This window comes from Pinus tabuliformis, chromosome 1_1 (genome assembly GCF_031772625.1).
Source record: "Pinus tabuliformis cultivar Carrire ecotype Pingquan chromosome 1_1, CPIR1, whole genome shotgun sequence".
Taxonomy (NCBI): domain Eukaryota; kingdom Viridiplantae; phylum Streptophyta; class Pinopsida; order Pinales; family Pinaceae; genus Pinus; species Pinus tabuliformis.
In genome coordinates, this window is record NC_142297.1 from 290,762,434 (window position 1) to 290,834,522 (window position 72,089).

Below are 72,089 nucleotides of genomic sequence, written 5' to 3' on the forward strand. Positions count from 1 at the left end.
GTTTTGTGATTGATATCAGAGTATTGGGTGATTTATGCTTTGTTGGAGGTGAAGAAGGGATTCTATGCTGGGAGGCTGATGCTGGATCACGACTCATCGGTTGTAACTCCTCCTGGATCTTCTTGTTTTATCAATAAAACTACTTGAGTTTCTCCTACATGCTTGTATATTTGATGTGTGTTATATTTGCATGTTTAGCTTAAATCTGATCCTAAGTTTTTTATGAACATAAATCTATGTCTTTGTGTAGTTTCTCTCTTCTGTGAACTTGCAGGAACTTGGTGACGCTGGGCAAGTGAGGGAGCAGATCAGTGGAAGCTGGCAACGAGAGGATAGATTGGATCGAACAACTAGCGCAAGACACAGGTCGGTTCACCTTAATCATCTTCGTTTATAGTTCATAAAGAAGAATACAAGAGTAGTTTTCCTTGTTTGTTTCTGAGGTCTTTGTCACAACCCTGTGGGATAGGGTCGTTCTGAATAGACACTTTTCCCAAAAACAAAATGGCGACTCCGCTGGGGACCGTGTCTAGTTAGTTTATTTGTGTTTCTATTGTTGTTCATCTCATAAACTTAGGAGTGGCGAATCGACCTGCATTTGATATTTACAAATGCAAAGTAGAAATCTGCTACTCTAATCCATTCACTGGGCCTGTTTATGATCTGAACAGTTGACTCACAAATGATTTGATTACCCTTTGTGATAGCTCTCAAACCTCTTGTAAATCAACCCTCTGATTGTGCACATTTGATTGCTTTTATCCGGCCAAAAACCATAGATTAAACTGCAAACTGCGACCCAGAACCCAGAGAAAATTCTCGTTTCTGCTTCAGCGCAGGCTCTGTGAAGAGACTCTGCATTTCAGCGCAGTTCCTGAGAGGGCTACCTGCGTTGCAGTTCAGTTTCTCTGTGTAGCAGGTGAGTTGATCAGCCTAGCCCTGCCTAGATGAGGTTCTTTGATCATTTTTTCAGTTTTGCCTCTGATTTTTGCAGCCTGTGATCAGTGTGTTTGTCTGTCTAAAAGCCCCTTTTCTTTGCCTTAATTCCGCCTCAGTTGTATAAAAGAAACTGTATTTGTTTTTGTGTATTTGTTACGTCATATACAGTTTCCCATTGCAAAAGTAAACTGGTCATACTGTCACCCTTAGATCTAGATCTGTCGTAAGTGTCGTTTCGATCTTAGGAGAAAGTTTGTTTGCTGTTGATAGTTGATTGCACCTTTACTTTTTCCTTTGGTTTGAATTTGTGAATTTCTAGTGTCGAAACAAGTGTTTACTTCAAAATCATAAAGTGTCGTAATCGTCTCTACTTTTTTGATTTCGAAAAAAAGCTTGTTTGTGTTTTTCACTTGAAATCGAATTCAAATTTGTACAACAACTTTCTTTTTAGGCATCAATATTAAGAAATTGAAAAACAAATACATGCACAAGTGCATTTGCATATTGACAGTTTGTATGGCTTGATTTAGGAAAAGTGCATTTACAGTGTGCTCTTTGCTCTTTGAGAAAAGATTGTGTCTTTCTTTTCCCCTTGTAGCTAGGATTTTCATTGCTGAAAAGAGATAAAATCTTGCTTATCATCTTTAGACTGCATTTTAGGAATTACATCTACATCTCATGGTGAACCCAAAAGGCAAAATTCATAAGAAAGATCAACCTAAAATAAATTCAATGAACTTAACAATGCTTTGTAACTTAACGCACAACATCTAGAGGTCTAGGCTAGAGACGTATTCCGGCGTCGTAAAGCCTGGTAACTGTTGTCCTCACTGTTGGTTGGGTGATTCCTCCACTTTGAGACGATAAGTGCCAGTACGGACTTGTGCTCCCACGTACCGTCGAGTATATATTGGGAGACCCCTATAGGCATAAAACCTTTATCCATAGGAAGCCGTGTTGGCCGCCCTACTGATCGCAATGCACTGAACACAGCATTCGGGAAGATTGACCGCCCGTACCCTAAAACGTATTCTGCGGTTTTGCGATTGGTTTGGCACTCCCTCTACCTAGACCTCCAGAGAAGTCCCTTTCGTTCCTTTTCAGACTCCTTAACGGAAAAGGTCCATCTGAGCACTTGTCACTTCAGGCTCATTAAAAATCAAAGGAGACTAGAGTCATCTTTTGTTTTTTCTCGACTCTTTAAAACTGAAAAAGCAAGTTGTGTCAAAAGCGTCTAAAATTCATTTAACATGGAAACATACTTTCCCTTTTATTTTAGTTGATTGGGTAATCCGCAATCGTGGAAGAAAGTCAATTGAAACCCCGTCGTTTGCGGAGGCTTACGAGTCAACCGTCTCTGTCTCCGGAAGCGAAACCAGTACGGACAAAGCGGACTCGTTTAACCGGATCCAAGTCTCTGATCAAAGTTAGAACAAGTGTTCCAACGACATTAGAGACTCCGGTTACTCCAAGCATTTCTAGAATCCCTGCCTCAACAGAAGAAGTTCGACAGCCACAGAAGGACAGTGATACTGATCCTAGTTTGAGATCAAGCACTTGTGTTACTGAACCAGTTCCATCCGTAACCGGTTCAGAGAGTCTTACCTTTCAAACATCTGTCGCTGCCTCTTCGGCACCAGAAATATTTTACGGACCTGACGGTCTTCCCCTTCCACCTGGTTTGATTGCGATAGAGGAAATTGTAGAAGATCCGCAAGCAAGTACTCCAACACATTTTGGAGTCGGGGTCACTCTATTTCCTTCGACATCAGAAGTTAGTCTACCACAAGCGGAAGTTCCTGTAGAATCGCTAGGTAATCTTTTGGATAGACTACAAATGTCTGAACAACCGTCAACATCTAGGACTATGTCTTCTGACACAGCGACGGCGGAGCTCCCTGCTGTCACTCCGACAATGTTTGCCGGCGTACCATCTGTCCCGACTAGCTCACAACCGCTAGAAGGAGTCCATCCAGGGGCTATTTCGACAGTCTAGTCCGTTCCTATTTGTTCATCCGGAATTATACCCGGGAACTCTTATGTTGAGTCTCAACAAATTGACCCATTTGGAGGTCAATTTGGGCAGTCCGGTCCCCAAGGGCAAACAATTCCCTTTAGTTCTAGATTACCACCGTATGGGCGGTAGTACGCCCTTTCATTACCACCTCCGGGAGGATATCCATACGGGAGTTCAAAACAATATTCAGGTTATACTGGAGTTACATCAAGTGGTTGGGTACCTATACTACCCCAACAACCAAGGGTTGTATATTCGATGCAACAATGCGTACCTGTGTCGAACATACCCACTACGCCAGCTATTGTGACTGTGTCGCAAGTTCAAGCACTGCCTGTTGTGTGTCAACCTCAAGTTTCTCAGGTTGTAATGCAACAGCCTATTGACCCTGCGACTCAACCACAATCGCCTACTAGTGGGTCGACACAGGCCCAGACGGGTACAATTACCCCTCACCTTGGTCAAACGGTTAGTATCGGGCAACAACACATGGCTTCACAACCGTGGCTGGTGCAATACCAACAACCACAATTCCAACAAGTATACCAAGGTGCTGAGCAATAGATCTTTGCAAACAGTGGACATCCGTACATTCAAAACGGTCAAAATCAACCATTTTATAATGGTCAAGTCCACCAACCTTACCAAACATATCAGCATCAAATGCATTATGCCGGTATGCAAAGACCAATTTCTCAGGCGATTCCATCGTATCCTGGGTATGCTTCACCTAACCTGAATCAACAGTTACCATTCGTGGAAACTTTAGAGTTACCTGATTTAAACCGGCTAACAAACGATCCAATTGCTTACGCCCCTTGGTGGCCAGCGATTCCACACAAACTTCCTTCAGATATTCCTAAATTTAATGGAAATCCGGGTGAAGATCCATCGAATCATGTGATGACATTTCATCTATGGTGTTCATCAAACACTTTAAATGATGATTCGATAAGGCTTCGCCTTTTTCAGAGGACATTAACAGGTCCGGCGGCAAAATGGTACATTGAATTGCCTAGAGCTTCGTTCGACAACTTCAGCACCTTAGCCACAACCTTTTTAACCCATTTTCAATTACCAATAAGGTATGAAACGGGAACAGAACTGCTTACCAACTTTAAACAGAAAACAACCACTCACATATCTGATCATATACATGAGTGGCGACGTCATCGTAGGATGGTAAAAACATACGTTCCCGATCAGCTATTAGCTGAATGGTTTATCAAGTCATTACTGCCTTCCATCACGGAAGATGTGGTAAAGGGGGGGGTCGTAACAGAAGAGCAAGTGATCGCTCGTGCACAATATCTGGATTTGATTTACACTCAGTGAGGCACGCTCTACGACAAAATACCTGACGCCCCTAGATCAGAATCCTCGATTCCTCCTTCTCCTAAATCAAACAATGACTCTCATGCCGACGATGGCATGATTGGCACGACAGACACGAAATCGACAAGGGCCACATCCAAAAAGGCCCGTAAGGTTTCAGGTCAAAATGCAAAAGACGAACTTCTTGCTTCGGAAGTAAATGTCGTATCAACAGATAAAGGCAAAGAAACCAAACAACCAGGAAGCAATAAGAAAGGAAAAGGGAAGACGAAGAAACAGGATGAGCAATCTCCTGAAAAATCTTCTTCAAACCCTCCTGGAAATAGGAAACCACCTTCAGGGTGCATGATATGCGATGAGGATCATTGGATGAAAGAATGTCCATATAAAGCTGAGCTTAAGAGATTCTTTAAAAGTTCTAAAACCTCAACAGTGTTAACCGATCCGTTTCCGAATCCAGGAACAAATATGGTTGAAAGTGGAAATGCTTCCCCGTCTCAAGTGCTAATGTTGTCAATTTCGAAGCAACAAAATGATGCTTTGATTTCGACAAGGAACAAAGATTATGGGAATCCTTAGCTGTCGAACAACAATGATAAAGATCAACCAAGTAGTTCGACAACAACTTTGACAGAAGTTGTACCACCCACCATCCCTCAATTGACAATATAACCGCCAAAGGGAGTAGTACACAAGTCGACATTTAATCCTCGCGCTAGAGCGGCGCAGCATTATAACATAGTGGAAGATTTGGCCCAATCGCCATCCGCTATGTCGACTCTTGAAGTACTACAAAACTGTCCATCCCAAAGGCAGGCTTTGTTATCAGCCATTGGTGGGGTTGATCCAAAGGATTCCAATCTTGTATCCTTTGACCACAAAGGGTACGATCCTCAGTTACCAGCTCAATTAGCTTTCCTTGTTCAAGTGAAAGCCCTCAACAAAACTGTTCACCGAACGATTATTGATGAGGGGGCATCTACATGTATCATGTCGATGAGCTGTTGGAAAACTTTAGGATCTCCAACCTTGTCGCGATCTGCGACAACATTAAAAGCATTCAACGGAAGGACATATACCCCGTACGGTATCCTAAATAACTTGAAAGTGGAACTAGGAGGGAAAACAGTAGAAATAGATGTTGAAGTCATCGATGGGAATCTTGATTACAAAATCGTACTGGGAAGACCGTGGATATATGCCATGGCGGCTGTTGTGTCGACCTATTTTAAAAAGATTGCATTTCCCTTTCAGGGGGGAATTACAATCGTCGACCAACAAAACTTCCTCCCCAATGGTTCACAAGTTACAGGAAGCATTCCCATGATCCATGGAAGCCCCCATTCGCTTCAGAATATCGGAGTAGGCCTACTAAAAGATCCTATACTAATGGGAACTTTCACTCTTCCACCTCCAATTGATTTGGCGGAAGTAGCGTCGATAGGAACCTGCAATATGATATCTTCCGCAAAGATCTCAGAAAACGATATCAACATGGATCATGCAATGGTTTTGCCCCCGAGCCCAATAGAAATATTATAGCAATCAATGTTTCTGGCATGGGAGGCAAACCCAAATCAACGCTCGTCAAGCGTTTGGATGGATAGGTCTAGAGAATATGGTACTCCTTCAGATCCTTGGTCGCAAGTGCATGACACCGACGAAGGAATTCTCCAAGCTATGGTAGTTGAAGGAGTGCCATGGAAGGATTCCCACCATCATTCTCTTCTTCCGAATTACGAAGAAGATACTCAAAATGACCTCTACCATCCTTCAGTAATTGATTTTCTATCAAATACTGTAAACACGGTGGATTCTGAGTGAAACTTGTCCAATATTGAAGAGACTATAGCCATAAATATCTCGACCAAAACAGATATTGTAGAGAATATTTATGTCGGCAAATGTTGTTCTCCTCCAGAACTGGAAATATATAACGCTCTTTTTCGCGAATTCAGAGATGTCTTTGCCTGGTCATACAGTGAAATGCCAGGCATTGACTTGAGTATCGTTGAACACGAAATCAAGATGTATCCAGATGTTAAACCAGTACGGAAACGGCTGAGGCAGGTGCACCCCAAGAAAGCCGCTGCCATCAAGGCAGAAGTTGAAAAACTCCTGCATGCTGGTTTCATCTACCCGGTTCCGCTAACCGATTGGGTATCGAACATTGTCCCAGTTATGAAAAAACAGGGGACAATTAGAGTGTGCATCGATTATAGGGATGTAAATCAAGCTTGTCCAAAAGACAACTACCCTACACCCTTCATTGACCAGATAATTGATGAATGCCCTGGATGCGAAATCTTTTCATTCATGGATGGATTTTCCGGGTATAATCAAATAAATATCCGCCCACAGGACCAGTCAAAGACTGCATTCATTTGTCCGTGGGGCACATTCGCATATCGAAAATTACCCTTTGGTTTAAAGAATGCAGGGGCGGCATTTCAGATGGCAATGAATTATGCCTTCCGTGACATCAAAAACATCGTTCAACCTTATCTCGACGACCTTCCGGCTCATTCACGAAAGCGGACTGATCATCCACAGCATTTAAGAGAGATATTTCTACGTTGCCGACACTGCAAGATACGACTCAATCCACACAAATGTGTATTTTGCATCAGTGTTGGTCGTTTACTTGGCTTTGTAGTCTCCAAGGATGGGATTTGTCTCGACCCTTGTAAGGTACAGGCAATCATAAATTTTCCTCCACCTTCGAATTTGCTTCAGATTCAGAAACTCCAAGGGAAAGCAAACATTCTGAGGAGGTTCATTCCAAATTACGCCGAACTTGCTAAAGGTTATACACGTCTTTTGAAAAAGGGGGTACCCTTCAACTGGGATCAGGTCGCGCAAGCTTCCTTTGATGCTTTAAAAGATTCCCTAATGAAAGCATCATTAATGTATGCCCCTGATTATCAAAGAGACTTTAACCTGTATCTGGCTGCAGCAGATACGACCATCGCAATGGTTTTAGTTCAAGAAGTCGATGGAATAGAACATCCAATTTATTATTTAAGTAAGAACTTAAATGATACGGAAAGCAAGTATTCTTATGTTGAAAAACTAGCGCTTGCGGCGGTTCAGGAAATACAAAGATTTCGACACTATGTCCTCTTTCGGAAAACTACCATACTGTCAGATTGCAACCCCATGACTTATATATTGTCGTGACAGTTGCTGGGGGGAAAATATTCAAAATGGATAGCAATCCTTCAAGAGTTTGATCTGGAATTTGTAAAATCCAAGTCAAAGAAAGCTCTAGTTTTCGCAGAATTATTATGTGATCTCCCATCGTCATCCAACGATGAAACGTCCGAAGAATCAATCGTGGATGAAAGTTTGTTTCTGATATCCACAAGCGATGAGTGGTATGGATATATAATCATTTATCTCTAGACCCAAAAATTCAGGCCAAATACCTCTCACTCTGAACAAAAACGTATTCGATACCAAGCAAAAGACTACATGATCGTCGGTGATACACTTTACCGTCGTGGTATTGATACAGTTCTGAGGAGGTGCCTCACCCATGAGGAAGCCGAAAAATCCCTGAATGAGTGTCATTCAGGCACCTGTGAGGGGCACCAATCTGGATATGCTACAGCACAAAAAATACTTACGAGCATGATACTTTTGGCCAACCATGTTCAAGGATTACATAACCGTAGTCAAAAGTTGCCATGCTTGTCAAATTTTTGATAGCAAAAGCAGAAGACCACCCGCACCTTTACAGCCAATAGTTGTTGTTGGGCCGTTCGCCAAATGGGGCATCGATTTCATGACATGTAACCCCACCTCGACCGGGGGGCATGGGTATATTATAGTCGCCGTGGACTATTTTACCAAATGGGCCGAGGCGATGCCTACATTAGATAATACTGGTGAAACAGCTGCCCTTTTCTTTTTCAATCATGTAGTCGCCAGATTCGGCGTACCACAGGCTATAGTCACAGATCATGGATCACATTTTCGCAATCACATGATGGTTGAATTAGCTGCCAAACTAGGGCTATCTCACGACAGCTCTACTCCATATTATCCGCAGGCCAACGGACAAGTTGAAGCGATCAACAAGGTCCTGAAATGCATGCTGCAAAGGATGATCGGAGTTCACAAAAGAAGATGGCATCTAATCCTGTACTCAGCTTTGTGGGCTTACCGAACGTCGGTAAGGAATGCGATCGGGTTCACACCCTTCCAACTGGTATATGGCCTGGAAGCAGTCTTACCAGTCCAGTGTGAAAACTCGTCTCTCAAACTCGCAATCGATCTCCTCCCTGGAACTTCAGAAGAAGAAGCTCGTTTCTTGGAATTAATCTAATTGGATGAAACCCGTCGTGACGCCACGTTGGCTAACGAAGCCCATAAGAAACGATTCAAGGCGCAGTTCGACAAAAATGTCAAACCCAGTGTCTTATCGGAAGGTGACTTGGTCCTGCTCTACGACCAAGAATCCGATAAATTGGGAGCAGGTAAATTTAACTCTTTATGGATGGGCCCCTACATTGTTAAGCGGGTGTTAGCAAAAGGCGCCTACGAGTTGATGGATTACGATGGGATTCCACTGGCGCAACTTCGTAATGGGTTGTACCTCAAGCGTTACTACGCCTAGTAGTGACCAATATGCTTTTGTTATATTTTTGTTTTCGCTAGGAGTGTTTGTTTTGGTCGAGTAATCCACCTTTTTTACATTTATTACAGATGTCAAACCCATTGGAACCATGTGTTGGATATGCCGACGGAGCGAGTCGTAGTTCGCGGAACCTGTCCTCCGCAGCTTGGGCCATTTTTGATCCAAGCGGCGAGTTAGTAAGTTTCAGAGGTGTATGTATTGGTCAATCAACAAACAATATCGCTGAATATAGTGCATTGATAGAACTTCTCTCTGATGCCATCACTCATGGTATACGCCGGCTAATTGTCAGGCTAGACTCACAGCTCGTAATACTACAGCTCAATGGTATATATTCCGTCCGAAACCCAGCTATTTATCGCATGTTCCTAAGGGTTAAGATTTTGGAAAGACAATTTGATCTCATTCAATACCAGCATATTTCCAGAAACTTAAACACATTAACCGACTCATTAGCAAACTATGTGTTAGATAGACATTTGCAACATTTATAAAAAATAACACACGTGGATCACACAACTCAATCAGAATAAAACTCCGAAAATCAAAAATACATATATAGCTGTTTATGGTTTATAATGTTCTGTAACCAAGACAAAATCGGTCACATGACCCAAAAACTCAAAATGCTAGGGGGCACCCTAGTCTAGTGATGCTCGTGATAGCAAGTCACAGCCTGTGCGATCATGCGTAAGAGACGAGTCCATCGTCTAGGCACACCAGTAGTATGCCGTTGTAACTGCAAAGGTAGCTCATCGATCCTCACATCTGGAATACCGAGAGTAAGGCTCTCAACCTGCTCCTGCACAGCTGTGAGAGTCTCGGTCACATCAAGGTCACAAAGGATAACCCTCCCGGCGGCCTCTCCTGCTGGGGCAGCGGCTGGCACTCTCAGGCGAACTACTGGACGAACAGGACCAACATCTGCATGCACACATGAGTCTGATTAAAGTCTTGATAGAATAAAGCATAAGGACATTATAAATAAAAACAGTAAACAGTGATATGGTCAAAGATTTTACCAATAACGCCCCACTGCTCGCCATCCGACAGTACTAAATCTGGATCACCCCGGAAGTCCATGCCAGCATATGGATACTCGGCATAAGTCATCTCCTGACAATCAAACCACCTAAAGAAGGTATCATAAAATGAAATCTGAGACTGGCCAGCATGCCTAGACATATGGTCAACCCATCTCTGCATATGTGGTTCAATAGGAGAAGGTAAGTCGAGTGCGATGTACTACGGCTGCATCAGTGCTATCTTCTCCAAGGCAAAGGCGGTCAAAATAGAACCAAACCCAAAGTTCTTCAACCTCCCGTCCTTTATCTTGGTCAACTGATTTTTCATCACAAGAAGTACTGCATCACACCAGTGGAATATTTTCGGTTGGAGGCATTCCAAGGCATGTTGCATATAGGATCTGTTGGCTACATGAAGAGACGCACTGCCGGCCATCCTACCAAAAGTAAACAGGATAGACCTAAGCGACCTGTCAGTGACATCACGGATGATGATCTTGCCGTCTTTGCTCGGCTGAGATCCTTCCCTGCAATACTGGCGGACATAATCTCTCACAGAGTCACTCCCTCGGGCCGAACTTGACAAAGAGATGGGGGCACCGCGCCTCGACAAGCCAATCAAGAAGTAAATGTCTACTGCAGTCAAGGGGATAGACTTGCCCCTAATCTGGAAAACTTGATTGATAGGATCCCAAGCATCGAGCAAATACTGCAGTAGGTTGATCTGCTGTCTCATGCTAGAGATGCGGAAGAACTTCAGCAAGCCACAGTTCCACAGCACGTTCACTGTAACCGGATCATGTAGGGAAATCATGTCCTCTTCTTCATGTTCTCGTTCTCGCCATGTAAGGGTCATTTTGCTCCGAGATCTCTGAAAAACAAACAAGAGAAGAGTTAGATCCTGATTTTGATGAGAAACAGGCAAAAATTTTCATCAAAAACTGTGCAACAAATTCCTTTTCTGTGCCCAACGCACCTGCAGCAGTGTTCCACCTGCGTTGAATGTCAAACTGCCTTCATACTGGTCAACATTCAGCGCAGGTTTCGATATGCCCAGGGTGCGTTGATGGCAGAACGAACCCATCAAACCCTAGGGGCTCATAAAAGTAGAGAATGAAGCACAGAATGCAGAAAGGAAACCATGAAATGAAAGAGCTCAGGTTTAGCTCCTACCTAGTCCAGATGGCGCCGAGAATCGTCCACAGAATCTCCCGAAATCAGCTGATGAAAATCAAGGGGGAAGAGGCACCTCCAAAGCTCCAACAGACCAAGTTCAAATGAAATGGTAAAATGAGAGGTAAAAACACTTTTTAATTGCTTTTTACGTAGTCCAAAGTAAACTATTAGCGTTTTAATCTCATTTCCAAGCAAATGTTGTTCATTTCTAACTAGTTTGATGAAGCAATTGAAAGTACAGTACTATCTTTGAAAGGACGAAGCTATTTATGGTAAAAAATCAAAACTAGACCATATTATCGAGCAGTGTTTACCGCAAGATTCAAGCTCGTTAAAAAATAAACACGGACCGAGCAAATGTTTCCACCCGCATTTAAGCTCGTTAAAAAATGAACTATCCTCCGGTAAATAACCACCGTGAATGAAGCATTTTCAGCGATTAAAGCCTTGGTTGTGTTTGCACTGTCACCTCCACTTTTCATTTGGCCGATCATTCACCTCCATTTGATTGTTTACCCATTTTGAGGAACAGCTGCGAAGAGTGATTTGACTAGCCATCCTTGTGACACTGCTATGATTGGAAAATTCCAAACCTTACCTGGAATCAGCTGCTACCGATTTTATCACTCGTTCCTCAAAATACGAGTCTTCTTTAAGCTCTTTTCATCTGACCCGTAAAATATGAAAAGATTGCCGAGTTTTGGCCTTCCAGCTCGTTAAAGCGACAGGAAGTGTTATCCCTCCTCTAGATTTTAATCTTTTTGGACCTGAGGGATTATTGCACAAAACGATCGAGCGCTTGTTTTGTTCGGCTCGTTAAAACTATCGAAAATTCATCCCTTCTGTGTTGTTTTATACTTTTTCGGACTTAAGGGATTAGATGACGAAAAAGGGATTCCAGAGTTATCTTTACGTACCTTTTCAGACTCCCTAAAAAGGAAAAGGACCGAGTTATCTTTGTCGTTAGGCTCGTTAAAAAGATTAATAGCGACAAACTTGTCTTTAGACGAGAACGAGTTTCACTATCGCTAGGCTCGTTAAAACATAGCGATGGGTTTGCCCGAAGGGAAAATTATAGAACAAGCATATGTTATCCTCCTCAAGCTTGACAAAAATAAAGAGGTACTGGTCAGAAATGACTGGGGAAAAATTGGGAAGAAAACTCAAAGAAACTTTATTGGTAGCAAGTCACTCTTGAACATGACACTTCCACTCCGTGCCAGAGTCGGGTTGGGTTGTTTCATTCACCGGTCACATCACCATGGTCACGCCATACCATCCACATTTGGGGTAAATGCTACCGATCCATCACATAAGTGTCGCCGACATGTTCAAGAGAAGTCATCCAGAGAAGTCACCCGTGTCCCATCCACTACCATACATTATACTTCACTCTTTCATGACCGCCACCCTGAACCGTATGTCACCAGATCGTTTTCACTTCCATCAAAATCATTTGCTCCATTCCATGTCATTGATGTGGGATTCATTAAGGTCCTCCTTTGACAGATCGCTTCTTGTCGACATCAGCTCATTATCCAAGAAGTTGATCTAGGAACACCCCTTCAGTACTTTGAAGCTTGCATGCCTCAATGGCAAGTTTCTCACTTCCGGCGACAGGTATACATCAATGACCTTTGACCGAAAGATTTTGCGTGGTTTTCGACGCCAAGTCCTTTATTCACACCACGTGAATTGTACTGTAGTACCTTGAGGGTCATTATCATTATCGGTGATTCCTCTCGCGCTTGTTAACAGTTTACGTCATTGACTGGTAATCAAGCGATGTCTTTCCATGTTCGACTTTAAAACATTTCTCACATGGATCGACTTGTACTTAGAGTGAAGATCGGACGAGATTGAAGACCCAGGATCTAGTTTCATCCATCCGGGCTGCGATATATATTCAGGAAAAATAAAGACATTGAAATGTACAGCATTGCGGCACAGATAATCATCCTACCAAAAGGATGATGACTTCACCAAAATCATTAGTCTACCATCAGACGATTGTCTGTCCTATGTACATGAAAATGAATTTATAAAGTTGAGAATGGGAATGCCCGCCTCAGCTAGATCATGAAAACAGTATGAAAATAATGTATTGTATTGTATCTCATTACAGGTCTCCTCTCCAGATTTTGAAGAACTTTGGATCATCCTAATAAAGCATTTCACCCGATAAACCGCCTCATACTTTAGGGGGCAACTGTTATAGACATTTTTGTGCCTTACAGCTATAAGCATGAAATGTCCATAAACCAAGGGATCCTAAGTCCCTAAAGATGTTGTTCCAACTCCTAAAGAAACAAGGTCAACAAATGACAGCTTCTCCCAGAAGTTCTCCACCAGAAACAACTCAAAACTAGTCAAAACAAGATCATTTCAAGTGCTCCACTAGCTGGCTGCGTTGCAAAGCACCCAAATACACTGGCTAGGTGTGTTGCAACGCACTTGAATGCACTACCAGGGTGCGTTGAGTGGGAAATGACAAATGGCAGAGTCATTCAACGAGGTGGAAAGACAATGGAAGCTTCCAGAATCTTCTCCAATGACACTTGCCTCACTGAATTCGACCAGTGATGAGTAAGAGGCTCTCAGTCTCCAAGTGGAAGCAAGAACTGACAGAGAGAAGCCACTAATCAACTCATGGGATGACTCATCCTCTTTGCATACATCTATATATGGATCCCTCACCAAGAGATCCAGAGGCTGGAATTTTGTACATTGCAGAGAATTGTTGTTGGTTTTGTGATTGATATCAGAGTATTGGGTGATTTATGCTTTGTTGGAGGTGAAGAAGGGATTCTATGCTGGGAGGCTAATGCTGGATCAGGACTCATCGGTTGTAACTCCTCCTGGATCTTCTTTTTTTGTCAATAAAACTACTTGAGTTTCTCCTACATGCTTGTATATCTGATGTGTGTTATATTTGCATGTTTAGCTTAAATCTGATCCTAAGTTTTTTATGAACATAAATCTATGTCTTTGTGTAGTTTCTCTCTTCTGTGAACATGCAGGAACTTGGTGACGCTGGGCAAGTGAGGGAGCAGATCGGTGGAAGCTGGCAACGAGAGGATAGATTGGATCGAACAACTAGCGCAAGACACAGGTCGGTTCATCTTAATCATCTTCGTTTATAGTTCATAGAGAAGAATACAAGAGTAGTTTTCCTTGTTTGTTTCTGAGGTCTCTGTCACAACCCTGTGGGGTAGGGTCGTTCTGAAAAGACACTTTTCCCGAAAACAATGGGCTAGATTATTATTAATACCATGCAAAAAAACATTATTAAACCTAATATTAGTATTAATAAAAATAAAAAAGGCACATAGTATTAACCCATGGTATTCATGTGTAATGTAGCCTATTTAAAGGGGTAATGAAACCAACATAGATCCATCTTTACTCTGGATCTACTAAGCCCCGAGAGGGATCAAATATCGTGATATGCAAATAGCAAAGAGTGAAAAAATATTTGATCCCTCTTAGGGATTGGTGGATCAAGAGTAAAAATGGATGTTGTAATTTAATATATGTTAAACATTTTAACTTGGTTAAAATAAAAATCAATTATTAATTTTATTAATTTTTATAAATTAATAATAGTAATTTTTAAGCTGTAGGTTTATGCTAACCCATGGATTTGACCCATGGTAATACCATGGTATTCATGTGAGCATAGACTATTTAAAGGGGAAATTCTATCCTTTTAGATCCATCTTAATTCTAGGTCTACCAAGTGCTCAGAGGGGTAAATAGATTTCATCCCTCTAAGAGTGGTAGATGTGGAGTTAAGATGGATATAGGTCGGCTTTTACGATAATGAAGATATTAAATAGACTTAGGAAATTATATTGTGAAAACATCTTAAGGTGAATGGTTAAAGCCATATTTAGTCACTTCACAAAATTTAGTAAAAAATACCAATATCTCCATTAATATTGGTTTTTTGATTTAACAAAAAAAATATTTCAAAACAGTGAAACCTTATCACTCTTTTCGCATCACCCTCGCAGAAGATTTCCCACCATTTTTCAAACATTCTCAATATGATATCTTCATGAAAAAGTTTAGGTACTCATGTTGCATTAGTTTTTTGAAAAATTAACTGGTTTGTAAAACCTTTCATCTTTTGTGATATTCTTATTTTGTCCTAATGATCTATAGGGGTTGGAGCCACCGCACCATATTTTCCTAAAAGGTGGATATTGTTCACCAAAAAGGAAGTTAATCTATATGTTACAGTGGTGTTAAAAAATGCGAGACGTATGAGGGTAGTGAATTACGCTAATAAGCAATTTAGATTGGGAGAGACGTAATTAAATTTTATTATTTAATTGAATATTTCTAATTAAAATAATAATAAATCTACATTTATATATTCATATATTGATTGGAAGGCTTCTCACAATGGTCAATTCTTTCAATTAGATCCCCTTCAAGCCTTTGGGATACCTAATGCTTTCTTATATAATATAGTTGGGGCTTGCTACTTGTTGGCATGTTGGGGTAAACAAACTTGATGTGTTTTTTTTTTTTTTTTTTTTATCTCACAGTTGGAGTCTATGGAATAAGAAAGAAATTCGATAACTTGCAAAAAGTGGTAGCTTGACAAAAGTTGTAGAGAAAAGATTAATCTCTCATACCTTGACAGAACTTGTGGTCAATATCAACACCTACAAGAACTTTTTTATGGAATATTATCAAAACTAACAGAAGGATATGAAAGAGTGTATTGTAAGAACCTTGACAAACATGACCACTGAAACTTGGAACATTGTTTGTAGGAAGAGAAAATTATGTTTCTTTTTTCCAAACATGTATGTTAGTATATTACAGTTTAATGAATATGTTTTCTTATTATCATATATGGTTTCATACTTTAACAAAACATTTGCCAAGACTTCACAATGTTTTATTACTCAGTAAAATATTTTCCGAGATCTTACAAGATTTTATAATTCAGTGAAAGATTCTCCATCAAAGTACAAGATAATATAATTTGGTGAAAGTTTCACCAAATTTTTTTATATATACATATTATATTATTGATAAAATCGCCTCCCATTTTTCCTATGTATCATGGGGATTAGCCCATTTATTATACATATAAATTTAGGGTGGTTCTTAAAATATTCCTTGATGGGGGGCTACGTGCCCAGGGCTAAGGCTAACAGCCCACCCCCACTGGTTGGGCCTCCGCTCCCCTTCGGTTAGTGGTCGTATGTGGTTCTGCAACCAAGGGCCGACATCCATGGGCTTGCCCCTCCCTAGAAATGGCACAACGTTCAAATTTTAATATGCTCGAAGAGCTTGTATGGTTAAGTATTTTGGCTACGATTTGTTGGTGTATGGCTATTCTTGTTTTTTGGTGGTCGTGGGTTCGACCCCTGCTCCTGCTGCCCAAAAATCGACCCATAATTTTGGTGGCCCCTGCGCTACTTTGTGGTGGCATCCAGCTGGGCCACGTGTTGGCCCATGGTTCGCCACCAACCACCCAATCACAAATGCTGAATTACAACCAATAACAAAACGCCACTTGCCACAACAAGAGTCACTGAGACTATTGACCAGTCAAAACTGACACATAAACTTGCATAGTCAGTGCCATGTCAACAGTATGAACTACTCACTGGGTTGTCAAATTTTTGCAAAAATTCATGTGTTTGTGTAAGTGAATAGAACATGATCCTTGGAGCTTATAGTGTTTGTTTCACATGAAACAAGTTGTGCCATTCAAATGACGAGCAATATGCGGTCGTGTATGTTCCACATTGATCTAATAACTTTGAATTCTGAGTTATTTTTTTGAGCACCTAATCATTCCTCCCAACTATAAGCCTTTTGGACCCCAAAATATCACTTTTAGTTGTCCAACAAGTGAGGGCACAGTTTCGTTACCTTTCTAATCTTGATCCATTCATCACCGACTAGGAACATGTGATATACATGATGCTTGTTGTGTCTTGTTTTGTACTTGACTTTTCTATTTTCAATTTGATCTTGCATTGTTTGATGTATCATTTGGAGTCATTCAATTAACTTCTTGGCTTTGTTTACGTTACCATCAATAGCAATATCCTTCTTACGAAGATGATACAACACATTATGATGCAAATGGTAAACAAATTCCTCTACTTGATTCCTTTGATTCAAGCTTGAATGTACATCTTTAAAGTATGTATTTTTCTCATCATAACTTTCATGCAAAACAAAATGATGCTTGAGGAAAGTAGTTGCACAAACAATAGGCCGAGAAATAATATCAACAAACTTGTCACTTATACCCTTATTATTCCTTTTGACCAAGTGGAATAGTAGAATGAAACCCATCTAATGAAAGTTCCTTTGTCACTGCAACTTAATCAGTACACTATTAAAAACTTCTAAATGAAGTGAAATGGGTTTACCATGTTTCATAAAGACCACACCCATGGCATAGTCACATACATCAACCATTGAAGGGAAAGCATAAAGGATGAACTCATATTCTATCAAAAAGCATAAAATGCCTCTTATTGTTTGCCTCCCCACTAAAATACCATTCGCACAACTGCCCAAGAATACAATGAGCTACAATATAAGGAAATTTAACAAAAATTTTCCTCCAACATTGGGCTCCTCCAAAAAAAACTGTTATCCAAATGACTATCTTGAGCATCGACTAAGCCATAACGACATCAACCTTGGAGACGTCTAAATTTAACTCACCTTCTCCAATATTATGGCCTAGTTACATCAAAGAAGTTTTACCCAGTTCATACTTTGACATATTCAATAAAAAATATTCTTGACATAAGACATCAAGTATTTTTTTCTCACACATGACATGTTTATAATGAAATTTTCTGAAAATGAAAATATCATCCAAGTAGACCATCATGTCTAGAGATGGCTTGAATATATCTTTATTCATATGCATGAAAGTAGAAGGAGCATGGAAAAGACCAAAAAGCATAACAAGCCATTCAAAAAAACCTTGCTTGTTTTTGAACGTCGTCTTCCATATATTTACTTCAACAACTCTACTTTCATGATAGCCACTTCTTGAGTCCCATTTAACGAAATTCTTTCCATTCTTCTTGGACACCAAAACAGTAGGTGCACCACATGGTGAAGGAGATGGTCGGATGATCCTTTTGCTCAACAACCCTTGGATTTGCTTTGTTATTTCTGCACTTTCCCTTCTCGACATCCGGTGCATGTCAATGTTGGGAAGAAAACACTTTTGCTGCCATGGCATTTCATGTTGGATTCTCCTCTTGGGAGGAAATCCCTTTTCTTTCTGAAACACCTCATCATCATGGTTAACTACATCAACTAAATCAGTTTTCAATTTTTAATTACAACCATCAATCACTTCATAATAAACATCAATATTGGGTTTGAGCACAAGAGGCACTAAATTCTTGCTTCAATTCACTATTATTTTCATTTTTTCTGCATTATCTAATGAAAGATTTAGTTTCTTGTGATGAGTTCTCACAATATACTCTGCACCATATTTGAACAAGTGGTACTTGTTTTCATGATGATAGAATATTTCGTTTCTATCATAGATGTAAGGATTACCTAGAACAATTCCTGAAATATCAAGTAATACAACATCTAATTCAACTTCGTCAATGAAGTTTGTTGTGATTGCAAATCAAAGAATACATTTTCTTGTAACTTGTAAGCTTTTGTCCTTGCATATACAACCTAATGGACTGTTGGGTGTGGAGCCTGATTATCTTCTTTATTGAGAGGTATCTCCGCATTGGACCCCAATTCATAATCTGGCGGTAACATTTCCCATTTATGTACGCCACTAGGGGGGTCTAGGGGGGCAACAATGGATCAGGGGTAGCACCCCCAAAGCTAAAAATAGATGTAAAATTGCCTTGTAAAATGTTGTAATTTCGTAGTCAATCTGGGTTGTTCATTAGGCGGAGATCTAATGGTAGAAGTTATGTTTAATTTAGGGTTTTCTTCCCTAGAAGGAAACCCTTCACTATATATGAGGGAATTGCATTGCGTCTATGTAGACCTATATTCTGAGTGAGAAAGAGAGAGGAGATTGTGTGAGAGCGAATAGGGAATTGTAGCAGAATTGTGAACAAGGTTATACTAGGTGTCACTATGATCATTGTGTTTATCTCAAAAGGAAAAATAATGGAAATTATATTATATTGTTATTGTATGTAGATGACATGCTTATTGCAGGTTCTAACATGCAGGAAATAAATGTGCTCAAAAGAAAATTAGCGAACTCATTTGTAATGAAGGATTTGGGTGCTACAAAACAAATCCTTGGTATGAGAATAACTAGAGAAAAGAAGAAACGAAAATTAACATTGCCTTAGAGTGAGTACATAGAAAAGGTGTTGAAAAGATTTAAAATGGAAAATGCAAAACTAGTTACTATACCTTTGGCTAGCCATTTCAAACTAAGTAAGGAGGTGTGTCCCAAGACATAGGAAGAAATGGCTTATATGGCTAAAGTTCCATGTGCATTAGTAGTTGGAAGCTTAATGTATGCAATGGTATGCACAAGGCCTGATATTGCACATGCAGTGGGAGTTGTAAGAAGATACATGAATAATCCAAGAAAAGAACATTGGATGGCAGTGAAGTGGATTCTTAGGTATTTCAAAGGTACCACAAATCAAGCATTATGCTTTGGTGGCTCAAACATTACTCTACAGGGATATGTTGCTATAGATATGGCGGGTGATAGAGATAACAGGAGGAGCACAACACTGTATGTGTTTATTGTAGGTGGAACAATTGTCAGTTGGGTTTCAAAACTACAAAGTGTTGTTACACTCTCAACAATGGAAGTAGAGTATGTTGCTGCTACAAACGCTAGTAAACAAATGATTTGGTTACAAAGGTTTCTGGATGAATTGGGTAACAAGCAGGAGTTGGGCAGGTTATACCATGATAGCCGGAGTGCCATACCTCTTGAAAATAAATCTATATTTCATTCCAAGACTAAACATATAGAGCTCAAGTACCATTTCATACGGTCAATGTTGGAAGATGGACAGTTGAAGTTTGAAAATATACAAACTACCCAGAATCTTGCATATATGTTAACAAAAGTTGTAACCAGGAAGAAACTAAGATTCTTCTAAGTTTCAATTGGTCTTCAAGTATGATGAAGAAGATGAGAAACAACTAGGTCCAAAGTGGAGTCATTTTCCAACAAATGAAGCACCAGTGGAGTTGCTATAATTAGTCTCCAAGTGGGAGATTGTTGGGTGTGGACCCTAATTATCTTGTTTATTCAAAGGTATCGTTTCATTGGACCCTAGTTCATAATGTGTCGGCAACATTGACTATTTATGTGCACCGCCAAGAGGTTCTGCGGCGGGGGGGACGGTGTATCGGGGGAAGTGTCCCTGAATCTAAAAATAGATGTGAAATTGCCTTGTAAAATGTTGTAATTTTGTAGTCAATCTAGATCGTTCATTAGGCATTATCTGACAGTAGAAGTTATGTTTAATTTAGGGTTTTTCTCCCAAGAAGGAAACACTTCGCTATATATGAGGGAATTGTATTACATCTATGTAGATCTATATTTTAAGTGAGAAAGAGAGAGGAGATTGTGTGAGAGTGAAGAGGGAATTACATTGGATCTATTGTAGGTTGTGTCTCTTCATTTTGTTGGATAATATAAAAGGAAGGACTCGTTGTTTCTCCATGGACATAGCCCAAATTGGGTGAACCACATATATCTTTGTCTCTCTTGTTTTATGTGTTTTCTTTATTTATATTTCTAAGATATATTTTATGTGTTCTATTGCTTTGTAATATATAATTTTCTAACATGGATATGGCTTGGGATGTAAAATGGTTTCAAGATTAATTTTCTTGACTATGTCATCAAATATCATGTTGGCTTGAGACCCACTATCAAATAGTGTGTCAATTTTTGTATGTTCTGATATTACCCTCACATGAAACAATTCAATCCATGTTTCTTCATTTGGAGTGCTAGTGTGACAATTTGATATACTAGTGCTAGCAATGGATTCTTTTCCTTTTATACCCATGGTTGTAGTTTTAGTTTCATCGCCTGAATCAGATCCCAAATCCTCTTGAATGATGGCAACTGACTTTTCTTTTCCTTTTTTATTGAATTTCTTAGGCCTCATCTTAGGATGAAGCTTCCAACAATTAGCTTCATCATGACCCTGTTTGGAACAACTTTTACATATTTCTTTCTCTCCTTCCTTGTTAATGAATGCATTTTTCTTTCCTTTGAAACCCTTTTCTCTTTCTTTACCCTTAAATGGATTTTTACCACCCTCTTCTAGAAAAAATTTTCCTCTTCTCTCAAGATGAGTGGCTTGCACACACACTTCATCTAGATTATTGGGATTAAACATGAGGATAGTATTCCTAAGGTAACTATGTAAAACCCCTGTGCACTTCAAAAACATGTCTTGTGATTGCAGATCTACACCTAACATTAGAGACATTTTTCTAAATTCTTGGGTATAATATTGCACATTTTGACCATTAAGTTGTCTAAAGTTCTGCCAGTTCATGATTGCTTTCTGCATATATTTGCTAGAGGGTAGAATTTTCTTTTAATGGCAACAATGAAATCATACCAAGAAATTGAGATCTTAACATGTTTGTGTCTTGGATTCCCACCATACTAGTGTTGCACCCTCCAGCATCAAGGAAGCTAGATGAATCTTTATTTCATCCTCTTGAAGGTTTTGAATTCTACAATAGAAGTCCAATTGACGAACCCAATTTTCAAGTTTCTTTTCATTCACTTCACCATTCTACATGGGTCATTCAAATTTAACATCAAGTTTTAATAGGGGTGTTTTTCCAGTTCCTTTTGAGATATGTTGATAAGTATGAGTAAGAGTTGTATTAGTGGAAGAGGGTGAAGATGATTGTGAAGAAGAAGATGAAGAATGTGGTGGAGAGGGTGGAGGTTTACCTCCATTTCCATTATCTCCTACTCCTGCAGAACCTTCTGTTGAAATGTGACAACAAATGATGTAATTATGGGTAAAATATTATTTTTTACTGCCAGTTACTTTTGTAATGAGATTCATAACGAATAGCAATTATGTAATGGAGGAGAGGCCCATATGAAATTGGTGAATGCTCGAGAGGATGTATCATGGAGAATCATTCTTGATTAATAAATATTTCCAATCCCTTACCCCGTGGAGGTTTCCTTGACACACTGTCAAGGTTTTACCACGTAAATCATTTGTTTTCTTTTTTTGTATTCATTTCACTTTCCCATTCAATTATTTTTCTTATGTGTATTATTTATTCTATGTTTGTATGCCTAAAATTCCAACAAGTGGTATTAGATATTTGGTTGGCAAGGGGTCTGGTTCACTGGCTATTCGAATTTGTTCAGATCGACGAAGTAGTGGCGTTGGTTGAAGCAATAGATCGTTGCGCAAACTAGCAGAGCAGTGTGGGTTGAGTAAAGGTTCGATGAGGAAAAAGAAGAAAATGTAGTCTGAAGGCATAAGCCTTAGTGACCATTATCATACTTATTACTAGCACCACGTATTTGAGTTCAAAGCATCACTGCAAGGTCCAGTTCAACAGCCTTTGAAAATGGCTGGTGGTGCCCCAGGAGATGGTATTGCACCGAAGCTGGGTGTAACAGTGTAAGAAGCCGATGGGGCAGAGCGTATGAAGAAGCCTAATGTGATCGTAAAGCGTGTTGCCAACATTCTCTAGCCTCTCGAGGCTGAGTAGTATATCATCATACTAGTAAAGGACATTACGGGTGAAGAGTTGGATATCATCAAGCTCACTACACCGTTTGTTGTCAGGAATGGAAATATACAATAAACATGAAGATCATGCTAGAACGTTGCTTACATCGGCTCAAGTGGGAGTGGTTGCAGGAACTTGTGAGGAGAAAGTTTTCTCTTGTGATATTAAAGAGAACGTCGGTCCTACCCACTATTGAGAAGAAAAAATTAAAGCCTATTCCATGAAACTGACAAGTTGAAAAGAAGAGAAACATGTCAGAGACACTCAAATTGCAAGGCTAGAGATGTTGCCACAATCACTAGAAAGAAATATGTTAGAGAAAAGAAGAGTTTCTGGCCAAAAGGGATGGGAGAGAAAGACTTCTTGGCCCAAGGAGAAAAAACAAAGAAAATGAAGGATTAAACGCAGAGGTACTGCCCATGGAAGAGGAGGAAAAAGTGCCAATAGAGTGTGATGGAGTTAAAAGAAACCACGGTGGAGAAGAGCAAGAGAGAGAGAAATTTCAGAGAATACCGATGTAATCCATTTCTACCCAATGAAGCACATAAAAATTTCTAACCTATAACTAACTTCTTCAGCACAAAGGTATGATTGTAAGAGAAATAAATATAACAAACAAGCAACAACATTGAAATCATGTACACCATGATTTACCTAGAAAACCCCAATTGGGGAAAAACCAGACAACAATAGATCTATTATTGTCCTTGGCTAAAAAATAGCCAAGTCGGCCAACAACTTGAGCTTTCACCATTCAACCATGGTTGAATATAATGGAGAATCCTCTAGCCTTTTAATGGCTTCAACTACATGTATTACCATGAGCTTATTCCTATGGGTCACCAATACCATAACTGATAACCATAACTATTGAAACAAAATCAAATCCATCACAGGGTCAAGTTTATGTAACACCTTCTCCTTTGGGAGGCTTGGAGCTTTCAGCCTGTAGTATGGTATTCCTATGTTCATAGAGGACCTTCACCATCTTTGTCATATCAAAGAAATTCTTCCTAAAGACCTTTCATCTTTTGTCATGTTTGTAGGCTCTTCTTCGTTTTACATGCTCATTAAAGTCTTAGTTGCAACTTGAGGAAGAACTGGTGGTGGAGATTGTGGCAACCTTTTATTCCTTCTCCTTGACCTAACTTTAGGGCTTTCAACCACCTTCCATTCTCCTCTATTGAGCTTCAACCTTATAAGCATGACATTCTTTTGCAAATAATTAAATCGTTCTTGCACAAATAAACCTAAGAGCTATGATAGAAAACTTGATCTAATTCGGAAAATTAGTTTTGTTGTGCTAAATTCCTTTTCAGAATATGTTAAATGTGCTTAAGGATTCATGAGATTATTTTCAAGTTTATAATATGAGTTTTGAGTGTTTTTATGTCAATTTTATGTGCAAATTAACATAAAAGAGTGACTAAACAACATCATATAACGAATATAACCATCACCATAAATAGTATCACAACAGAACATGATGAAGGAGTTCACCGCTCCTCAGCTACGTCTCCTTGTTCGAGCTTCCAATGGCTTGGCCCTCTTTATTATGCTAAAAAATGTGAATACATTATTCTATAATGCTTAGAATTCTCTAAAATTTGTTCCAATGGCTCCAGAATACCCAAAAATGCTTATGTAACCTCTTTTTTCTCTCGATTTGGTCAAAAACAAAAGAATTTATGGTCTGTACAAGCTTTCTACTAATCACACTGCAAATTTCCCAAAATCTGGCACCATCCTACAAATTTTCCCCAAAACGCGCTAACGAAGCGAAAATTTCACTGATTTTTGGTCAAAATTGCGGACGTTTCAAATGTCCTCTAATGCCTTATATATGAAAATTTTGGGCACATGAGGGGCCATGTGACTAGGGCTAAGGCCAATGGTTTTTCCCCTGCCATCTGAGATAATGTTCCCCTCTAGTTGGTGATCATATTGGTTGCACGACCAAGGGCTAAGCCCTGTGGGCTGCCCCCCCCAAGAAATGGTGCAACATTCAAATTTAAATATACGAAGAGAACTTATATGGTTAAGTCCTTTAGTTATGGTGTGTTGGTGTATGGATATGCTCGTTCATTGGTGGTCGTGAATTTGACCCCTAGTGTTGCTTCTAGGAACTCGACCCCTAATTTTGGTGGCCCCGGGGCTACCATGTTGTTAGAAATTATATATTACAGAGTAATGGAACTCATAAAATATTATAGAAATATAAACATAGAAAACGCATAAAACAAGAGAGACACAGATATACGTGGTTCACCGAGTTTGGGCTACGTCCACGGAGAAATAACCAATCCTTTTTTTATTATATTATCCAGCAAACTGAAGAGATACAACCTACAACAGATCCACTGTAACTCCTTCACTCTCAATCTCCTCTCTTTTCCTCACTCTGAATACAGATATACATAGACGCAATACAATTCCCTCATATATAGTGAGGGGTTGCCTTCTAGGGCAAACAACCCTAAATTAAACATAACTTCTACAGTCAGATCATCCGCCTAATGAACGACCTAGATTGACTAGAAATTACTATACTTTTACAAGGCAATTTTACATCTATTTTTAGCTTCAGGGGCGTTGCCCCCGAACCCCTATCAAGGGACCGCTGGCCCCAAGACCCTCCAGCCGAGGGGGATTAGCCCCCCCCCGGACCCCCGCAGGGAGGAAAAGTCCCCCTCATGTGGAGGGGTGTACAGTCTTCTTGGGGTATACATCTGGCTGAAACCTTTGAATACAGAAGATAATCAGGCTCCACACCCAACACATGTGGCAACCTCTACCTGGGCCACGTGTCAGCTTGTGGTTTGCGACCAACCACCCAATCACAAACATTGAATTAAAACCAATAATAAAATGCCACTTGTCACAACATGATACACTGATCCCATTGATGAGTCAAAATTGGCACATAGACCTACATAGTCAGTGCCATGTCAGCAGTAAGGACTGTTTACTGGGCTGTCAAATTTTTGTAAAAATTCACTTATTTCAGAAAGTGAGCAAAACATGATTCTCATAGAATACAGTGTCTGGTTCACAGAAAACAAGTTATTCCATATTCAAGAGATGAGTACTAATCGGTTGTTTAGGTTCCACACTGATCCAACAACTTTGAATTTTGAGCCATTTTTTTGAGCACCTAACCAATCCACTTGGATCAGTCCCTCCCCCTCCTTAGGAAGCAATGGTCCCTATTGTGTTGATTGGCTCCATGAGGTGTGGAATCTTCTGTTAAACTTGGTCCCTAGTGAGTCAGTTGCCTTGGTGGAGGAGTTAGCCAACTTTGACATCCTAGTATAGTTAGATATTTTGTTAGCAAGTGTTTTTATATGCATCTCCATTATATGATAATTTGTGGCCTAATCCAAGTAGTATGGGTTTAGCTCTATTGATGTGAGTTGTTCTGCAATGTCTGATGTGTCCAATACTGGTGGAAAGTATGGCAAAAGGCAGTCTACATTAAGCACTCGGTGCAGGCCAAGGAATGATGGAATTTTTAGCTCAAAAGAAGTGCCCCCTATAGCCTTAGTAATGGTGTAAGGCCCATATCAAAGTTGTCAATGCTTATGGTAGGCCCCAGCGAGGCACGCCTTCTGCAAATGTAACCAAAATTTGTCGCCCACCTGAAACTAGTGTGGCACTTGATGTTAGTCATGATGTTGTTTGTACTTAGCATTTGCTCTGTCCAATATGTCATGGACCTACTGGCGGATGTGTTGAATGCACTGAATGAATTTGTTAGCTATATCAGCTTTGGACTAGACATGAGAAGAATATACCTGAGTACCATAAGTTTTATGGCAACATCGATGGGACATAGTGGTTGGAATCCCAGTCCCACGTGAAAATGGATATGGCTAGTTAATTGTGGAGAGCTCTGTTATAGCTATGCTAGACATAGGGGAGGCTTTCATCCCATGTGCACAGATGCTTCAAGTCATACATGCATAGGATGTTCATGATCGTCATATTCACGACCTTTGTCTTGCCATTAGTTTGAGGGTGGAAGGCCATAAACTCAATGAGCTTGGTATATAATATCAACCTAAGGCTTGATCAAAATTCACTTAGGAATCTGTGTCCCAATCTGAGATAATGGATTCTGGGATCCCAAAGTGTACCCACATACATTCAAATAAGGGTTTGGAAGTGGCTTTTGTTTTGATACTCTTCTTGCAGGCTGCTAGAATTTCCATCTTAGAGAATTTTTTGATGACCTTGAAAACAAAGTCATTTCCATGATCGGTAGAAGTAAGTCCCGATATGTAATCCATGGAGATGGATTCCTAGGGCCACTAGGAGTAGGAAGAGGAGTAGACAAACCTTCCTTCTTGATTGCAGGTTTGAAAATGGTGCAGGCAGTGAAGGATCTCATGTACTTCCCAACATTCTATCGAAATTTTGGACAATAAAAATACTTTTCCAGCACTACTCAAAATGTCTAACGAGTCGACTGTAGTGCACATCCCAAATCATCTTTGCAAGCTCGCTTGATGGAACAAAAAGGTGTTTGAGGTCGCATAATAGCGCAACCTCAAGGTGAAATTCTAGAAATTTCTTACCTTTTAGGAGCATATAGTATGTGGTGCTGAATTCCAGATCGCTATTGTAAATATGTGGCCATTCTGAAGTCTCGTGTTTACAAGAGTCAAGCATAGTGGTTAGCCTCATGACCTGCGGTCGACTGAGGCAGTCGAAAACATTAAATGTGTTTCTCTTTTGTACTTAATGTTCAAATGGAACTATTGTAGGTATGTGGACCATTTTTTATGGTGATCATTCTGTAACTTTCCTTGTGTCTATATAAAATACATGGGTTGGTGGTTTGTGTGGATGACCATTTCCTTCCGTAGAATGTAATGATTCTACTATCGAGAGGCCTATGAAATGGAATGCATATCTTTGTCATAGGTGGGATACTTTAATTCTTTGTCTGAAGGTGTCTCACTATGACATGCCATTGGATGCCCCTATTGAGTAAGAACTACACCAATAGCATAATCAGAGGCATATGTCACAATCTCAAATGGTTGTTGTAGGTTTCGTAATGCAAGCACTGGTGCAAAGAAGAGGTGATTCTTCAACTGGGAAAATGCCTTCTATTGGGATTCAAACAAAAAGAACTTTTATTTCACTCCACCGTTGGTGAATTGACTCAAAGCCCAAGTGATATGAGAGAAACCCATCATGAACCTATGGTACAAATTTGCGAAATCCAAAAAGTTGCAGAGATCTGTTAGAGTGGTTGGGGCTAGCTAATCTTGAATAACTTGTATCTTAGTTAGGTCCACATGCACACCCCGCTGACTAATGATGTACCCCAAATATTGAACCCGGGTCATACCAAATTTTCATTTCTCAAAATTAGCACAAAATGTGTGTTGTCCCAGGGTTTGGAGGACATGTCGAATATGGTGTAGATGTTCTTCCCAACTTTGATAAAAGATCAAGATGTTATCCCAATACACTACCATGAATGAGTTGTTGAGGAGTTGCTATATGTCTTCCATCAGCCTCATGAAGGTTGCGGGGACATTCCTTGACTCGAAAGGCATGACCAACAATTCAAAAAGGCCCTCCTTGGATTTGAAGGTAGTCTTTCACACATCGGAGGGTTCGATTGGTACCTGATGATAATTGGACTGCAAGTCATTCTTGCTAAAATATTTTCCCCCATTAAACTAGTTTAGAAGGTCGTCAACATGTGGGGATTGCATAATGATCTTATTCAACATATGATAGTCAATACAAAGCCTCTAGGTTATGTCCTTATTCTATACCAACACAATCGGGCTCCCATAGGGTGCTGAGCTTGACTTGATGTGCCCTTTCTATAACAACTCCTGAATCTTCATCTTGTCTTCATCACTCTCTTGAACAGAATGTTGCTAGATCGGTCCATTGGGTAGCATCGAACTTTGTGTTAGATCGATGGAGTGCTTGACCTGACAGTGTAGGGGTACCTCTGTGGGTGAGGTGAGGATATCCCTGTACTTCTGTAAAACCTTGTACATCTGTTGCTGTTGTGCTAAGGAACCTTGTCTGGAAGCTGTAGATGTGGCCACAATATTCTTCTTGCCCTGAGGGAGAATCATAAGGAAGACAAATTTCGCAGTATGGGAAATGATCTTACTGCATTGCCTCGCAAAGATCAAAGAGATGGCGATAGGAGGTGCTATGTCTGGGATCTTGTATAACTTATTTCCAAAAGTAATGTTGGGTCCCTATAATACTAGTGATTACCCCATTACTATTGTAGTTATGCCCCTTATTTATATTGTTGTGCCCCTATTACCCCCATATTGTTATTTCTGTGCCCCATAGAATCCCTCTATTGTTATTTTTGTGGCTTTATATTATTATTGTTAGGTCGGCTGGATTATATTGTGACTCCTTAGACTCCTATATATAGAAAGGAGGTTTTGTCATTTGTATCATCCAAGAATTGTTCATTTATGTAATGTAAAGGAGGTTTCCCCCTCGAAGAGGCTAAATTCTAAGGCGTGGATCTCTCTTTTCTATCTTTTTGTGAGCTGGTTTCATAACATTTGGTATCAGAGCTTTGGATTCTAGGGTTTCGCTGCTCCAAACAGGTCATCGTGGCATTTTCGCTATAACTTTTTTTCTGTGACGTTTCAGAAGTCACAAAAAAAAACCCATTTGAGAAGAATTGGCACTGAACCTTGGGTCTAAATTTCAGAGCTTTTCGCACGATATTTTCGGAGATATGATCTGAGGAAGTTTGCCTTTTTGCAGACTCCTGAATTACATTCAAAACAGGTGACCTGGGGAAAATCGTCATAACTCTCTCTCTGAGGATCGGATTGAAATTTCGTAAAAAGGTACAGAAAGAGGACGGACTGTAGTTTCTTGTGTGTGTGTTTCAGATTCAAAGGTTGAAACAGTGACTCGTGGCACGTCGTACAAGTTCGCTCTACTGAACTAGTCTAAAAGCAAGTCACTGTGGGAGATTTCACATAACTCTTCCTTGGAGAATCCAATTTGGCTCAGACTTGTGGCATTGGAAAGAGGACGCAGAAGGCTACTACAGGTAGAAATTTCAGAACTGGATGATCCGAAATTACAGAGATACATCAGATTCAATATCAGGCTTCTATAAAGTGAAAAAAGGTGTGTAGTTTTTTTTTAAATTTTTGTGTAAGCTTGGTTTAACGGAATTCAAAGGGCATAGTAAAGCATTATTATCGGTAACTGATGCCCCGAGGAAAGAAAATGCAAACACCTAGTAAGGAACCTGAAAGCTCTAGCATGACTCATGAAGAAGAGGAAGAAATGCTACATGATATATCAAAATTACAAGAACAAGTGCAACAAATGTCACGCTCACAAAAGCTAACAGAAGCTAAGATAAGTGGCGTGGAATCTAAGATAAAGGGAATGGAAGCTAATATGGATGATTCGAAGATAGATTTGAAGAGAGACATGGCAGATTTGAAGATAGATTTGAAGACAGACATGGCAGATTTGAAGACAGATTTGACAAATTTTCTACAAGAAATACTTACTAATGGTGAAAAGGTTGTAAAGGAAACTCATGATGTGAACAAAAGAAATGTTAATCATGATTCCATAGACGCTAATGTTGGATCGAAGACCCACCATATTCCAAAAATCGATATGAGGAAGTTTGATGGCAAGGATCCCGCCACATGGATATTACAGATGGAGCAATTCTTCGATCTCAATAATGTGCAAAACACACAAAAGGTACGTATGGCAACTGTATATTTGGAACCAAATCAGTTTGTATGGTATCAATGGCTTTGCTCTCGTAAACATTTATCACTTGGGCAATTTTTACGGAAGAATTGATAGCACATTATGAAGATACAAAAAGCAACACTTTTTTTAGCCAATTGATAAGTCTCAAACAAAAGGGTTCAATAATGGAGCACATTGAGGAGTTCCAAAAATTGAACATAAGGGTAAAAGATATTCCAGAGGAGCATAGGATTGATGTGTTCATAGGGTCTTTAAAGGATAATATCCAACATGATGTTCGCCTTTGGGAACCTGATTCATTAGAGAAGGCATTCAGGTTAGCAAGAAAAATGGAAAGCAAAATTATGGCAACTAGGAAGCATACCATTCACAACTATAAAGACGGAAGTGTTGTTGCCCATAGTCTTCCACAACCTACAAGGTTGACACCACAACAATTGGAAGAAAAAAGAGCAAAAGGGCTTTGTTACAATTGTGATAGCAAATACACAAAAGGTCATAAGTGTGCTGAGAAGAAATTATTCTACATAGATTGTGAAGAGGAAGAAGAAAAGGAGCAAGAAAGGTCAAAAGAAGAGGATATACTCCAGGAACAAAGCCTAGATGAAGAACAAATAAATCCGACCATATCTTGTAATGCATTGGCGGGAATTACCACTCCTCAAACCATCAAGATAGAAGGACAAATCAAGAAGAAAAAGGTAATAGTGTTGATTGATTCAGGAAGCACCCACAATTTTATTCATTGTAGGGTAGCAAAAGAATTGAATTGCTTCCTATATCCAGCACCAGAGTGTCAAGTGATGATTGCAAATGGAGGAACAATAAATTGCTCTGGAAAGTGCCATAATATCAAGCTATCCATGGGAGAATATGTATTGACTAGCCCAATGCTTTCCATTCCAATGGGAGGTGCTGATGTTGTACTAGGAGTCCAATGGCTACAATCCTTGGGTACAATAGCTTTTAATTTTCAAGAACTTTTCATGAAATTTTCTGTGGAAGGAAAGGAAGTTGAATTAAGGGGTATTGCAGGGAAACCAGGAAAGATAATCAGCTCTAATGGCATGACAAAGCTTCTAAAAAAGGAGCAAAGAGGTGTAATTGCACAATTATGTTCGCTAGATGTTTCCACATTGGAATCATCTATTTCTCCAGATCTCCAAAAAGTCCTGGACAATCATTCCAAGGTATTTGAGACTCCCAAAGGTCTCCCACCTATGCGTGATCATGATCATGCTATTCATCTGATTCCAGGAAGTGTTCCTCCAAACATCAGGCCGTACAGATATCCCTATGTCCAAAAAAGTGAAATTGAACGTATGGTTGCAGAAATGCTAGAGGCTGGTATAATTCAACCGAGTCAAAGTTCTTTCTCAGCTCCAGTAGTATTGGTGCACAAGAAGGATGGATCATGGCGCATGTGTCCAGATTATAGGGAGCTCAACAAGCTCACTATTAAAGATAAGTTCCCCATTCCTGTCATTGATGAATTACTGGATGAATTGCATGGATCAATTTACTTCACCAAGTTGGATCTTCGTTCGGGATATCATCAAATCAGAATGAAGATTGAAGACATTCCGAAAACGACATTTAGAACTCATGAGGGTCATTATGAATTTTTGGTCATGCCTTTTGGCCTTACCAATGCACCTTCAACATTTCAAGGTTTGATGAATTCAATTTTCAAACCATTCCTTAGAAAATTTGTGTTAGTATTTTTTGATGATATACTAATCTACACAAGTCTTGGAAGGATCATGTTGACAGGGTGCTACAACTATTGGAGGAGAAACAATTATATGCAAAAAGATCCAAATGTTTCTTTGGAGTCCAGGAGGTGGAATATTTGGGTCATATTGTATCTCATGAAGGAGTTAAGGTAGACCCTAGCAAAATTAAAGCCATTAAGGAATGGAAAATCCCCACATCCATAAAGCATCTGCGAGGATTTCTTGGGTTGACAGGGTATTATCGCAAGTTTGTTAAGAATTATGGGAGAATAGCAGCACCTCTAACAACATTATTGAAGAAAGATTCATTTTCATGGACTCCGGAAGCAACAAAGGCCTTTGAACATCTTAAAGAGGCAATGTGCCAAGCACCGGTCTTAGCTACACCGGACTTCACAAAAACCTTTATTGTGGAATGTGATGCTTCAGGAAATGGAATTGGTGTTGTTCTAATGCAAGATGAAAGACCCATTGCTTTTGAAAGTCGTCCAATCAAGGGAAAGTTTTTAAGCAAAGCTATTTATGAGAAGGAAATGTTGGCAATACTCCATGCACTTAAGAAATGGCGACCCTACCTAATGGGAAGACACTTCAAGGTAAAAACGGATCATGATAGCCTTAAATACTTTTTAGAACAAAGATTATCCTCTGAAGAGCAACAAAAGTGGGTCACAAAGATGTTGGGTTATGACTTTGAAATCATCTACAAAAAAGGGAAGCAAAATGTGGTGGCAGATGCACTCTCAAGAAAGGATGAGGATGTGGAAGCATTGTTGTGTGCCATTTCTATTATCCAACCAGATTGGATAAACGAAGCAAGGGAGGAATGGAAGAATGACGAAGAAGTGTGGGCACTTATTCGAAAGCTACAACAAGATTCCAGTACTTCTGATACATTTAGCTGGCAAAATGATTCGTTATGGTACAAAGATCGCTTATACCTCTGTAAGAATTCCCAGCTAAAACAAAAGATTCTTATGGAATTGCACACTTCTCCCTTAGGAGGGCACTCAGGATTTTTAAAAACTTACCACAGGGTTAAGAAGGAATTTTTTTGGGATGGCCTTAAATCAGATATTCAAAAGTTTGTGGCGGAATGTTTGGTTTGCCAACAAAATAAAGTTGAAACAATTAAGACACCAGGTCTATTACAACCTTTATCCATTCCAAGCCAACGTTGGGAGGAGGTTTCAATGGATTTTATCACAGGTTTACCCAAGTCTGAGGGAAAGAGTGTCATCATGGTGGTAGTTGACAGACTTACCAAGTATGCACACTTTTGTGCATTATCACATCCATTTAAAGCCAGTACAGTTTCTACTGCATTTATGGAAACAGTTCAAAAGCTACATGGAAACCCAAAGATTATTGTAAGTGACAGAGATCCCATTTTCACTGGAAATTTTTGGACATAATTATTTTCTTGTCTTGGTACTCAGTTAGCTCATAGCTCATCTTATCATCCTCAATCTGATGGGCAAACTGAGATAGTAAACAAATGTTTGGAAGGATATCTTCGTTGCTTTGTATCTGATAAACAGACACAATGGGTCAAATGGTTGCCTCTGGCTGAATGGTGGTATAACACTTCCTTCCATACAGCAACAAAAATGACCCCATTTATGGCACTTTATGGGTATCAACCACCATCCATCACATCATATTTAAGAGAAAATTCTAAGGTTCAGGCAGTGGAACATCACATCGAACATCAACAACAAGTCCTCCAACTCTTAAAGGATAACCTCGTGTTGGCACAAAATAGAATGAAACAACAGGCAGATCAACATCGCAGTGAAAGAAGTTTTGATGTAGGTGATTGGGTATTCCTACGGCTACAACCATATAAGCAAATGTCCCTAAAGCAAGCTAAGAAGGATAATAAATTATCACCAAAGTATTATGGTCCGTACAAGGTGTTGCAAAAGATTGGTACTATGGCATACAAATTGGAGCTTCCTGCAGCTTCTCGATTGCACCCAGTTTTCCATGTTTCATGTTTAAAGAAGGTTATAGGCGACAAGCTCCCAGTTCAAACAATATTGCCAGAACTTGACGAGGAAGGAAAAATTATATTGGAACCAGAAGCAGTCACAGAAACAAGAACTCGACAGCTACGAAATCGATCAATTTCAGAGTATCTTATCAAGTGGAAGAACTTATCCGCTGAAGATTCCACATGGGAGGATGAGAATTTTATGCAGAAGTATCCAGAACTACTCAAGCGTTGAGGACAACACTTTTTTGAAGGAGAGGGGCATGTTGGGTCCCTATAATACTAGTGATTACCCCATTACTATTGTAGTTATACCCCTTATTTATATTGTTGTGCCCCTATTACCCCCATATTGTTATTTCTGTGCCCCATAGAATCCCTCTATTTTTATTTTTGTGGCTTTATATTATTATTGTTAGGTCGGCTAGATTATATTGTGACTCCTTAGACTCCTATATATAGAAAGGAGGTTTTGTCATTTGTATCATCCAAGAATTGATCATTTATGTAATGTAAAGGAGGTTGCCCCCTCGAAGAGGCTGAATTCTAAGGCGTGGATCTCTCTTTTCTATCTTTTTGTGAGCTGGTTTCATAACAAGTAATAATCAGAGTGTGAGGCCTAGACTCATACACAACATGACGCTTCCACAAGTATGGTCAGCACAATAACACATCACAAACTTCAAGAGGAGAAACATCACACATTACCTCATCTATGAAGGGTTTGATGTTGTAGGGAAGGTGACACTACTGGAAGATGTGGAGATCTCTTCGTTGGAAATGTAAAATTTTAACCATTTATCTACATCATCTACATCTATCTGGCCTTCAAATATGAGGATGTAAAAGTTAACTTGTACCTTAAAGGAAGTGGTGCCTCTACAGTCATTGTTGGATGAAGATGCATCGACTTTGGGTAGCCGCCAAAGGATCTAGGAAAAGTTGTCCATCATTGTGTTCCTTTGTTGCTCGAGAGATTCTTTAAGAAATATTTTAAAAGGATCCCTTCCTCCCTTGTCTTTCACTTCTTCCGCCATGGGAGGCCATCGGAGTTTGCTAGGCTAGACTTGCAAAGGTTTGACGAGTTCGATCCCTAACTCCTTATACCCCAAATTCATTGGGGACATGCAAAGAAAAACAGAGAAAGAGAAGACCAATTTGATACCACTGATCTAGACTTATGCTGGAACACAACAAAATACATATATAAACATAAAAATAGAGATGCAGTAGAAATAAATCATCATTTCGTTAATATTACGGAAATATGATTACATACATAATGTAAATAAACTAGCTCGGGTGATGGTAGCTTATCTTTGAGAAGAGATGTGGTGGCTACATGGCTCTGAATTGTATTATAATAAGGCTCAAAGGCCTATTTATTATTAAGAAATAATGGAAAACCATAATTGTCTAAAAGCCTAACCCTAGGAGATGAAGCGCCAAAATTATGGGCCGCTTTGGGGTAAATTAGTACATCATCTTCTTGAGGTCGTAACTTTGGCATACGATATCCAATTGACATGCATGATACCTCATTATAAATATATATACAAGGAATACAACTTTTGATTGAAAATGATAGTGAAGGCCTCATATTTTCATATTTTCCAAAAACAATTCATTTAGGGCCTAAAAAAAACTCTAAAAGTTCACAACCCGAAAAAATATCAAATATAGTAAAGTGTTCTATGATTAAGGAAACTAGAAAACTGAAAGAAACAATGGTGGGGGTCTATGTGGAATAGCTGGGTGGTCGCCAGTATCCTCCTAGATCAATTTTGTATAACATGCTTAAGAGCCATAGATCAACCTTAAACGTATATGGTCTTCTCTTTCAGAAGGGACAATCCATCTCATAGGCACATGCAAACCACAATGCAGATCCTAAGAAGCTTGTAGAAAAAATGGCACCAACAAGAGTAGGAGGAAAGGTAGAAAACAACAAATCCAACATTAGTAGATGAATGGAGAAGGAAGGGCATTCGTATCAACAAGGCCATTCTCTCCACGAGAGAATTATGGTAGATGTGACAAATTTCAAAGGAGAAGCAACAATCCATTTGCTCCTTTGTTGGATGAGATTGAGTGTTAATTTTGGACATGTTGTAACTAGCTATAGAAGTGAATGTAAAAATCTAATGAAAAATTTGTGTATTAAATGAATTCAACATCCATAAAGTATATTAGTTGATTTTATGGTCATTGTTTATCATTTAAACATGTTTGTCCATAAGGAAATTGATTGCAAGTATCATGCATATAATGGAAGTTTGATGAGTGCAAGGCATAAACCTAATGTGAACACAAGGAAATATGACCTTGTTTCCTCATATATCGATCATGTGAGGTGCAACTACACTTGTGACGATCTTCTTCACATGGCTACAGACTACAAGTTGTTTAATTCCTCGAGGAAAATCATGAAAATTGAGCAGTAGATTTAAAGTAGGCATACCAAAAAACAACAGGAGAATTAGCATGTAAATATGCATCCTAACACAATGTGGAAAAAGAAGGAGGAGATGGAAGTAAATTGTGGTATCACCTTATGAACTTTTGATGATAATGACTAATGGTACATACATAGTGGTCATTCCCATCATTTGTTAGGGAACAAGAGTAGTTTCCTCTCCTTGAGGAAGACCAAATATGGCGATGTCATTTTCGAAAACAATACTTCTGCTAAGGTGATGGGAAATGGTAAGGCCAATCTTGGTGACAGGAAGACAAATGTAGCTAATGTGTTGTTGGTTGAAGGACTCAAGCATAATATCTTAAGCATGAGCCACATGGTTGATGGAGGAAATGAAGTCATCTTCAATTATAAAGGTTGTTGCATCGGAAAAGTAAGTTCAAAGAGAGTAATTGCAAGGGGAATTAGCACCCTGGACAACATGTATGTGTTGAAGGGAAGAGTAGGAAAAAGAAAGTGATTGAAGAAATTATATTCCTTTTTATATTTCAAATAGAAGAATCAAATCCTCCATTGTAGTCCATCGATCTCATATCTATTCACAAGCAAGACAGCATAAGAGTGTTTTCTCTTAGAAGGAGTAGATGGTGACAACATGAGAAGGTAGGAACAGGATTTGTAGAAAAAAAATAGTATGTCAAGGACCTGTAATATTATAAGGTTTGGAGAACCAACATGCAGTTTAGAAGGTAAGTCAACCCATGGGGAGTTGTTCAAAGCTTTATAATTATGAGGTCTATGTGTCACTTCTATTTTTTTTCACTCATTTTTGTTTGTAACAGATATATTTTTTGTTATCATGAGTGGAAGTTGTTGTTTCAACCATATGTGTGTACTTTTTCATCATTTTAATTTGTTGGTTGAATAGTCCTAATCTCAGACATGCAAAGGAGAGAGAGAGTCACTGGTGTTTTGGCATGCATAGTAGAAGACATATGCTTCAGCCATGTAAGCATTGTTGTGTGCATTTGATTAGCCGTGTATAATTGTTTGTTTCATTATTTGGTTTATTGGTTATCTAATCATGATGATAGGCATGCATATAAGAGCCATACTTTAGCAATGTATGGGATTTTGTGTATCATTGTTATAGCCTTCTATTTCGCTTATTAAGCTAGTACTCTAATTTATCATTTATTAGTGTTTGTTATGAAGCTTTGGTCTAGTGGTATAGTCTCTTACAAGTGGCAAGGAGGCTTATTGAAAAGTAGTAGAATATTTTTGTACAACAACTTGATGAAGTTATTTGCATCCCCAATATATGTTCAAAGGGATCATGTTCAACAATAGGAAGCTCATGGTGTTCGCATAGTCCCATGTTGGCTGGAGGAGGCAACAATTATTTTGGTTCTTAATGATTATCATGCAGGTGTTGTAGCTGATTTGATTTCATGAGAAAATAATTGGTATTAGAAGAGTTCAATCAATGACATGATGGTTTATTCAATGAGGCTAGACCACCCTTTTCCATTGATGTTAAAGGTGGAGGGTGAAGACCATCTAGTTAGAGAAGATTGTAGATTGGTGAAGAATATCATATTGATGATTGTGGTTGTAGGTTACCGTAAATGCCAAAGGGGAAGATTGTTGGCCAAATGGTGTTGGCATTCATGTCAACATCCATATGACCATGTGCATGGCTTGATTAGTGTTAATTTGGTGTTTGAAAGGTGTCTAAGGAGGTGGCTTGAAGTTGGAAGTAGATCTGGGTTGGAGAAATTTTAATTTTCCATTATTACAGGGACTTCGATAGGTAGTCCGCAGTCATCTAGTGGCATTGTCATACTACTTTAGTTTTTACATTGTATTCTCATTGCTTTTTCCCTAGTAATCATCTTTTGTGCCTGCGCAACTTCCTGTAGGTGTGAAAACAGAATACCTTGGGCTTAACATAGTGAAATGCCCATGGAATTGGATGCAATCAAGAAATCTTGACATGGTCTTCAAAGTATAGATGACTTGGTCATCATTAGTTGGTTGATTTTTTCTTCAATGGGTGTGAACAAATTTATGAGATGAGTTATAGATATAGTGGTCGATTCCAATTAATTTATAGGAAAATAAACTATATACATGATGTTGTTGATTGAGTTATGGTTGGTGAGTGATTTTTCATTTCCTTGCCATGGAATATTGAGTGATTGATTGTGCATGTCAGAGGAAGAGTGTGATGGGTATTTGAGTTTAAATTATACAACAATTTATTGCAAATATTAGATGTTATAGATAGTGCATAAAGTAGAGTTTGGAGTGTTGGTAGCTTGAAGGATGTGATGGGATTCTTGGGCTTTTATGTTTGATAGGGAATGGAGAGCATTTGAGTGCACAGTTAGAGTGCAACTCTTGTAGAGTGTGATGTATGGAAAACCCTATGTACACATGGTTAGACAATTTGATGTAAGATCTAGTGCAACTAGTAAAAGCAGAGCATAAGTTTTGTGATGCTACCATGGACACAAACTACTTATAAACAAAGAACGAAATACATATAGCTAATGGGTTGAAGTATGTTTGATGTGATCTGGTTAGTATAGATGGTAGAACATGGAGTAGTGTGATTAGAATACCTATAGTTGATTTGGAGAACACAAATGTGAATTGTTTTAGCTAATGGTATAGACAAATTTTTGCATGGTCATGTTGTTTCTAACAATGCAATGCAGGGGAAGATATTTGGAGTAGGTATGTTAGTGCATTAGTAGACTGAAAGCTAAATGTTTGGTTGAGATGCACTGAGATATATTTTATGTTGCACTTAGATATGTGTATATGTGTCTTGATGTATTATTGATAGTTAGAGTGTTGTTGAGAGTAAGTAGGTTGGGTTTGCATGTCAGAGTGATGTCGATATTATTGGTGATTGCGTTGAGCATAGTTATGTTGCAAAAGTTTTCGATATGTGGATTATGTTAGAAAAGAGAGTTGTGCTTCATAGGGTTTGAGACAATTGAGATTGCATTCAATTGATGAACATAGAGTCTATGTGGGTATTATATGAAAATATGATGAAATGAGACCTATGGTTGATTGAGTTATGTTGTGTGGGCCCTAGTTTGAAAATGAATGAAATGTGGTCCATAGGAGCTTGAAGGTTGGGGTATTTAGTGGTAAAGTGGTGGCTTGTTGACAAGTAGTGGCTTGCTCATTCAGGGAGTGGTTGCCTCCTTTAGGTTGCGGCTTGAAAATCTTGGGAGAAGTGGCTTCCCCTAGATGGCGGCCTATGAAACTATTGGAGGTTGGGGCCTTGAGTAGGTAGTGGTCTATGTAGTTGAGGGAGTGATGGACTGGAAATTTGAGGTAGTGGTTGCTTATGTCAGCTAATGGCCTGAAGCATCTGGTTTCTTGTGCGCATAACAAGTCAGGGTTTGCACACTCGTAGTGGCCAGTGATACAATGTAAAATCAAATTTGATTAATAAGAAAAAGAAGCAGAGGAAAGAAATTGGTGTTTTTTCTCCGAGAAGGGTTTCCACATTATATCTAGTGTTCTTATGTGTTTATGTGTTGATCTCTTGACTCATGTGCCTTCATGTGTATTGATGCTCATGGTCCATGGTTGATGAGGTTATTTTTTCTTTATATGTGTTGCAAATTATTGTATGATTAATGGTTGAAAGGAAAAGTGAAAATTGGAATTTGGTGATCCATATTTAACAATATTGATTCACCCCCTCTCAGTATTATCAAAATCTCAACTAGATGTGTAATATTTTGGTACTTGGAATGAAAAATATATATATATACCAAGTGTTACGAAAGATCACATCTTTTGAAGTGCAATTTTTTTTTTTTTCTTTTTAATTATAACAAAGTGATTTTTTCTTATTTAAAATATATTTTCTAATACACCTCTAAAAACTCTTATACAATTAGATGATACAAATTGAACAACACAAATTTATAATTAGATGATACAAATTAAACACCACACATTTATAATTCCAATAATTTTTAACTCAATTTCCATATATATATACACATACACAAAAACATGAACCATCTAACACATTTACTATAATAAACTCTACGTATACATTTACTACATAAGTTAGTATGTATTCATTGCGTGTAATCCTAGTTTAAATCGTACTCTCTTTAATATTTAGACACTTTTGTATTGTGATATTAAATTCCCTCCAAAATTTATCTTTAGAAATGACGAGATCTCATTCTCGTTCTTCTGGCTTCTGGGCGATTATGTTTTTAAGTCTATTCTTTCGAAGTTTTCTGTCTAACTGTTAATTAAATAACAAAGCTATAATGGTGTTAGGCAATTATGTTTTAAATCCATTCTTTCGAAGTTTTCTGTCTAATTGTTGATTAAATAACAAAGTAATATTGGTGTTATTTAGTACGTAATTATAGGTTTGGTATTTAAGAGTAAGGTTTCTACAATTTTAGTTTAGGTATTTATAATTAGTTTAGGTATTTATAATTATTAAATGAAATAAGGATTTAATTTTTATGAAATATTTAAAAAAATAATTGTAGTATATATAAATTGAAAATTAAAATTGTTTACAAAAATTTTTTCGGCAAAGATCACATGAGACATCATTTGTTGACGCGTTTCGAACCAACCAGTGTGATTCATCAAACCAAATTGTTTTCAAAATAATTATGTTTTTATTTTTAACTAAATTAATTATTTAATAAAAATGTGATATTAACAAATATCATATAATTTTTTAAATATATGGTATTAGTAAATTATGATAATTTTTTATACCATTTTAATAAAATATATTTAGAGATTGAAAAATTCCATTATAAAATAAAAATAAATATCTAAAAATAAAAAAATTTACAAATTTTTTTATATATTTATTTCTAACTTGTATTATTTTCACTATTAATAATAATATTTTAAAATAAAATAGCTTTTAAAACTTTTTCTTTCAATTTCATATGCAACTACTATTTTGAATAACATCTTTGAATAACATCTGTATGATTGCAAATTGGAATGGAAAGTTACCATAATTCATAATTCATATAGAATTCGCCGTAAAGACTGCATTTCTCAACGCATAATTGCCTGCTAGGTAGTGAGCCCTGGAATTGCACGAAAGGGATCACAAGCAGTAAAATCATATAAAATGCCATTAAAGAAAACAGTTGATTAACTCCTGGACTTTTGAGAATTTATTCCTGTACAGATTAGCATACCAATGGACGAGCTCGTCTCAAGTAGCCATAACTCATAAAATGACCAAGACTAAGGGGCATTCTCAACTGGCCATAGGCCAGAAAATTGCATCCAGCACAGTGTTCCAAAGTTCCTGTTTGATCTATAATTGAATTTCTCCGTACAAATTTTGAACAGCCCTTGGCTAATAGTGTCCCTTGACCTCTCAGTGCTTTCTACATTATTTTGAAGGAGATGATTTGAAAAGTATCACTGCCTTATGAAAAATCTTAGACGGTAAGACAGATGAGCTGAAAATTCCTAAGCAACTCAAATCATGTTGGTTGCTAATACGATTATAATGGAGTCCTGCACCTTCTCCAACTCAAAATTGAAAGGAAGAAAAACCAATGAATATCTTTGGTTTTACTTTCGATTTCAAAGGACATCTCTACAGCTCCAGCCAAGGCAGCTGTTGTAATTCTCGAGATCTTGGCCGAGTTTGGCTTCATTTTAACAGATTGCACGCAATCTATGTGTCACTGGATATGCAAGAGCTCATACAGCTTCAAAGTTCCACTTGCGGCATCCTTTTTTCTCCAACATAGAGGTCAGTGACTGGAAAACAGCTTCTTCACAGGGAATAATGAGTCCCATATGGTGATCAAACCGTTACTCTTCCTCCGCCTTCTCTAGCAATGCCCGAAACAGAGAGTGATTCAAATAAAGGGTGGGGATGATAAATCTACTGCGTTCGCTTCCAATATACACTGCACAGTGTCCCTTGGGGACATCTGTGGGCAGAGCACTGCACATGACCTCATCTTTCATTGCGAAATACCTTGTCTTCTTTGGAGAGAGGTGATACCCAATTGCCTTATAGACATGGGCTGCCTTGCAAAATGCTCTGATCATCTGCTTCAAAAGAAGAACTTGAGGATTCCTCATCCTTTTTGCCATTGATTTCAGAAGCAAAACAAATATCACAGAAAAGAAGGAATGGGAAGCTTGCAGAAGACTATGTGGTATGACAATACATTCGTTCTCTATATATAAGCACTAAAAACTAACATCAACATCAAAATTAATAGTCATATGATTAGTCGTAACTCGATATTGAATTAGCAAATTGCTAGAGCGTGCATTTAATGTCAATCTGCAAGATATCTGATTGAAACCAAATAATAAGTTCCCCACTTATGGGTACAAGGAATTAGGAGGTGTAACTATCCGCTGTTTTTTACTTTTTCGTTAAGTAGTTTAAAATGAATACTTAAAATGTATTTTGAGTGTATGAGATGTTTTTTAAAATGTATTTTTGAGGATATAAAATATTTTTGACGTTTTTGATGTATAAATAAATTCAGTACTGTTGCAACATTATTTCTGCGAATCATATCAATAAAACCTAATAAAACTTAGTTTCCAAAATTTCCTGGCCAAATTTAAGTGGAATAGCTACCCGAAAGAGTAAAAACGTCTACGTACAGGTTACGAACGCGTTAGGAGGACAGGACCGTGGTAGTCCGTGACAATTTTGCCTTTGCATGTTGACGGACAAATGCATGTGATGAGTCTCAATCGCTCAGTAGTAGGGACTGTCTGCATTGCTAGATTTGAGCAGAAGAGGCCCCGTATTCACATGGGGCTGGTACTTCATGTTAATTGGAATCCCCCACAAAATTTTGATAGTTGTCAGCATTCAGAGATTTCAGCATATGCTGATGGAATTAGGTTTACGTTCATGGCTGTTAGAGAGTTGGGTTAATTAGGTTTGCGTTAATGGCTGTTAGAGAGTTCGGTGAAAAAAATATTTTTTGACAGGTTTGATCTCCATACAAATATAAAAGGTTATGTCCTAATGTGGATTGATCGTAAGTTCAACCAAACGTTGTTTGTCCGGCTATGGTCTGGTGGGGCGTGATCTGTCGGGTGGTAGAGGGGTGAGTTTACGGCCATTATTCAGTTGTAAAATTTAATCATAACCAGGTGGTCAGGTGGCGTTGGTAACGATTATCGACCAGTGGGAATCTCGTGGTCGGGTGGCGTTGGTAACGGTTATTGACCAGTGGGAATCTCGTCTGGCGGAGACGGAATTCGCAACCGTGATCTCAAGGTTAAGCGCCTCACGAGATTACAAGGGATTCATTACAATAAGTAGGTGTTTTAACTATTTTCGCGGAAGCAGAGATTCTGTGTTCACTACAGAGATTATGGGTAGTTCTCGATTTGTGTGTGTCATTTTGCGCAGGGGCCATGCTGATCCTCATTACCATAAGTGTTTTAACTATTTTCGTGCAAGGAGAGATTATGTGTTCAGTGAGAGAGATTACCCATTCTTGATTTGTGGTGTCATCCTAGCCTAAGGCCATGCTATTTTTTTTTGTATTTCTTTACCACAGATTATGGGTAGTTCTCGATTTGTGAGTGTTAGTCTAGCCCATGCTAGTTTCTTTGCATTTGGGAAGAGGTTTATTTGGGAAAAGACAAGAGAGACTTTGCATTTGGGAAGAGGTTTATTCAGGAAAAGACGAGAGATTATGCTTAGTTAGGTGGAAAAATTAAAAAAGTTATGCAATGTATAATTGATTTTTGTTATATTGTAAAATTAATTAGATATAAATTTGTAATATTGTAAAATTAATTAAATAAATAAAATGTAGTTCTGTTTTTCTATAAAACATGTTTTTTAATATGAAGATTAATCATTGTGGTGTAGGTTCATGATTGACCGACTGTTTTTTTTAATATTGAGTATTAGATATGGTTTAATGGTTAAATATTTTCATCTAAAATTATATGTAATATATTATTTAACATTGAAAAATAAAATGTACTTCTCAAGGGAAACATTATTACATAGTTATGGAATTTTTAAATAATAATGGTAATTATCTTATTAAATTAACTGGAAAATTGTATTCCTTTAAATGATGAAATGAATAATAAATAAATTTCATTTATTTTATTATTAAAATAATTAAAAATTATTGTGTTTTATAATATATTATGTGTTGATCAAACTTTTTGAGGTGTAATTTTTTTTGGAGTGTAGAATTTGAGGAATGGTTTGCACCTCAAGGGATTTGTTGTCTCTCAAAATACAGAGTTAGATGGATCTAGGATGATTCCAGCTGACGGAAACAATGTCAAATTTTTTTATTATCATTATTATGTATATGTTTGAGAAAAATTTCTTTGCTTAAGATAACCATATCATTCTCTTCTTTTCAATGTTTTTTCCTTGAGTGGTTTGTATGTCTGTGTTTTGATGTTTTGAGTGGTTTGTGTGTTTACGTGCTTGGATCTAGATGGTAATATTTATGAATCTTGTAATTGTTGTCTATATTTCTATATGTGTATTTAATTGTCTATTTCATTTCATTTTAGATATCACAAATTTTGACAATTAATTAATTCTTAATACTGTCTAAATTTTCTCAATTACCTTAAATTGTTATGATCTATATTGTTAATAACTTTAATTATGAAATAATTTTTTTGAATGCAAACAAACAATCTAATAGTGTTGAATGACAAAAAATGTGAATAATAAGAATGTAGTCAATTACAAATAGTCTTCATTGTGATCAATCTCAAACTATTTTCTTCTATTATTCTTATTGTCACCCCTGTTATTTTATCCATATTTTCATATTACTTATATGAAAAAGTAGTTGAAATCATAAACCATTCAAATATTTAACTCAAACTATTGTAATAATGCACATTGTCAATATTTTTTTTGTGTTACACTAAAATCAATCACACTATTAATCCAATCACTTTAAAAATAATATACCATCATAACATCAAATCATAAATTAACATCTACATTAAAATCAACACATCTAATCAAATAGAATTAAGAAAAAACATATACACTGAAATTTATGCATCTAATGCAAGTCTACACTAAAATCAATGCATCTAATGGAAACAATCAAATAGGATTAGAAATCAGCATCGGCACTTAAATCAATTCATTATGATTACAAACTCTCTCTTCATCTCTCCCTTGTCACTCCGCCCCCCTCCCTTTCTCTCTACTTTTCTCTCTCTGTCTTTCTCATTCCCTCCCTCTATCTCCTTCCAACTCCATCTGTGTATCCCTCCCTCTCCCTTTCTCTCACTCCCTCTATTTCTCCACCTTTATCACTCTATGTCTTTGTTCTTCTCTCCCATATATATCTAGAGTTAATATATATCATGATATAGTAACATATATTATAATATTACAAAGTTAATATTATATTAAGTTTAATATTGTATTAATCCAAAGTTATTAAATTTAATAATATTAATATTATAATTTATTAGTATTAATATTATATTTAATAATAATATTAATATGAATATGAATATTTCAATATTAATATTAGATTTAGTAATATTTTTTACATAGCATGTTAACAAAATTTATAATAAAACTACATCAAATTAATATTTTCAAACATTACAACTATGACGTGAAAATATTTGTCTTTAGAGATTTTAATATATCCATAGGATATGGTTTTCCTTTTAAAAATTCATTTTGCAAATATTTAATTAAAAGAAATATTAAAAGATTTTAGAGCAAGATTTTTATTCTTTGTGTTGAAATAACCTTTTTACTTCTATTTAAGAAATGGTATTGGATTTAGTAAAGAGTAAATATGTTTAAAATTTTACTTAATTTGGAATATTAATGTGGCAAAAAATCGTTGAAGGTAAATTTATGATCCATTCAAATTTAACCTAAATGATAAAAGAACTATTAAATGCATGGGATAATTGTATTGTATTTTGTTTATCTATATGGTTATTTTCATTTTTGTTTAGCACCGAAATTATTTTTTTCTGGTTTTATTATTATTTATTGGATGGAGAGACATACTTACACATCTCCCTGATACTCTGTTGTAGAATGTGCCTAGGTGCAATGTCTTGTTTAAGATATTGACTTGGTAAAATTACACAAAACTAAAACAAAAAACATGGAATTGATAAGTATAATTAGAATTAGAATTATGATTAATAATTAATAATTAAATCAGCATAGATCCATCTTAACAGAGAATATGTCAAGCACTAAGAGGGATCAAATTTCTTGAGGTCCAAATCTCTTTTCGAGTGAAAAGAGATTTGATCCCTCTTGGCACATGGTAGATTTAGACTTAATATCGATCTAAGCTTGTTGTGTAAAGAGGTTCTCTCCAACCCATTATGGAAGAGATGTTGTAATTAGATAAAAATAAAAATAAAAATAAATTAAATGAATTTTTTTACTAATTATAACAATATAATTATAATTAATAATTAATAAATGAACAAGCTTAGATCCATCTTAACTCCAAATATACCCAACATTATTATCCATCAAATCTCTTTTCACTCTAAAATATATTTTCCCCCTTGATCACTCTAGGCATTTCCTACATTGACCGTTAAGGTGAATCCACGCTAGCTAGGTTTGATAAATTAAATTTATACGTTTAAATTTTTCAAGAGAAATAGTATTCTAGTGATATGGTATGGCTTATACATTTGTAAGAGATATATTTTGTATTTATTTTAAATTGAAATTTATTAAGGATTGAGAGAGATAAAATTTTTGATTGTGTCAAATCTTAATCATGTAGGTTAAAGACTATGTCATATTCATCCTCAGTTTCTACTAGGATATCCTCTACCACATACTAAACGAGTCAAGATCCCTCCTCTCTAGTCTGCCTTCAAATTTTAGCTCTTCAAATTCATCTAATTCTTCCTCACATTTTGAAACCTATAAGCCCCCGTCCACTATCTTGGCTAGTGTAAACATTGGTGGAATCACTGGTCCCAATGCATGTGCCAATAGTAGAGGAAATACCAGTGTAAACTTTGGTCATAATCAGGGTCCCATAGGTACTCGCAAGTAGTTATTGGCACCCAACCTTTTAATCCTTATATGGTTGGTTTAAATCTCCCTCACTTGAATCATCTAATTAATGATCCTCTTCAACATTATCTTCATTAGCCCCCTTGTGCCAATGAAGCCTACACCAAACATCCCCAAGTTTGAAGAAAACCCTAGAGAGGATCCTTCCAATCACATATTATCCTTTCATATGTGGTGTTCCTTCAATTCCACAATGGAGGGTTCCATTTGTCTTTGACTATTTCATAGCACTCTCATAGGTGTTGTTGCCAAATGGCATGTAGAACAACCTCACACCTCCCATCAATTGTTTGAAAATCTCGTTAATGCTTTCTTATCCTATATCTAGTTACCTATCTGTTATGATGATGACATTGAACTGCTAAGTACATGTCAAAAAAGCATTGTGACCCATATCTCTAATCATGTTCAGGAATCACACAAAAGGTGGAGCTTGTGCAAAGCTTCATAGTTCGAAGATCATGTCTTTTTAGACTGGCTCTTGAAATTCTTACTTGCCCTAATTTCTATAGAAGTTGCATCCACCTTTCCCAAAACCGAAGAAGATCCCATTAAATAAGCTCTACAATTCAATCTAATCTATGCCCAATCTGTTTATGTTTACATTGTTCATCCTAACATCGCCTGCTTTGGTTCTTTTTCTACACTAGGGGCATCACATGTTGCTGATGGAATGATTCGATTAATTTCTTACCAAAATCCTTCCCAATATCTACAAGGACACATGGGATATGGCCCACCCCAAGGGGGGCCCAGTACCGCTTATGCATATCCCTCCCCTAATACTTTCCGAGTTAATTCATAACAAGGTACGATTACTTCCTATGGATTTACCACTCGCATAAATTGATTCTAGGGCTAGCTAATACTCAACCTTGTCATTCAAATGTACCTGTAAATCCTTATCATTCTTATACCTGACCTAGTGCTCTAGCCCCTCAGGCACCTACACCCTAACCCTCTATGTATTTTCTTCCTATACCTCAGCTAGGTCAGGTAATTCTTAGCAAAATGTTGCCAACCCCACTAAACAAAAGAAAATAAATAAAGGGAAATGCATGTAGAATAAACCATCTTAGGGTAAACTAGGGAAACTAAGGTCAACAACCTAATGCTAAGCACAATGAAAAGTCTAATTCTTCAAGCCAACAAAAGCACACTCAACCCAAGTAGAACAAGTCTCTTCATATGAATAAGCCTTGTGCATAATGTAGTACTTATGGCCATTACATGCATGATTGTCCCCTCTTCCCTCATATGCATCAAGTGTGGGAAAATCAAGATGTTACATCTAAAGGGAAGAAATATGTTCCAAATTCCACTCCTCCCTCTACGCAGTTTACCATGCTTATGAATCATTTTCTTACCCAAGGATATATGACCACCCAAGGTGGTCCAAGTCCTCCAATTTTACCACCTCATGAACCTGGGGATGAAACTCATCATATTTTGACGAACTAAATCTTCAAACTTAGACACATCAATATAATCAACCTCTTGAGAAGCAACCAAACGATATCAAAAATCTTCCTTCATCATCAAATCCATAGGGGATTCACTCAATGACCCTCTGACATAGCGCATGCATTCATGGCATACTAAAAAATACCCTTAATTTGACCACATATTGTAAAATACCTTTAAAAATCACATTATTTAACCCCCTACCAATACAAAAAAAGTACACCTTCCCAATTTAGAAAGCCCTACTTGAACTAAATATTGTACGTCTCCATTTTTTCATTAACATTTTTTATACCCCTTATATTTTTCATTAATTTTGAGCTCCATTTTTTATACTCACCAATATAAAAACCCTTTACCCCCTATTATATACTAAATATATTATGCCATTTGTTCTCAATATATAATCCCCAATATGAACGCACATGGTATGATATTTCTCCCCTAGTTAATCCCTTGTGATCAAATGGTACCCCATAAATCCCTCAAACTAAGCTAAAGGTTCCTCCAAAGATACCCAAGGCATCGTTACATCAAAATGCTACCAATTCTAGGGGTTCCCATCACTACAACATAGTAGATGACTTGGAAAACTATCCTGCTACCATGTCAACGCTAGAAGTTCTCTAGGTGCCCTTCACAAGAAATGGCTTTATTCTCTACTTTGGTCATTGTCGATCCTTTAAATGATCACATGATATCTTTGATGTTGACAAAGAAAAAACTCCTCATCTCCCCTCATTAGTTTCTTTACAGATCTTGGTCTACATCAAGAACGTTGTTTTTCAGTGGTGTATCATTGAAAAAGGGGCATCTACATGCATCATGTCCTCCAATTTATGGAAAAAACTTGGCTCACTGTAACTTATGCCATATACTATCACCCTTCGTATGTACAATGGTAACCCCTTGCAACCAGTTGGCTTGTACCAAAATTTTCCCATTGTGATGACGGACAAGCGAGTCTTGATTAACTTGGAGTTTATTGATGCCACTTCAGAATATAACCTCTTGCTAGGATGTAGTTTCATCTATGACATGAAGGAAATTTGCTCATATGTCTATCACACAATGAGCCTCCCCCATAACAAGAACATTGTCACCATAGATCAATTGACATACTACAATCCTCAAATTAAGGCATCTCCTAAGAATGAAATTTCCTCGAATGGTGGAAATGATACAATGCATTCCTTTACTGAGATCATCCCTAGGGTTTATAAATATTCCTTGCTACTTTGGGCATATTATGACCCATTTCCTATTCGAGCTAAGCCTATATCTTAACATGTTTACATGCCTTAAGGTTCACGAGCTGCTCAACGGTTTGATACCTCTTCTTAGAAACCAACTCCTCAACAACTTGTTGTGACAAACTCAGCTAATTCCTTGAGAGGGGTTCCTCATGGAAATTATTCATTTGGTCAAATACATTTCCATTTCCCACAATGAGGAATAGTTAGCAGAATATTAATGGCTATGATTAGTTTTCCAAATCTCACATTGGGGATTCCAGTTTGGTATATGTATCCTCCCACAAAAATCCTCCTAATAAACTCAAACCCGAAATGGCATTGACACAAGTTCAGTAAAATCCTATTGTCCCTTCCATTGCGTTCGTTCCACCTGTTGTATCGACTGCAACACCCTCCAAAATTTTGGCGTACACATAAATTTCGATGCTTACTGTGGATCCTTTGATTGATCGTTCGTCATTCACTTACTAGTAAGATGATTATATTAAGCTCCCCTCTTCAATCTTCAGAGTCGTTCATGTTTTTATCTGTATATAGTATATGTCATCTTTGGGCATGGGGATTATCGCTTGTAATCCAAAGGGAAGTTGGTTTTGGTTCAAGGGGAATTCTTTGTGAGAATGGGTTGTCCTCATCACATAGACATGTTTCATACTCATCTCACACACTCTTCCACAAGTGTCGCATTTATCCACTCAAACTATATCATCAAAGCCACACTTTCTGTAAGATGCCGAAAAGGTTGTTGCATTAAGTGAAGTATGTTTTCATATGTTATGGATGGTATATGTTGTATCAATAAGTGTTCAAGTGTGTGATCATAGTCAAATCCTATTAGTGTTCACATCGGTTTCACTCATACCCCACTTAGTCAAATTCTGGAGTTTCCTTAGAAACCTAGCCTCATCCAACTTTCCTAAACTTTGCACTTCGCATCTTCAACCCTCAAGATTTTCCCTTGACGGTTGGCACCACGCAATGCGCAAAAATCATACCTTCCCTTTACATCGAAAAACAGGCAGTGGCTTCCTCCAGTGTCCTTCCCTTAGCCGGAACCCACTTCCTCCAAATACTGCGCAATTTTGTACTTCAGGCATCTCAACTGCCCAGTCTATCTTGCATCCTGAAACTGCGCAGATGCTTCCTCCCAAGGCATCATCCTGCAGCAGTCACTGAATACTGAAACTGCACGAATGTGTCCTCCCAGGGCCTCATCCCATAGCAGTGACTGCCTACTTAAACTACATAATTATATCTCTTAATGGCCACGAAGAAGGGTGACATGCTAGATGACTCTCAAGGAGCTATGGAGAAAGATAAGCAGACCAAGGAACCCAAGGTATGATAGAAGTTCGACACCGCATGAAGAATCCATCTGATGCATAAGCATTTGGATGGTAAGTATGGAAAAAAATAATATCTTTTGAAATATGCCTCTTGGTGTAGATTGAAGGACTTCTTATCATTATTATATCATTATGTCTTCAATGACATGCATGGTTGCAAGAACTGACAGTCATTCCATGTGTTCATCTAGGTGTCTTGCTCCCTTTCGATTGTTGGATGAATTGTTGTCCTTTGACATGTTTGGTTGTTATGTCATGTTTGCGAACCTTTCTGGTGACCTTCAAGGTTGGTCTTTGTGTATACGATTTTTCCTAGCCATGTAAACACTTATCTCACTCATAGACAAAGTTTTAAGCACTATTGCACAAGTGTCATGATGGTCGCCCCAAGGTCTATCTCAAGTGTCACACTTGTCACTTGTAGTTCTAGACAATCTCACATAGGGTAATTCTTTGTCTTATTGATCCAGTGGTCTGTGTTGTTGTGTCGTTGAAGTATGCTAAGTGTGTGATCACAATGTCAAGATCCTCACAAGTTCACTTGCCTCCCACACTTAGCCATTTTCCTGAAAATCCTTCTGACCGAACAACTCGCCTTCACCGAACCCTGAATGAGATGTACTGCGGAGCCTCGGCCCTCAATGATACTTCTCTGCTACTTAGAACTATGTAGTGAACATAGAAAATTCTCCAGGACAGTTGCACTGCGCAATCCCAGAGTTGAGGAGCCTACCTTCCTTCCGAGAATTATGTAGAAGTTTCCTCAGGCCTGACCTAAACTACGCATTTCTCAGGATCAGTCACCAAGCCTCCTCCCTTCCTGCTGGAACCCTGCAATGCAGAGAGATCTGAGCCTGATTTTCTTCCCAAAATTGCACAAAGGTGTCCCCCCAGTTTCCTCCTTCATTTGGGATTCACTACTCCCAGAAACTGTCTAGAACTGTCTTATCTAGTCCCTCTCCTGCCCTGTCTAGTCTTCCCCCAGAAAACTGGATAGACCTTCCTCCTAGGGTCTCACGTTGTAATTGCTACTCATGATCTCAACTTCGAAATCCTGCCTCCAAGTGGACTCTACATAATTTTTCTCGATAGTGAAGACCATGCTCAGAACTTCGTCAATCGAGCCTAAGCTGCACTCTGTGTAGTCTCAGTTACCAATCTCCCTCCCTCTCACTTGGAACTGTGCAATATGCAGTTGTGGGGCCTTCTTCTAGCCTGTCATCCATCCCAGGCCCAATCCATTAGGAGGTTTTGGATTTGATGTCATCCCATCATGAGTGAATTGCAGGAAGTACACTATTAGATAATGGTGAGATGATCAAGCAGATGAAGAATGAATGAACATGCTAGAAGACTTACCTATAGTTGGACGGACAAAAGGAGATCATCACAAAGGGAACACATGCATGCCACCACTTTGCAAGGCCAAGATCATTGAAGACCCCGTGACATCATGCCATGCAGAGGAGAAAAGGAAGCACATACAAGAACACATCCAAGACTAAGTGGAAACAATAGCTTGACATTGCCACGACAGCCAATTAGTCCATGTTAGAAGTGTCATGTCAAGATGTGTCATGAGCTGTCAAAGACCACATCACTATTATCGGCCATATCTGTTGTAAATCGAACGTAATGTAAAGTGAAAGCCCAATGGACACACAATAATATGAAGAGTCATGTCAGTTGAAAAGTCATAGGAAGTTGAATGATCATGAGGGAAGTCCAAGAGTCATAAGGGTTAAACATCACCCTTGGTTATATATACCAGTCCCATTGTATGAGCAAGGAATTTTCACCTTGGCTCCTCCCACGAAGCATAGAGAGTTTTAAGTCAGTTATTTGAGGAGAAAGGAGTGGCTCCAATGTCCCACTACTGGGGCTAGTGATGTATGATGTACATATGTGTCTTGGAACTTTTGCTTAATACAAAATCTTATTCATGCCAGCACGTTTCCAGACATGTCTTGTAGATGTTTGTAAGACTATTCTTTCGACATTTGTATTTCAGGTTTGTTTCACATGTACTAAGATATTTGAACTATTTTAGTAGTTTTAGTACTTACCTTGTTGGGAATGTGCTATATTGGTTATCACTATTGTCTCATCCTTTTGGACTACACTACAGGATACTAGACAAACCTTCCTCACTTATTGGTTATAACAACTATCACATACGTTGTGGACTAGTCCTCTAGATGGTGGACAAGTCTCCCCTTGTACTTTGATTTTAGTGACTATCGCGTCTGCTATGGCTTATTCTATTGGATGTTGGATAGAACTTTCTCGGTTTACGTGTGTCTCGTCCTGGCTGGTACTATTAGCTCTCACTTAGAGACCCACTTTTCTCCTCCTTTTGTAGTAAGAGAGCCTTGACATAGTTACGTTGCACACTTACCTTGTTGCTTGAAGATACCAACGTAACACTCTCATGTGTTGACATCTAGAGCCAAGGCAGATCTCTGAGTATATGGTAACGAGACTTTTATACTACATTGACTCCTACACCAAATGGTGTGAGCTCTAGTTGGTACTTCATATTAGGGAGATCCCCTTGGTTGACGTATTTCCAGCACCGTCAACAAAATGGCACTAGAAGGAGGGCCAGATGACAAGTTGATCCCATTACATCTAGTTTGAATCTCTCACCTAAAATGGCTCATACACAAATCATACTCTCGGGGTGTTTCTCCAATTTTCCCTTTATCAATTTTGACTCCCCGTTGAGCTTCTAAATCACTTTTCCCAATTAAAGTTTGATGGTGAGGAGCGAACATCCATACCTTAGCACATTTATGATTTTCTTCAATTTTACGAACCTTACGAAATCGAGATAAATATTTCTCTTGCATACTTTTCTTCCTCAGCCTTGAAGGTCATGCTAATTAGTGATGCCATATCTTGCAACCATCTTATGTCCATTGCCTTCATCCTTTCCTCAGGGAGCTCCATCAATCCTTTGATAAGTATGACCACCAAGATGCCTATGAAATAATCCATTGTTTAGAAATGAAATTCCAAAAAAAAAAAATATTAACTCGCATTTCTTGAAAGAAGAGTTTAAGCACTTGGTTCATGTCTCCCAATATGGCGAACCTCCTATTTTCCCTTCCTCTCCAACTCTTTTGGATCATGATGCACCTCAGATTCTAGAGGAAGAGCCCACTACCTTGTTCGTTCCTTGTCCTCCTATGTTTCTAGTCTAGATGTGGGTTCCTCCTTGCGTTGATCATGAAACTGAGAAATATGCGAATCAAATATCCTGCCCATATTCTCATCCATGTCCTGCTTCAATGGAGAAAGGTCTATAATGGCTCAGGAATCCTACAATGAAGACTCATTCCTCCATTCCACAAGAAGATGTCACCATTTAAAACTCTAATCTCGAGACTCACCCAAATTTAAGTTATCCTCTATGCTCTTCACATCCTAACTCTTTGTACCATGACATGCTTCATCAATCTACTTCAAGAGTCAGTTTTTCACATTCTCTTGATTCTCAAGCTACTGGCTCAAATTACAATAAGGTACAAAGCAGTCACATCATCCATGTAAAGGAGAAAAAAGGTGAGGACAATTTCAATTTTTCCTCTCTCTTTCAAAATTGTCTACATCAAAACAATGAGTTTCCAATCTTGAACGACTCTCAATCTTCTAATTTCGGTGGAAAATCCAGTAAAATCAATTATTTCAATCAACACACAACCTTGGGTAGTATTCATCTCAATGATGATAACTCTATTTATGTATGTCATGACAAATGCCCAAGCACATCATGTGATGATCTAGTTTTGCATGAATATTTTAGTTTGAATCTAGAATCTGCTTCGGTCAAATAAGATGTTCCTATCGAAACTTCTTCTTCACCACACTTTCCCTTATGTCCTACCATTTGCAACGCATCTACATGTGGCAGGAGATACTCCATGTTGTTTTTATTCTTCATCCGATGAGTTCTCTCCTCGATTGACACAAGGCGGTGGGGTTGTCCATGATGAAATTGGAAACAATCTAATCATAGAGTATCCTTCCCATTCCCTATCATCTCTTCTTTTGCATTAAGACAACTCTTCAAATCATCTTGCTCATGAGATATCACCAATGAATTTATCTTTGAATGTACTATTAGGAGGTCCTCTTCAACTAAGTAATATGAATATTGTAGAAGCTGAAAAATCTGGTGAAACTTGTGATAGAGATGGTTGCCATCCAGATAGCAGTTTTGAAATTAGCAAGAACAACCATCCTCAATCCATGCATGATCTATTTCAGGCTTCAAGATGTGATTCTATAATTCTGGAAAGTTCCTGGACCTGGGAGGAGTTGAGGCACTTCAACTTCCATTGATGGGTATGTTAAGATCTCACGACTCTGGTAAGCCCCCTGAACTAAATTAGATCTGGTTTCTCTCACACAATCTATTTATTTACATGGTTTCATTCGATGTGAATTCCCGTGTAAAAAAGGTTTGGTATTCCGGGTATGATCTCTCCAAGTTTCAAAATTTCACTTATGATCGAACTCCAGAATATGTTACAGTTCATTCTTCTTCATACAAACCTTTCACATCAAAATCGGGTTGGGAATGTCCATCTCTCACGAAGCCATGGAATTGTGAAGTTGATCATCTCAAAAACTATCTTTGCGCGCAAGAATCATACTTATCAGATTTCCCCCTTAATGGTCAATGTTGTCTTAGTGGGTATTGACCTAGGTTCAAAGTTAGTTGCGCCAAACAAATTCCTACACTAGTGGCCCTTTCGGCATCAATCCACAGTATGCGAACTGAAGTATTACCTGAAGTAGTATGCGATGATGCTGGAACCACGTTTCCACACCCAGAGATCAATGTGATGTCCTTTTGCGACCTAGATTTGCCTTCGCGCAAATCTCTAGGTCCTTATGGCCTATTGTTCTAACTTCTAGTATATGGCTTCTAGGCCTCCGTGAAGGTCTACGACTGGCTTTTGCAGATCCTGAATAGGTTAATTAGCTACTTATGCGCACCTTATATTACCCTTGGATCAGTAATTACTCGGATCTACCTAAGTGTTCGATATGTTTAACAAAAAACATTATGATCTTCGTGTAATAACTTAACATTAATTGTGTTCAAATAAAAATACAGATCAAGTAAAGTCACACATCAATACATAATTATTTCATAAAATCATCATTCATCACAGCATATGTCGTAATCATACATAATAGAGGTAAAGAGATTAAACACAGGAATTTCTATAACAATCTTCTTTATTGATGTTCAACAAAGGGTTATAGACTCAAAACTTCCCTGCGCACTCAGCTGCAAGGGTCTGTGCACTCAACTGTGGACACTAATCTAGGCCTCTGCGCACTCAGTGATAGATCCTCTCCTCTTACTCTACTACACTAACTCTATAGACTCCTTTCGTCTTACCCATAGACAAACTTTAATTACCTACCTTAGATTCTCTAAGACACACCTATTTGTACAATCACATGGTCTGCGGACCATGGGTAGAACCTCAAAATGCCAACTCAAGCTTACATAAAGGAGGGTAAAACCCTTTTTGACTCTTAACTAGCTACGTGCTCTGCGACCACAATTTACGAAGACTTTACATCCTTTTACATCAAAACTTCGGCTTTTGCCCCAAAACTGACCCAAGGGACCCCATCCCAACATGCCCCCAACACAAAAGTCGTGACTTGCCCTCGAGTCATTCAGCTAGCATGATGATCTTACTGCAAAGATCCCCCAGCTCTACCTGCACAACTACAACTTCAGTCGCACTTTGTGTGGTTTCTTGCTTTACTTGCTCTACCAGCTGCTCTGTGGTTGGTCCTTCACCGGCTCACTTGATATTTTGTTGAGTAAGCTGCAAGTTCGCCAACTTTTCCTGTATGTTGTCCGAGAATAGGTAGGCTTCTCCTAACCAAGGGCCCAACCTATCCTCGATGACTGGTTCATTTTTTTGCACTACTTCCACTTGTGTAAGGACCTGCTTTGCCTCCTGTAACTTTGCGAGGTGCTGCATTCTAGCAATGGAGTGTATCATCGCCCTTAATTCGTCATACTACTATTGTAGCTCATGGATCTCTATACTTAAGATTTGCAAGGTCAGATCTTCCTGCTGGGTCATCACCACTTCCATGGCCTGTTCAAATAGAGATGTGCAGTAAACAATCGCGGCATCCACAATAGTTATTCCTTCCTTAACAGTAGCTTCGTGTTGTTCCCTAACTTCTAGCGGAGTGGAAGGTTGTGACTTCAGTTCAAGCTCTGTGTTTTCCATGTTCAGTTCAAAATAAACTCTAGCCACTACCGCCTTAGCATCGCGGACGCCTGCAACAAGTTTCCTAATGTTAGCCTCAAGCGGTGCCTCCTCAGGTATGTGCAACTCTGGCACTCTCCTGCATGCCTCTGCCACTTCCTTAAATGTCACCCCCCCTATTAACTATCTCTTGGCTATCAAATCATGATCAGTGACCCCAACGAACAAATTCTAGCTGTGTTGCATGGTATCTACCTTCATAGTGCAGCTCCCTTCGTGTGGCTTATGATACTGTGACAACACCCTTTCTCGCGCAACCCCCTGTCGCGTAGTTCTACAAACCGAGAAATGTATTTTATGGTCCTGTGCTCCCTTGCAGCTTCCTAGAGCACTAAGATTGTGTTGTCGTCATCTAGTCATTGAGTCGGACCCCTTGTGTATGGATTTAACCAGCTTCCATTCACCCTTCTCTAAAATGGTTCTCCATTCAACTTTGCGAGCTGAAATGCGCCACCATCTGTAGTTTCTTTAACAACATATGGCCCTAGTTAGTGCATTTGAAACTTTCATGGAAACTTAGTGAACTTACTATCATATAATAAAACCAAGTCAATTACCTTGAAGGTGCCCAGTTTTATGTGCCAATCATTCCAAGATTTTTCACGTTCCTTCTGAACTTGCTGGTGGAATCCAACCAAGAAGCTATCTTCTTGGAGCTCCATTAAATATGTAAGCCGTTCTTCGAAGGCTCTGTGGTCCACCATTCCTGTGAATGTTGTTATGCAGAGACTAGGCATAATATATTCCATAGGAATCACAACCTCTACACAATAAACCAAATGGAAAGGCGTCTGACCTGTTAGCTTTTTGCAAGTAGTCCTGTATGCCCATAATGCCGATGGTACGCGCACGTCCCAACCATTCTACTGCGTGTTGCAAATCTTCGTCGGTGCATTCTCCAATATCTTACTGAAAGCCTCAACTGCCCCATTGGCCTGAGGATGATATGTTGTACTTTTTTTTATGGTAAACCTGAAATTCTTTGTCGACACGCTGATCATTTCATTGAGCAAAAATGTGCTGCGATCTCTCATCAATACCTTTGGGTAATCGAACCTGGTCAACACATATTCAAACAAAAACTTTGTTGTTGTTGCTCCTGTACAATCCTTTACAGGTTGTTCCTCCACCCATATGGTCAGATATTATGTCGCAATGATGATATAACGCGTACCTATTTTCTTGCCTATGGGTTGTATCAGTCCCACAAAATCAATTTCCCATTTCTCAAATGGCTGCAATGACACCTTAGGGTTCAGAGGAAGCTCAGCCCTTAACGATGGTCTACCCATTCTCTGACATGCATCGCATGTCCTACAATATGCTTTATAATATTTATGCATTGTTGGCCACCACAACCCAACGCACAAAAATTTTTGCGTTGTTTCTTTTCCTGCATAATGTCCTCCCACAACTCCTCCATGAGCTTCAACGAGGATACTATTTCGTTCAGAATCAGGCACACATCGGCGAAGTATCTCGTCTAATACCATTTATACAAATGGCCTATAATTACTGATAAATTTGTTGTGCGCACTACCAACTCTTTCTTCTCATGACTGATGTATCCTTCTGGAGCTGTCCTTATAGTCAAGAAGTGGATAATGTCCGTAAAGTGGTTATCCACTATGCACATCATGAAGAGCTGCGTGTCAAGCAACCCTTCCTCCAGATTAGCAGGTTCTTCTCCTGTCTGAATGCGTGACAGATGGTCAGGTCCTGTATTCAACCTTCCTAGCTTCACAATTACCTCAAAATCATATTCTTGAAATAATAGTATCCATCTGCGTATTCCCCCCCCCCCCAACACAGGCTTATTGACTAGATACTTGAATACAGAATGGTCTGTGTACATCTTGAAATGTCCACCTAACAGATAGTGTCTAAACTTTTGGAGTGTATACACCATACCCAATACTTCATGCTCTGTCGTCGAATAACTCTTTTCAGCCTTTGACAAATTTCTGCTCGCAAATGCTATAAGATGATCCATCTCTCCTTCACCAGCCTATATCAACACCGCCACTAGTGCAATACACGAGGCATCAACATGCACATGAAATTCGTTCTTCCAATCTCTGAAGACCAAGATCGACGTGGTGACCATTTTTCTTTCAATACATCTAGACTACACTGACATTCTCCATCCCAACATAATGTAGCGTCCTTCTTCAGCAGCTTCTCCATAGGCGTGGTAATCTGAGCATAACTCTTGATGAACTTCCGATAGTATCCAGTATGGCCCAACATGGCATGCAGGTGTTTGACACTCCTTGGAGCCTCCAAATTGACTATGACTGTGATCTTAGTAGGGTCCACCATCAGTCCTTTCTTACACACCACATGACCCAACAAAATCACAAAAGGGACATAGAATAAGCACTTTTTCTGGTTCAGCGTGATCTGGTATCTTTGGCACGTATCCAACATCATGCATAGACTAGATACATGGCACTTGACTAACCCAAACATTTTCCAGTTATCAAAATATACCTCCAAGAATTTGTGGATAAATTCTTCCAACACCACGATGACTACGGGCGAGAATATTTCTAGTGCATTCTTGAGTCCAAACGGCATTACTGTATACTGAAAACAACCCCACTATGTCATGAAGGTGATCTTACTTCTTTATTTTGGTGCAATCTTAATCTGAAGGTACCCAGAGAACCCATCAATGAATGAGTATGCCTCCTGCCCTCCAACGTTATCTAGTACCTCATCTGTAAATGGTGTCGGAAAATGATCATGAACATAGGAATCATTAATATTCCTAAGATCTACGCAAATTTTTATCTCTCCCTTTTGTTTCTTTTCTAGCCTACCATTGGGCTCACCCAATCATATTCTTCCACTAGTTCGATAATTCCTGCCTCAAGCATCTTATCCAATTCCAAGCAAACCTTTTCTTTGTATTTGGGATTAAGGCGATATGGCCACTGCTTAATCGGCTTCACGTTTGGCTTCAAGGTAATTTTCATCATGCCCAAGTCTCCTATGGTACCTTTCAGGACCAAAATTTTGTAGCAAACAAATCCTAATATTCGCGGAGCAACTCAACGACTTTATCTATTGTGGACTCATCCCAGTCATCCCAAATCTTTGCAAATTTTGGCTCCGCTTCTATGCCAATGTTTACTTGCCTAGTTTTTAATGGTGTGTTTATGTCTAGATTCTCTATCTGCGATCCCTCAACCTTTCTTCTAGGATGTTAATATTCCTTGGATCCTCTTCCTCCCCTTCGGCAGTCACATTATAGCATTCTAGTGCATGGCGCAACTGGGTGCTCCAATCTAGTTGAGTCAATTTCAAAGGATCCTATGGTATTATGAAGATTGCTACCTTAACCTCCTGTAGTGCATCATCAGTGCTTTCGAACCCATCTTCAAAACTGAAGGTCATCAAAAATCCTTCCTTTAAGATATCCCACTTTGTGGTGCCATAGTAGAGCTAGTATTATATCCAAAGTGTGACGGAATAAATGCACCCACTCTAGCTGCCGCTCAATTTCATAAACCTTAGTCCACTTTGCTAAATGATCACGCATATCAGTTCTTCCATCGTATTTCTCGGTTAGCCAAAAATTTGGGTGGCCAAATCACAATGTCATCATTCTCCTATACTCACGCCATTCATCAAAGCTGTCTTTATTCATACCCTACCACCGTGCGCGTGTAGCGCGCAGTGCCAAATCCAATGCTTGAAAGCGATGGTCCTCATGTACTTCTCTTTCAAATGCATCCAAAAAATTATATACAACAGTTAAACCATCATAATAAGGTAAATTTCTTACCTCCGACGACACACAACACAGGGATTTAGTCATCATATTGCAGCGCAACGTAGATACTTCATGAAACCTATTATGTCAATGCTCCAATTCTTCATCTGACTCTGAGGTACAAGATCTTTCGCGGTCCCATGCAATCCATCCATCAGCTCTCGGATTAACCCAGTATTCGTATCGTGTTGTTATTTTATAGATCTTATCCAAATGAACCTCACTTTCCTCATAGTTGCAGACCGGTTTAGTATAGCTCGGTCCAGCTGCAGGGTCCAATGGTACTACAACGCGGAGCGATTTCCTTTCAAACGACATTATCTGCTTCTTCAAATTGATGACACCATTCATGTCAATAGCCCAATCAATTCCAAGGGGCACGGGGTATGGATTGCTATCATCAATAATTTCTATCACTGCAAAATTGGCCAGTGTGCTCGCACCTTCTATATCTATGTTCACTTCATGCAATCGCCCGATAGGGATAATCTTCTGTTGGTTTTCCATCCTCAATTGAATCAGAGACCATTGGAGCGTAGGTCTCCCCATTCTTTCCCATGTCTATTTAGGAAAAATGTTCACATCATATCCAAGATCCAAATTAACCTGTTCCATCTCATAATCTCCTATTTGCACGATGAGCCTCATATCGCGGCCTATTCTTGTCTTATGTTTTCCGATATTTTTGACCGCGCAGTGTCCTTAAGTAGAATTTTCCTTACCATCACGCTTGTTTATCAACTCTTGTAGCTCTTTCAAAACCTTGCTATTGGGCAGTAGTTTCATACAAGTCTCCAAGAAGGTGGTAAGCATAGAGGGCTCAAATTATGCAAAAAGTTTGTCCTGACTTCTTGAGGTAGATGCCTCAGTGAAGATTTTCTTCGCCTCCATGAAAGTTTCCTTCACATGGTCCAGATCAAACCCAACCACCTTCTTTGGGCCCTTGTGGACCCACCCACTTTCATCAGGTTGTTTTCCTTTATCCTCACCAATAGTCATTCTGCTTTGCAGCACGATATTCACATTTGGATCCTCCTCACGGGGCTCGGCCCTCATCATCTGTAAGTCTTGGGTAGGTTTCGGAGGTTGCACCTTCTTCTCCTACATCTTAGCTATCAATACATGGAACTCTTCTATTGTGTGGTCAAACTGAGTGCAGTATCAACATGACGGATGTGTCTCGCTCATATACTCCCGCATGTAGTGCCCTAGTGTTCTGCAATTATAGCAATTGACTTTTCCACGACCTCTACTAGGTCCTCCTCCTCCTCGGACTCATTCGTGCCCCTGATATCCTCCACACGCTTCCCAATGCTCTGATCCGGAGGCCGCATTTCTTCTTGCATTTGATACACGAGTGTCATGTCCATCATTAATTTGTAGCTACATAAATGGTGTTCATCATGGCCCACCGATTTACAAAAATTGCAGAATAATTGTTGTGGTGTCTGCACAAATGTTTGAAGCAAGTGACAATTATCCGTTACATGTTTTCCAGCCACCTGACAAATAGTGCACCATAGCGCGGGGCCTGTACTTGGTCCTGTTGGAGCTTCCTGTATCAGGGGAATTAGCCCTCCCTTGCAATATAATTCACAAAGATAGGGCAGTGATCTTTATCATGCCCCTGGATTTTACAGTTAAGGCGCCAAACTTCTTCGTGCACCTCCGACCGAGCCTCTTTTTCCTTTCTCAAGCTTTGCAATTCTAGGCAAATGTTTTACAACTCCACGTGAATCTGTTGAACTCCCAAAGAAGTATCCTAAATATGCATTTCATGCAATATCATCGAAATCTCCAGAGCTTCCGCCTGAGTTCCTATCTTTTGCTGCGACAAAGCAACCCTTAGGTGGGGCAAGAGCTAGGCTACAAACCATTCGAGGTGCATACTATCTGTGAGATTCATATTAGCTTCACGGATTACGCACTTCAATCTCTGATCTAGCTCCTAGGGTGTTTCAATGACCCTCATCATGATTTCCTTGAATCCAATTACTGATTGCGATTCAGAATTAGGTTTACTGAATTCTTTGTTCAGAACGGTTTGAGTGTCTTATAACGACGCCAACGAATTATCAATGCAGTACTTAATGTACCATGTCAACATGCGATCTTGTAGAGCAGTAACCAACTGCACCTTCCTTATATTATCATCCACAATCTGCTGTGTTTTCCATACAGCCTTTGCAACAAACCAAAACTGATCCGGATCCTCACTTCCTAAGCCCTTGAAAACGGGAAACTTCATTTTATTCGACATGTTGAACGGTGTTGGTGGTGGTGGCAGTGTGGGTGAAGGTGTATTTTAAGGAGGTGAAGGTGGGGGTGGCATGGACGGATGATGTGTTCAATGCAAACCATGCCTTATCAACTGGACATCACTCCGCGGTGAAGCTTGTACCACTTCCTCATCATCACTTGAAGAATGTCTAATCAATGGACTATATTCAGGACCTGCTTTTCCTTGTCTTCTAAAGCTCCATCCACTTTTTATAGATCCAAACATCAAGGTAATGACATAACCTGCTTTTCACATAAGAGCATCTTAATCCAAGTATTCAAAGATCTCAAATACTTACCTCGCAGTACGTTGAAGAAGCGTTGCTCTACTTTGTTGTATGTGACTGAGGTATCAACCGCGAAATTTGTAACAAATCCTCATATGACTCGATTAAGCCAATGGTCAATAGCGCGCATGATCTTATCTTCAAAAGCTTCCAACTGCCGCACTAGCTCCAGGGTCCACACTATCGGACCATCAAGCGTCCACCTTCCTTGGTCGTCTTCCAATTTAGCGATCCACTCATACAGTTTGATTGGGAAAGCATAGAAGAATATTTCTTGTATTTTTGTGTATAAATATATGTCCAACCACTGTTACTTTGTCAGGCATGGATTTATAGTTTCTTGCACCGTGAATTTGTGGATCATTCTTTCCAACCACTTCTCAATTTCCTTTTTGGTCGGATTCCAGTGATGCGACATCGCACATCTCTTTATGAAGATCCCGGTCCTGGAAATGGAACCATTTGTTGGCTTAGTGGTTCCTGACCCAGGTTCAAAGTTAGTTTCCCCAAAAAAAATCCTACACTACTAACCCTTTCGGCATCAATCCACGGTGTGGAATGAAGTCTCACTAGAAGAAGTAGGGGGGAATGCTGGAAGCAGGTATCCACACCTAGAGATCAGTGTGATGTCCTTTTGCGATTTAGATCTACATTCACGTAGATCTCTAGGTCCTTATGGCCCATTGTTGTAAGCTTCATTATATGGATTCTAGACTTCCGCGAAGATCTACAACTAGCTTTTGTGGACCTTGAATAGGTCAATTAGTGACTTACGTGCACCTTAGATTAACCTTGGATTAGTAATTACTCGAATATACCTTAGTGTTTGATACCTTTAATAGAAATAATTATGATCTTAACGTAATCACTTAACATTAATTGTGTTCATATAACAATACAGATCAAGTAAAGTCGCACATCAATACATCATTATTTCATAAAACCAGCATTCATCACAACATATGTCGTAATCATACATAACAGAAGGAAAGAGATTAAACACAGGAATTTTTGTAACAATCTTCTTTTTGGATATTCAACAAAGGGTTACAGACTCAAAACTTCCCTGCATACTCAGCTCAAGGGTCCACGCAGTCAGTTGCGGACACTACTCTAGGCCTCTGTGCACTGAGCTTCAGAGCCTCTCCTCTTACTCTCTTACGCTAACTCTCTAGAATCCTTCCATCATACCCATAGAAAAACTTCAATTACCTTCCTTAGACTCTCTAAGACACACCTATTTATACAATCCCATGGTCCATGGACCATGGGTAGATCTTTAAAAAGTCGACTCAAGCTTGCATAAAGGAGGGTAGAACTCATTTTGACTCTTAACTAGCTACATGCTCCGCGAGCACAATTTGTGGAGACTTTACATCTTCTTACATCAAAACTTGTGCTTTTTCCCCAGAACTTGGGATTTTGCCCCAAAACTGAACTAGGGGACCCCATCCCAACAATCAGGTCCTTGGTCTTCTTGTGAATCTTGTATTGCAAATATGTCCTCTCATCACACTGGAATTCTCACTGTGTGGTAATGAACACACAAGTTTTCACACTAATCAACTTCTTCTCCACTCACCATGCCTCAACTGGTTTCATGCAATCAAGGTGCTAGCATCCTTTCTAAACTCTTTTGATGACTTTGATGCTTGTACAATTGGTCACTTGTTGCAGGAAGGTGGTATGTCATATTTGGCTCGCAAGGAACTTGGTTTGATTATTCAAAGCATTCACATGATTGTTCAAATTGATTTTCTTTTTTCATTACAAACTAGGAATCTAACATTTCAATCAGCTCGTTTGACAAATCCTTTGTCTTTGATGACTGTCATTTGGCTTATCATTTTCCCATCAACACATCCGATGGAAGTTGTTTCACACTCTTTGATCTTCATTGTTCAACATCTTTCTATTCATATTTTTGTCAAACATGTGAGGCACTTCAGCCTTCATTGATGGTTATGGCAAGTCCTCACTGTCGTGGCATAACCGTCGAGGATGATCAGATCTATTTTTCCTTACAAGATTCTCGTCATGAGCCTATTCCTCTAATAAAAAAGTTACCTTTTCAATGATCACGAGGCTTTCAATATGACCATCATGAATTTTATGATCCAATCATTGAATGGTTGGAATAATCTTACTTGGCAAGCTCCGTTGTAGGAAGCAAGTTTCAATCTTTCCTCACGTTTGCTAAGAAGCTCGTTGCAGATGAGGATACACTTGCAAGAGGCTTCCGAGTTTTGTTGAATAACGGTATTCATCAAAAAGATAAGCAGGTGGATTGGGTGAAAGTAGTGGTTGTGACCCATCTTTCTGCCCACAGGCAAGACCTTCCTTTTCTTGTGCAAGTTTTATATCTTATGTTGCATATCACTTATTAATTTTTTCAATCGATCATATATTTGTGGATACAGGTCACAAATGACTATGGTGGCTTCGCTATAAATTTGATTACATGTAACCCCAACCTTCGAGTTGTTAGGATAGGAGTAGGATTAGATGGATCTTAATTTTCATTCCTTGCACTCATTCCCTATAATTTGTCTTGGTTTTATTATTTTGTATCTGCATCATGTTTGTTTAGTCATTTTCTTATCTTGTCTCTTGATTTTTTTTCCTGGTTATGTGTCTTGTTTCTTTTTTCTTTGTTTCGTTCCTTGTTGGTTTTTCCTTTCGTTTCCATTACACAAATAAGTTTTGTGGCTATACCTATTTGGCTTCCAAGTGTATCTATGGATGAAGTTCAAAGAGTCTTGTGGCACTACAGCCCTTGGCTAGTCGTATGTCTATCTTCTTTGTTTTTAGTTGTAAATTTTTGCCAATGAAGTCTTGATAGAAAATATGATCCGTCTATAAGGAGAGTTTTAGTTAAACCATGAACCTGTGTCCAGTCTGGGAAACCTCATGCCTATACTCAATTTTCTGCTTTGATGTTTTCGATATTATCCAACTAGTAGAAATGAAGAAGGGGAAAATCTAAAGGAGAAAATCTGAATCAGAGGTCTTTATATGCTTCTCTAAAGGAATAACCTCTCCTACTCTCAATAATTTGGGATCCCTCTTCCACCCCATAAAAAAATAAGTTCCTATGCACAAATATCTTTGAAAAAAATAACAAAGGCGAAATAAGAGAAAGGATTCTTGCACAGAGAGGTGAAGTAGGAAACTGCGCCGAGGTACAATCCAAGCCTACTGGAAGTGGAGCAACACTAGAGATGAAAAAATATAATCTGAAAATCTTAAGCTCGTGACCTAAACTACCCTTCCCAATTCGAAACACAATGATCTGGATGAATCTTATGTTGTGTTCAAACTAAGAAGGTACAAAGGGAAATATGTTTGCTCATGGGGTAAGTGGGGAAGCCAAAGTAATCTTCACGATGTGTCAATACTCCTTGAAGGACCAAGGCCTTGCACTAAATGAACCAAGACAAAGAAGCCGGCATTCAACTAGTGTTCCGCCAAGTGTTGTAGCGGCCTCAACAACCTCTAAAGTTTTAACCTACAATTAAATTTCAGAGCCTAGTGTGGATCGTGTGATTGATCCTTCCTAAGTAACTTACTCGTAAGCTGATGATCTCAAGATCCCCCCTTCAATCTTAAGATTCGTTCACGTTTCTATCTGTATATGGTATTTGTCATCTTTGGGTATGGGGATTATCACTTGTCATGCAAAGGGAAGTTGGTTTTGCTTCAAGGGGAAATATTTGTGAGAATGGGTTTTCCTCATCACATAGACATGTTTTTCACTCATCTCACGCACTCTTGCACAAGTGTTGCATTTATCCACTCAAAGTATATCATCGGAGTCACACTTGTTGTAATCTACTGAAAATGTTCTTGCATTAAGCGAAGTATGTTTTTATATGTTTTGGATGGTCTATGTTGTATCACTAAGAGTTTGAATTGTGTGATCGTAGTCAAGTTATATCAATGTTCAAATTAGTTCCACTGATCCCACACTTAGCCAAATTCTGGAGTTTCCCTATCAACCTAGCCTCATTCATCTTTCCTAAATTGTGTCTGCAACCCTCAATATTTTCCCTTCCCAGCTAGAACTGCATAGTGCATAGATATCCTAGCTTCCCTTGGCATCCAAAACTATGCAGTGGCTTCCTCCAATGTCCTTTTCTTAGTCGGAAAACATTGCCTCCAAAAACTATGCAGTTTTGTCCTTCATGAATCTCAGCTGTCGAGTCTCTCCTGCATCATGAAAATACGTAGATGTTTCTTCCCAAAGCATCATCCCACGGCAGTCAGTGCCTACTGAAACTACGCAGACGTGTCCTCCCAGGGACTCATCCTGTGGCTATGACTGCCCACTTAAACTACACAATTGTGTCTCTTAGTGGCCACGAAGAAGGGTGACATGCTAGATGACTCTCAAGGAGCTAAGGAGAAAGATAAGCAGACCAAGGAGTGCAAGGTATGATAGAATTTCAGGACTGCATGAAGGCTCCATCTTATACATAAGAATTTGGATGGTAGGTATGGAAAAAAAAAAGAATATATTTTGAAATACACCTCTTAGTGTAGATTGAAGGACTGATTATCATTTTTATATCATTACATATTCAATGGAATGCATGGTTGCAAGAACAGACAGTCATTCCATGTGTTTCCTCTAAGTTTCTTGCCCCCTTTTGCTTGTTGGATCAATTGTCAACCTTTGACATGTTTGCAAACCTTTATGATGACCTTGAAGGTTGGTCTTTGTGTATATGATTTTTCCTAGCCATGTAAACACCTATCACACTGATACACAAAGTTTTAAGCATTGTCTCACAAGTTTCATCACAGTCATCCCAAGGTCTATCTCAATTGTCGCACTTGTCTCTTTTAGTTCTAGACAATCTCATAAAGGGAAATGCTTTCTCTTGCTGATCTGGTGGTCTATGTTATAGTGTCATCGGAGTATGTTAAGTGTGTTATCACAATGTCAAGATCCACACAATTTCACCTGCTTCCAACACAACCATTTTCTTGAAAATCCTTCTAATTGGACAACTGCCCTTCATCGGACACTCACTGAGCTATGCTACGCAGTATTATCCCTCAGTGATGTTGCTTTGTTTCATAGAACTATGCAATGCGTAGAGACTATCCTCTAGGATAGTTACACTCCGCAATCCCAGAGTTGAGCAACCTTCCTTCCTTCCCAAAATTGCACAAAATTTGTCTCAATCTTGACCTAAACTACACATTTCTTAGGACCATTCATCAAGCCTCCTTTGTTCTTACTGGAACCCCGCAGGACGAATAGACCTGAGACTTCTTTTCCTCTCAGAGCTACGCATAAGTGTCCCCCCAGTGTCCTCCCTCAATCAGAAATTACGGCTCCCAGAAACTGTGCAAAATTTATCTATCAAGTCCCTCTGCTTCCCTTTCTTGTCTTCCCTCAGAAAACTACGTAGAGTTTCCTCCCAATCTCTCACCTTTCAATAGCCTCTAATGATCTCAACTACGCAATCTTACCTTTGAGTGACCTTGAGGCAATTTTTCTCGGTAGTGAAGACTCTGCTCTAGAGTTCCTAAGTCGATCCTGAGCTAAGCTTTCGTAGTCTTAATGACCAGTCACCCTCCCTGTCACCTAGAACTACACAATGTGTAGTTTTTTGGCCCTCTTCTAACTTGCAATCCGTCCTGGGTCCAATCCATGGGTAATAATGAATCATCTTAGACTAGGAGGGTTTTGATTTCGTGTCATCCCGTCATGAGTGAATTATAGGATCAGGTACACTATTAGATCATGGCAAGATGATGAAGGAGATGAAGAAGGAGCGAACATGCTAGAATACTTCCTTGCATTTGGATGGAAAAAAGGAGCTTATCAAGAATAAGAAAAGGGAACACATGCATGCAACCTATTTTCAAGACCAATATCAATGAAGACCCCGCAACATCAAGCCATGCAGAGGATAAAAAGTAGCCCATCCAAGAATTCATCCATCACTCATCAGCAATAACAACTTGATATTGCCACCATAGCCAGTTAGTCCATGTTAGCAGTGTCATGTCAAGTTGTGTCATGATTTTTCAAAGGCCACATCACTATTATGGGCCATATTTGTTGTAAATTGAATGTAATGTAAAATGAAAGTCCAATGGACACACAAGAATATTAATAGACATGTCAGTTGAAAATTCATAGGAAGTTGAACAATCATGAGGGAAGTCCAAGAGTCACAAGGGTCAAGCATCACCCTTGGTTATATATACCCATCCCATTGTATGAGAAAGGAATTTTGACATTGGCTCCTTCCACAAAGCATAGAGAGTTTTCAGTCAGTTCTTTGAGGAGCAAGGAGTGGCTCCAATGTCCCACTACTAGGGCTAGTGATGTATGATGTACATATGTTTCTTCGAACTTTCGATTAATACAGAAGCATGTTCAGGCCAACACGTTTTCATGCATGTCTTGTAGATGTTTGTAAGGCTATTCTTTCAGCATTTGTAATTCATATTCGCTTTACATGTACCAATATAGTTGAACTATTTCGGTTTCTTTAGTACTTACCTTGTTGGGAATGTGTTGTATTGGTTATCACTGTTGTATCATCGTTATGGACTACTCCGCAGGATACTAAACAGATCTTCTTCGGTTATTGGTTTTAACGATTGTCACATATGTTATGGACTACTCCGATGGATGGTGGAAGGGTCTCCCCTTGTACTTTGGTTTTAACAACTTCCTCATCCGTTGTGGAATATTCTGATGAATGTTAGATAGAACATGACTGGGTCACGTGTGTCTCTTCCTGGGTGGTACTATTACCTGTCACTTAGAGGCTCAATTTTCTCCTCCCTTTTGCAGTAAGAGAACCTTGACACAGTTACGTTATGCACACACCAGACACACTTACCTTTTCGTTTGAAGATACCATCGTAACACTCTCATGCAATGATAGATAGAGCCATGCTAGATCTATAAGTATATGACAACCGGGCCTTTATACCGGGTAGAACTCCTACACCAAATGGTGTGAGGTATAGTTGGGACTTCATATCAGGGAGATCCCCTATGTTGACAGATTTCTAGCACCATCAACACCACCACAACCTCAGCAGGAGTATGTTATTTCTATGAAAGCACTAAGAAAGGGGGGGGATAGCTATGAAGCAAGAGGGAAACAGTAAAAAAACCACAAAGGTGGAAACTTGGCCTCTTTCACCTAAGATTATTCCGCCATGACCTTTGTGTGATCTTCATGGTCATGTCACCAAAAATTGTCCTACTCTTCACTAATTAAAGGATTTGCTTTCCTTGGATGAAATTTATCGAGACCCAAATGCTTCATAAGTGCAAGTCACCTTACCTGATACATAAAAAAAACCAAGTCACCTTACCTGATACACAAAAAAAACCAAGACTTATGCCTGAATCACCGAGATGCTTTATATGATACATATGGACACTAGTCACATTACAACCCTCATCTATCCCA